At 38.5% G+C, this 72,089-nt stretch overlaps 3 protein-coding genes across 3 annotated transcripts; 2 read left to right on the top strand and 1 right to left on the bottom strand.

The window, feature by feature from the left end:
* The first annotated feature begins 11,283 nt into the window (after nucleotides 1-11,283).
* Nucleotides 11,284-12,148, top strand: LOC149963019 (histone H2A-like). Its single transcript, XM_090170431.1, has 2 exons — nucleotides 11,284-11,438; nucleotides 11,873-12,148. The coding sequence occupies exons 1-2, from the start codon at nucleotides 11,321-11,323 to the stop codon at nucleotides 12,124-12,126; spliced, it is 372 nt and encodes a 123-aa protein (XP_090026557.1). The 5' UTR covers nucleotides 11,284-11,320; the 3' UTR covers nucleotides 12,127-12,148.
* A 23,434-nt stretch (nucleotides 12,149-35,582) lies between these two features.
* Nucleotides 35,583-49,139, bottom strand: LOC149963018 (sodium-coupled monocarboxylate transporter 1-like). The gene is made up of 12 exons (XM_090170430.1): nucleotides 48,487-49,139; nucleotides 47,012-47,077; nucleotides 46,829-46,948; nucleotides 46,610-46,764; nucleotides 46,250-46,390; nucleotides 44,835-44,973; nucleotides 39,450-39,657; nucleotides 39,239-39,393; nucleotides 38,693-38,955; nucleotides 36,256-36,365; nucleotides 36,141-36,195; nucleotides 35,583-35,651 (listed from the first exon to the last, which is right to left on the bottom strand). Exons 1-12 carry the CDS (start codon nucleotides 48,829-48,831, stop codon nucleotides 35,603-35,605), a joined length of 1,806 nt encoding a protein of 601 aa, XP_090026556.1. The 5' UTR covers nucleotides 48,832-49,139; the 3' UTR covers nucleotides 35,583-35,602.
* A 12,716-nt stretch (nucleotides 49,140-61,855) lies between these two features.
* On the top strand, nucleotides 61,856-62,706 carry LOC149963017 (histone H2A-like). The gene is made up of 2 exons (XM_090170429.1): nucleotides 61,856-62,044; nucleotides 62,420-62,706. The coding sequence occupies exons 1-2, from the start codon at nucleotides 61,927-61,929 to the stop codon at nucleotides 62,671-62,673; spliced, it is 372 nt and encodes a 123-aa protein (XP_090026555.1). The 5' UTR covers nucleotides 61,856-61,926; the 3' UTR covers nucleotides 62,674-62,706.
* Nucleotides 62,707-72,089: the final 9,383 nt, after the last annotated feature.

The following is a 72,089-nucleotide window of genomic DNA, read 5'->3' as shown; positions in this document are numbered from 1 at the left end:
TCGCTGCATTACCTGTCTAATATTCCCGGAAGATTAGACAATTGAGAACTTAGGACGTATACGGAAAAATGTAAAGCCTATCTCAATTACAAACTAAAATTAAAATCAACGACGGATACTTCATGGTTAAAACATTTTTATTTTTTTTAAAATTTGCTATCTTTCGGTTATGACACCCCTTGTGAAGCGTGAGTCTTGAAGCGTAAGAGTTAAAGACTCACGCTTGACAAGGGGTGTCATACCCGAAAGATAGCAAATTTTTTAAAAAATAAAAATGTTTTAACCATGAAGTATCCGTCGTTGATTTTAATTTTAGTTAATACATCGAGACCATGGTCACAAAATTTAATTTATACGACTATCTCAATTTGTTCGAATATAACCTTTCCTTTCCAAAGCCTCTAATTGAACCATTTAGAATTTGGAACAAATTGCAAAAGTCTTTGGTAAATTTATACAGTGTTTTAATTTTTTCGCTAAGGGTAATTTTTTTATTAAAGACTCCAATTGGACCATTTAGAATTTGGCACAAACTGCAAATCTGCCCAAATATTTGAAGCGTGTCCACAACCGAGAAAACTGTTCCTTTGTTCTTTGAAAAATAAACCTTAGCAAGTTTTTATGGAAAGGGGAAACCGAAGACCAAACTTACAAATTCCTCGCAGAAGGTTCCGAGTTTTCACCCAGGGTTACAAGTTCCTCTTACTGCGAGGCGAGAGTGCTAACCACTTCGCCACCCCACTCGTGAGTTTGAAACTTTGAACACGAACTTCCGTAAGTAATGAGCTTGCTGCTAACTTTGTTAGTGCTGTTATTCATGTCAAAGCCTAGTAAACGATAGTTTTTTAAATTGAATAAACTAAGTTTATTGATTTTGATTTCCATAACTTGGGGGTATAACTCATCGACGAATGTTTTAAGGGGTTTGGAATATTTTACCGTAGATGTACAATTCGCATTTATAAATTAATTAATTAAATACGAACTCAAAATTTTTCAATTCATACTAGGTTTTCTCTTGAGGCAGCTACATTTTTAATAACTCTATTGAATGCATCAGTTTCTATTAATTATTTAATTTAATTAATTAATTATTTTATTTATTTAATTAATTATTTTGTTTAATTGTTAATTATAAATTTCATTAATTAATTAATTATTTTATTTAACTGTTATTTATAATTTTTATTTATTTATTTATTAACTAATTTAAAAAACAAAGCACTTCACTTTTTTTTCGTGACTTTAGATCACACAAAAATGTATACATTATAACTTCGAATAATGGTAGCATCTAACAGCAACTACGAGTTATAGAACTACTCGATCTTGTCGATCCTTTATTGAGCAATCCCTCTACGAATTTCTTTGTCCATAGAAAATTACAGTGACCTCGTAAGAAATCAACACTTACATTAACAATTTATCGTCAGATAATGCGTACGAATCTTTGTCGTCGCGTACGCGCCTCGCTTAGCTGTAAATTGCAAACATTTCTAGAGGTCCGTTGAGGCTCCAGTGTGAGAGAGCGACGCATGGATTTAGCGGACGTCACGGGCAGATTTGGAAAGTTCCAGAAGCGAATCTTCGTCGCTTGGCTCATCAGAGCAGTTTGTTGGAGTTTGCTAATGGTCAACTACCAGTTCGTCAACATGAAAGTTAATTTCGGCTGCGTCTGCGATACCGGAGGAATGTACTACGACTCCAGTGCGAATGGAAGCGATTGGTTGGATGCAAAGTGCGACAGACCAGCTTACCCCGGGCGACGGATGGCCACTGGGCAACATTTGGGCTTGAATGATACTGTCACCTCGACAGCTTCGTGTACGAGAACACTACCAGGACCACCATTACGCAAGAGGTACGTATTCAGCTAAGTTCACACTAGGGAATTATTTTTACAATGACTATTACATAGTGTGATTATGAATTTTGGTGACTTGGAAGCAAAGGTTTGCGATATTTTGTTCTCAAAATGCGCACAAGACTTTGTTAGGCACCAAAACGTGGAAGCAGACACTGACGCCATTACCTATCACTATATCTATCGTGTCTTCCGTTTTTCTATATGGATTTGATACTAGTTAAACTTATTGGTTTTATTATTTATGCAAGTTTAGGGTAAAATAAATTTATTATCAACCACTCCGTCAAAAGCAGACTCGTGCACGTTCTCCTTTAATTTTCACTAGATTAAGCTTAAACGTATATTATAACAATATCCTCCATTCTGCATCAGCAAGCAGTTTTTGTGGGTGTTGATTTTGAAATGTTTCAACAGCCTTCTGATAGCGTACGTTCTCGGTTTGAGCATGGAGGGGCGAATGTTTCACTCAATTTTAAATTTTAAATATAGCGTGTAACGTCGCTCATTAAAATTTTTCATTAATTTATTCAATTAATTGCACTAACGATACCTCATTGATTGTGTCAATATGTGATTTGTAATATATTGCTATATTTTGATAAATACTAACTTAAAGTCGGTCAGATTAGCTATTATACAAAAGTGATTTAAAAATATTAATTAAATGTTTCAATAAATTAAATTGAATAACAATGAGAGTATAAACTAAAATTATTATTTTTGAATAAATATTAAAATTTTATCGCAATAGCCGTTGAAAACGAAAAGATGTCGGTTCTATTACTGTCACCGGTCCGGTTGCATCGGAAATCTTTCGATTGGCGGTTCGTCGATGTCAGTTCTAGGTACGATTTCACTAGTTATAATGTCAGTACGTACGATATAAAGAGTTACGATGTCGGTAAGTACGATTAAAGATTATATATAATTATATAAACTTCGCTTTATATAATTAAACTGGCGTGTTCAAAGGCTCAACCTTCACACGATAGTAGCCTAGCCGCGCGCTGGTCTTAAATTTGCCCGCGCTTCAGCAGTGCTACCAGAGATCCTGGCAGTTATAGAGATGCGAAACTCCCTATACCCTAAGCAAACCAGTGTTTTTTTTTCAAATTTTTGCCGATCGCAGCGACGCCTGTACGTGGGGAGTAATCGCAGAGATCCTAGAATGCTTTAGTCCCATTCGACCGAAATCCCATTCGACCGAAGGCGGTTTTTGAGGTGTCCCATTCGACCGAATTCCGCCTAAACGTGCGGTTTTTATGTGTCCCACTCGACCGAACGCTGCTATATAAATTGGCTTTTGCTATGTTTTCAATTTAGTTACTGAAGTCGTTTGCAATGGAGCAGATAGCCATTTTAATATCTTTGTACTATGCATTTATTTGAAAATAAAATGGAATGAGCATGAATTATATTTTTATCTTCACCTAGTCAAGAAAAGTAACTGAACCAAAACTGAAATAGTAAACTTAACCAACTCTAACCTAACCTAACCTAACCTAACCTAACCTAAACATGGATCTTCGATAGTACATACCTTATAAATAAAATACCAAATAATCCCGCCAATTGGGCTACATTTTAAAATTCTTTCGGTCGAATTGGTTTCGGTCGAATGGGATTTCGGTCGAATGGGAATAAACGTCTAGGATTGTTACCGTTGTTTACAATTTTTGCGTCTCTCGGCTTGAAACGGGCGCTTCCTTCCGGCCGAAGGGCGGCGCTGATGCTTGCATTTTTTTGTCAGGTTTTCGGCGGAGTTTCGCATCTCTATAACTGCAGGATCTCTGGTGCTACTAATGTCACCTTAGCAGCTGTTCAAAGCTCCCGTGTTTCAAAAGTGTTAGGCCTAACAGGTTTTTTGTATGGAGACGCAATAGACATAATAAAGAAATAGACACCTTACGCGGAGTTTGATTTGCCAAAAATATACGGGAGCGATAACTAGCAGACAACCGGTATTTGTTCCGTATTCCTGTGGTACCACGTTTAAGCGACGCCTGTCGATTAGGCGAGAAAATACCAAATCATCACGTGACACGTCACACATGTTCGTGTTTGTAATCTTTTAGTTACTCTGACGTGATTCGCGAATATTTTGGCTGTGAGAATTTAAAATAAGGTAATTTTTTATTATAATTTTTTAATAAGTCAATTAATTCTTTTAAAACCCAAATAAAAAGCAGCAGATGATCTTATAATTAAAAACAAGAAATTCTAATTGCGAAATAATATTTTGTCAAAGGCTTAAGTAACTATCCGGTTTGTTGTGGTTATGGCTTGTTATGGGAATATTCTGAGATTCTAAATTGAAAACAAAAGTAAATGGAATTTTGATGAAAAGGATGATTCTACCTTGGATTAATAATGATTCTACTAAAGGTATGTAGCTATTGTCCTTGAAATAAAATTAGCTTTGACAATTTAAGTCTGATGGCTTGACCCTTCATTTCTAGATTTTTGTCCTTCGCTAATTTGTGGAGTCTGAGCTTGCAATATAAATTAATAATTTTCTGAATGATGATGTTCGATTCCAACTTCAGGATCAAACATGTTCGTGGTGATCTGGTAAGATGTCCATGCCAACAATATTTCGTAATACAGCAAGTTCTAGTTCTTAGACTACATTTCTTTTATAGAGAGAGGAATATCTCTTCATTACAACTAAACAAAATTGGCTAAAAACCAAGGAGATCTTACTCAAATTATAATAACATAATTAAACCTACACGAAATGATCCTTGGTCAAAATTTAAAGGTGAGAAGTTAGCATCACCGGTTTTTTCTATTTCACTTTCAACTGGATGTAATTTCTTTAAATTAAATAAAAAAAATATTTTGACTATTGTTACTTGTTTTAATTCTATGGAAACCAAACCAGAGTTGGAATGGCTTTTGGTGTGACCCACCTTTTGCCATTTTTAATTTGTATATCCTGTTCTAAAAAGTGATCATTACAAATTAAATCATGATTTGAATGTGTCGCGATTTACAGCAATTGTCCATTGATAAAGTATTGTAGGTTTAGATAAGGGAAACCTATAGTTATAAAAAGATTTTAAATAAGAATGAATATTCATTGAAATAATATGATAGTTTAATCCTACTTATAAAGCGCCACTAAACTTAAGTGGCGCTTTGGACTAGGTGCCCACTGGCTCTCTGTTTCGTATCCGTCCTGCCTTCCACAAAGCATTGTCTCCGTTACGAAGCAAAGGCTTGTGGAAGCCAGGACAGAGACGTTACGAGGAGTAGTGAGCGCTTGGCCTAGGCCATGTAGTACCTAAAGCTTGTTTTCCACTAGCGCTCGTAATAATGTTATTTTCTTTACGCGCATAAAAACGTTTGAACGTTTCTAAGCTGAGAAACGCGTCGTTACGCGCGCCAGTGGAAAACAAGCTTTACGCTTAGGAATATTTATCCGGTTTAAAATCAGACGCAAAAACTTTAGGGGTGAATTTGATAAACGGGTAGTACTTTTATGTTAGCTAACATGTTTCATAATTCGTTTTGGTGATTTTTTTTATTAAAAAGTTATTGAAAAAGTGTTTTCTACTAAAAATCTTGTTTTTATTTGGTAAAAAAAGGTTAATTTTAGGGTTTTTACGCATTGCAATAACAAGTAAAACAATACCGGAAAAGGTTTCATTCCATAAGTATATTATCATATTATTTCGATGAATATTCATTCTTATTTAAAATCTTTTTATAACTAAACCTACAATACTTTCTCAATGGACAATTGCTGTAAATCGCGACATATTCAAATCATGATTTAATTTGTAATGATCAATTTTTAGAACGGGATATACAAATTGTAAATGGCAAAAGGTGGGTCACACCAAAAGCCATTCCAACTCTGGTTTGGTTTCCATAGAATTAAAACAAGTAACAATAGTCAAAATATTTTTTTTATTTAATTTAAAGAAATTACATCCAGTTGAAAGTGAAATAGAAAAAACCGGTGATGCTAACTTCTCACCTTTAAATTTTGACCAAGGATCATTTCGTGTAGGTTTAATTATGTTATTATAATTTGAGTAAGATCTCCTTGGTTTTTAGCCAATTTTGTTTAGTTGTTATGAAGAGATATTCCTCTCTCTATAAAAGAAATGTAGTCTAAGAACTAGAACTTGCTGTATTACGAAATATTGTTGGCATGGACATCTTACCAGATCACCACGAACATGTTTGATCCTGAAGTTGGAATCGAACATCATCATTAAGAAAGTTATTAATTTATATTGCAAGCTCAGACTCCACAAATTAGCGAAGGACAAAAATCGAGAAATGAAGGGTCAAGCCATCAGACTTAAATTGTCAAAGCTAATTTTATTTCAAGGACAATAGCTACATACCTTTAGTAGAATCATTATTAATCCAAGGAAGAATCATCCTTTTCATCAAAATTCCATTTACTTTTGTTTACAATTTAGAATCTCAGAATATTCCCATAACAAGCCATAACCACAACAAACCGTATAGTTACTTAAGCCTTTGACAAAATATTATTTCGCAATTAGAATTTCTTGTTTTTAATTATAAGATCATCTGCTGCTTTTTATTTGGGTTTTGAAAGAATTAATTGACTTATTTAAAAATTATAATAAAAATTTACCTTATTTTAAATTCTCACAGCCAAAATATTCGCGAATCACGTCAGAGTACCTAAAAGATTGCAAACACGAACATGTGTGACGTGTCACGTGATGATTTTGTATTTTCTCGCCTAATCGACAGGCGTCGCTTAAACGTGGTACCACAGGAATACGGAACAAATACCGGTTGTCTGCTAGTTATCGCTCCCGTATTTACCCCCCGTAGAATCTTGGGTATATTTCTTTATTATGTCTATGGGAGACGCCTAACTAGTAAGCGAAGCGTATATATAGTATTTGGTTACGATTTCAGAAAGTGGGATTTTTATACAAGGTGTTTTAAAATGTTAAGCAAAAGTTTTAAGGAGTTGTAGGGGATGAGTTGAGAAGTATGCCTGTTTTTCCCCCATTTTTCTACGATGAGTTAAAAGAGCGCCAGAGAGCTTCAAAGTGTGGCCTACTAGCCCCTGGAAGTAGGCTGCAACAGTCACAAAACCAAGAAGCAGGGAAATGCGATTTCAGGGGTACGATGAATTTGCGATTGGGTGGGAATTGAGATAAATAACAAAAAACAAATGAGTAAATAAGAAATGTGCATGAGTTTAATTAACGGAAAGATAGCGTTTTTGTTAAAGTCGCGTGTCCTTTTGAATCGCAAATTTTTATTTTTTTTTGCGTTTGTGTCGCATTTGGTCGAGGGGAGGTCCGCCACTTCTAGGAATCATGTTCACTCTGTTCAAAAAGTCTTCGGCCGTTACGATTTTTGCACTTAATTTAATTTTTCTCAAAATCTATCAAAGGTAGAGCCGAGGAGAATTTCACTTCCTGCCATCTTGCATATTTTCACCAATATGGCTCTAGCAACACCGCTAGGGGGTAGGTCGGACAAGGTGTGAAGAAAGATCATACCATCGACAAATGTGTAGTCAATGGGACGTGGTGCCAAAGACATACATCGTACTTTACTGTACAATTCATTGTTCCTTCTACTCGAACGAGACACAATGGAACCGGGTTGAGCGGGTACAATAGAACTAACTCCAAGTCAATCTGGTTTTCGATAGCCAAATATAGAAGTCTTCCTAATAGATCTCTTTCCATTTTCGCTTCCACCATTTTGCCGTCCTTTTTTGATATTTGCTCCCTTCCGAAGCAAACGTACTAGTTTCAATTGGTTTAATAGGTCGATCGAATCGTGCTGGGTCATCCACGTATAATCTTATCAACTTCCGACGTGCCTCTTTTCCGGTTTAGAAGACGTTCAATAGAAAGTTCTTAGTTTTATCGGAAGTAGCCTGTCCTGTGCTAATGTTTTAGAGTTCGGTTTCATCGTGCTGCTGTTCGAATGGATTTAAGCATTGTTCAATTTTTAATAAAATGAGATGTATTTGTTGTTGGTTCTTTACTGGGACGTGGCTCTGGACTAACTTCTTTCCTTTGCAACCCAAGTTCATCAAATTACTCAAGATTTTTGTGTTCTCATGAAGGGACTATGGGCTCATCGCTGTCTTGCAGATATCGAGTTCGAACACGCCGATATTCCAGTCAATCCGTTCGCGGCTTCTGCGTTGACTGTTTGTTCCAACGTCAGGTCGAGAGCAACCCTGGAAAAGTTTTTGCTAGTTCGACGAATTGAGAGCGTTCCATTTTCAAACTGATTTGTGATGCCTGGGTGCGTTTCTTCCATTTTGATCAAGTTGTCTTCCAATCGTACTAGTCATCTCGCGTAGTTCGGTTGATTGAAAGTAAGTAACAGTGTTGTCATTTCACCTACACAGTCCGTGAACAATTTACGATTTCCCGTGTGAACGCTACGAGATAACTTCAAATAAAGACGAATCATTTTGAAGTACAAAAATCAGTTCTGCTAGGTCTTTCCATGTTCTCCTTTTTCGGTCTTCTAAAAGTAGCCTGCGTTTTCATTTATCGTGTTTCTAAGGTTTTCCGTTAGTTCTTGAGTGCAAATAGTACAGCCTAGTTAAATCATGCGCTATTTGGTACGTCGAACAAAATTGTTGAAAATGGACGATATATTGTTGGTCATATTCTGGCGCAACTCTTCATAATTTCGACATCTACTTGAAGCGACGTAGGTGACTGATTTATCTGAGGAAGGTAACATATGACTTGTTGGGGTCGGTTATGAAAATGTTGGAATTCCACCCACACCGCAGGGGCGTTCCGTCAATTTACGAGCTAACAAAATCATCCAAATTGTATCGAGCACTTCATATGGTTCGTAATCGAGTGCTATTGTTGACCTTATATCGTCATCGTGTGGAATCAATCCACTTGATCTCATTCGGGGTCAATTTCGATACGGTGAGAACTCCAGCCCTGTGGCTGTTAACGCTCTACGGTTTCGTTTTTTTGCGTACTATCTAAAATTTCACCACATTCTTTATTCCACTCGCCAACATTCTGGAGGAAAATCCCAACAGCTAGGCTAGGCTAATACCCAAGGCACCACCTTAGGCCTAAGTCATCAAGCGACTTTTAAAGCCATTAATTCAGGTGGCCGGGTTACAATTCGAAGGCAAGCCCGGCGAGCCAACAGCTCCCTACACTAACTATTACCGTTAACCTCAACAAGTCTTTATGGAAGGAGAAACCGAAGAACTCGGGAAAAAACCCCTTTAACCAGCGGGGAGAGAACTTGCAAACTCAACGCAGATGGGTTTTTTTTCAAGTTTTCACCCAGTGCCACAAGCTGGAATCGAACCCGGCTCCTCTTGCTGCGAGGCCAAAGTTCTAACCACTCCGCCACCACACTTATTCGTGCTATTGATTTTGAAGATGGTGGCAACGTAAATCCCAGATTCCGCGGACGGGGACATCATAACATTATGGAAGACACAGTCATCGCCTATTTTGTCGCCTACCCTCGAACAAGTATAAGAATGGAATGCTTCGATTTGGACTGGCCAACGTATTATGTCTGAAGTGTCCTTGACTACCATAACTTTCACCCATACCGTACCACGCTCCACCAAGCACTTCACGATGGTGATAGGCGACTTAGATTGGACTTTTGCAACTGGTTCAGTACCATGACCGATGCAAATTGTAATTTCGTCCATTTGCTCTTCGTGTCTGATGAGTGCTCATTCTTGAGAGACGGCCCATTTAACAGACAGAAGCCCCACCTACACGCAAAGAATGATATATAACATTCAGTAGTAAAATCCCATGTGATTTTTCGTTTTCAACATTGGAATCAGTAGCATCTACATTTTGTATGCAAGCCTCACTATTATGTTGGGGATAGCGGCCAATGAGAAATAACGTGTATTCAATGAAGTCAATCACTACGCTAAATTGTATTGGCGTTCCAATTAACTACGAAACGGAAAGCAATGAAACTTTGGTATTTTGAACGTAAGCGCTTCGTTTAATAACAAACATAAGGCGGTAAAGAATAATTTGCAAATCTATTATTTGAATATAACAATTATTCATTTTAATTTTCCAAAAAATAAGTCTTTTTTAAACACTTCATTCTTTTCTACGCTTCAAAAATATTTTTAGGCAGCAAATAACCATTTACTACGTGCCGAAATCTAAGCAAGGTTAACTATTTTCCCCGCAGAAACAGTTTTCAGCGTATCGAAATCTGCCAAGGTCATTCGTTCCTACGCGTCAAAATATTTTGGGTGCCTCGAATAACCATTTACTGCGTGCCAAAATCTAAGCAAAGTCAGTTTTTTTACGAGCAGAAATATTTTATTGCGTGCTATATACGTTTTTATGCACGCTAAAATGTTTTACGGGTGTCAAATCATTTATCTACTACCCGCTAAATTAATTATGCTGCGCGTCATAAATGCATTTGGCGGGTTTTAAATTACCCAATAGCGTTCTCGTTTACAAATATTAACCAATGGGATACTGCTAAGGTCTTTAAAGGACATGGATAAAAGGTGACCGTTCAAAAAGAAAATAGCGGACAAAAAAACTTTGGCACCCAAGATATTTCCTGCTCCGCCTTATAGTAAAATTGAAATGTAATTTTGGAATTCAAATTTTGGTACGTTTCGGTAAATTCTATGGGTGCACGAGTTTTGCACGCTTAAAATACCAGTTATTTAAACTTACTCGTCAAACATTATAGCCGTTGATTGGTTAGTCGTTTTGTTTCTTTAACCTGATTGGATAACTCGCTTTTGCCGTTGAAATTGTCTACGCGTACGTTTTGGGTATTTTGTTTGAACATTTGGCGTTCCATAAATGACTCGCTAGTCTCGAACGCCAAAAAAGGTTAAAATTGAAATAAGATTAAGATGTGTTTTCTCAAAAGTTAGAGCATCCTAAATTCCTAAATAAAAGTTATTTAATTTTTTTAAATGTTCATGGTAAAATTTAGAATGATATATTAGACCTTTTTTTGGGATTTTACGCGTTTGAATGTAACCTGCGTTTTATAGTTTACTTCACACTTCATTATTCATATTACTATAATTAACAAGTAATAAACTTTATATATCTGAAACTATGTTAAATTTATTTAGTAAATATTAGAGGCTTCCAATAAGATTTTATAGTTGTCGTATTTCGAAAACCTATTTTTGTCTGAATTTAAAAAAAATGTTTCATATTGACTTTAGTATTTTAAATCAAATCTAAAATCATTCATATATAAATTTGATTCGAACAGTTTTTTATTCGAAATCTCCGTGGCTTAATGGAACTGTCACATGATGTAATCGTGCGAGCCGAAGATAAGCTGTTGCTGTATGGTCCAGGGGGAACGAATTTCGGGCCTATAAAAGCAGAGGCCACTCATTAAAGAGCATCAAAACTCTCTTTCGTTATCGTTGAGTTCGTACGTTTAAATTATTCGTAAATTTCAATCATGTCTGGCCGTGGTAAAGGAGGCAAAGTCAAGGCCAAGTCGAAGACCAGGTCCTCTCGTGCTGGACTGCAGTTCCCAGTCGGTCGTATTCATCGTCTCTTGCGTAAAGGAAATTACGGTATGTGTTAAATCTTCTAACTTAAAGCAAGTAGTGGCTCTATCATTGCCACCGGTATTATGAAAAGGCCCTTGTTAGAGATGGCAATGAATGAAATAGTGGTGCCATCTATTTACCTCAAAGTGAGCTAAAATTTAAAAAGCCAAATTATAACGTCGTCATAAAGCCATTGTAGAGTATCATAGTTGGACAACTTAGTCTATTTAGTGGTCTCTAACCTAACCTATATATCACATGTAAAAATATTGTTTGTAATTGCTATAATTTGTTATTGATCAATTTAGAAACGCCCAATCAACGCGAGGGGTACCTATAAGTACCGCATTTTTTATTTCGACACTAGTGACATCTATTGAATAAAGAGGTACTTCACATCGAGCCGCCACTTGCTTTAACAATATGGTCGTAAGCCTAAATTTAAATTGCGTAATCAGCTGAGCGTGTTGGAGCCGGTGCACCAGTGTATTTGTCTGCAGTCCTCGAATACTTGGCGGCTGAAGTTCTTGAGTTGGCTGGTAACGCTGCCCGCGACAACAAAAAGAGTCGGATCATCCCGAGACATTTACAACTTGCCATCAGGAATGACGAAGAGTTGAACAAACTGCTTTCGGGAGTCACCATTGCCCAGGGTGGTGTCTTGCCCAACATTCAAACTGTCCTCTTGCCCAAGAAGTCCGAAAAGAAATAAATTATTCATCTTCAGGAATATTTTATTAAAAAACTGCCTTTTTTTAGGGGCACTCCAATTTTGATTAATAATGTATTGTCACAGTTACGGCTTATTAAAACCGTAATAAAGGTTTATTTCATATTGAAATTATGAAACAAGTGGGTTTATTTATAAGGTACTATTCTAGCTTAATATTAACACCTAATATTATGTTGGTAATTCAGCCAGATCTTCCAATTTCCCAATTGCAATTACGGAGGTTAATAGAAACTATAATAGCAACAAACGCTAGGAGAACGCAGCTAGCCTTTAAACATGCTTACGCCGTGTTGTGTACAAATTTTATTGGACGAGCCTTAACGTTGAACGTTTTACAGACTGGGGCGAAGACAATTTTCAAATTATACCCTTCCGACGGCAGCAGGCGCTAAAGCGTCTAACCAATGAAAGCTGTACGCAAGAAAATACATGGCATTTGACGGGTTGCGTTCTCCTAGTGTGGGGTGCTAGATAGAAACAAGAAACTTGAAGTTTGGCTGTTCTAAAATTATCGTTGGATAAAATAATAATAAAATGGTCCTTGAATTATAATGAAGTAAAGCAATGGTAATGGTACTTGTTGTTCTTGACTTATTTTTTTTTAATTTTTAATTTCTCGAAAATGTAATCTTACATAAATTCGTCAGTTAACCAAATTTGGTTTAATTTGCATATACCGATATTTAGCTTACATTCTTAGACACTAATCTATCTTTATTGAAGTAAAATTGAAAACTTTCATGTTCAACCAAAATTTAACTCAGTAAATTAATAAAAGGTATACACCACATTCTGGGCCTGGAGTTTTTCCAAAACGGCACTTTTATCTATTCATAACCCAAACCGCACACTTTTTTAATAAGAATTTTCGTTAAGGTTTTTAAGTCTAAGTAAAACCGCGTATTTTTTAAACGAAAACGAAACACACTTAACATAGTAATTTCGTTCCTAGTTTTTTAAACGTAGCCCGTTCCATGTTCACTGACAATCCCCTTACCCGCGATAACGCCGATAAACCACCATATCTACCAGACACTGATCCCACACTGATCGCTTCGAAATATTGGGACGCACGAGAGTATAAAAAAGGCTTCATTTGAATCCACATCAATTTAGAACATGAGATAAACAATATATAAAATAAATCACATTTTATCATACAAATTTACAATTTTCTTCCTATTATACCATATTTAACATATCAACTGCGTTAAATCACTAATTTATACAAATAATCAAATAATTACAGATATTTACAATGAATATTATTATTATTATTGCATTAAACACCAGATTAACAAATTTCTGACTTTCATAAAGTTACACTACTCTCTCAATGGAATTAAAAAGCAGTTATTTTAGCTTGCCCAACTTGTCACTTTTTCAAGTCGTATTTTTTCAGTGAAAAAGACGTCTATTTTTTTTTGCGCCAACCAGAGGTGGGCATTTCTTGAACTTTTTGTTCATTTTCATTCCTCATAAGAGCAAGAACCACTATAATATAAGTATTTCGTTTCGCGGCATAAGTGAAGTTATACCCCCGTGAGCAATTCCGTCCGTGATCAAGATATGTTTGAGTTGAACAGTGTTTACATAAGAAATATCACACCAATTTTGATATGTTCACGGAAAGAATCGTTCTTACGAAGATCTTAAAAAATACATCTAAGAGTGAATCCTTATATCGTAAACTATTTCACTTGAAAACCTTGATATAGTTAATTCATCGATATCTTTTAAAGAAAAAAATTAAAATTGTTTCTTCACAGTAGTTAAAAATCTCGGCGATAAAAAACTGTCGCTCTAATGAAAAGAGCTGGTTAAATAAATAACATTCGCGGGTCATTTCTGGTCACGGGAGGTTTAGTTTCTTAGTTTCAAGTGAATTTTGTTTTTTGGTTTTGAGGGTATTAGATAACTGGTCACCGAAACTTTCCTTTCGCGAAGAACTTTCTGATATCGCGATAAAAAACTAAAATGCATCCACGTTAAATTTTGTTAAAAAATGTTATTGAAGATATTTTAAATTTAAAAACGAGAACAAAAATGATATCATCATGAAAAACCTTGAAACATAATTTCAAGGTTGTTCACAGAAAGAATTGTCAGAGTATGAAGTAGAAAGTATAATATATGGTACATGCAAAACGTTTTCTGCGAGCCCCATTATACAGTGTGGTACGTTTTTGATAAGTAGTAGGTAAAATATCAGCTAGCTAGGCTAATACCCAAGGCACCACCTTAGGCCTAAGTCGTCAAGCGACTTTTGAAGCCATTATTTCAGGTGGCCGGGTTACAATGCGTAGGAGGGTGGTGGCAAGCCCTGCATGCCACGCGTTCGAGCCAACAGCTCCCTACACTCACTATTACCGTTAACCTCTACAAGTTTTTATGGAAGGGGAAACCGAAGATCTCGGGGGAAAACCCCTTAAACCAGTGGGGAGAGAACTTACAAACTCAACGCAGAAGGAGTAGTTCCGAGTTTTCACCCAGTGCCACAAGCTGGGATCGAACCCGGCTCCTCTTGCTGCGAGGTGAAAGTGCTAACCACTCCGCCACCCCACTATAGTATTGAAAGTTCATAATAGGTGTTTTTACAAAAGATCGGTGGTCACGTGTTTTCAGTAAGTTTGCGTCACTACGGTCAAAATGAAATCTCGAAGTTGGTCGATAATTTAGTGTCGTCCGCTATTGAAGACAAGGCTTACCGGTCGTTTAGTTTAACAGCAAAGTGAAAGTTCTAATTGCTATAGAAGATTATTTATTTTTGCTGAGTATTTTATATCTTTCAAGGTTAGTAAATAAAAAATAACTAAAACCAGACTACCTTATAAAATACATAACACATAAAAAGAAATTTTTAATACAACCCTAGCCTTTATTTATCTATTTGTAACGCTGTTAATATTTAAAACTAAAATTGTCGAAACGCGGGCCTTAGTATCAGCAGCCGGATCTTAGCAGACGATGCCTTGCTCAAACATACTGAATTCCCATGAGCCTCTATAGCGAAAATCTTTTGTAGAACCACCTATTGATCTTCGACAAGTATGACACTTCAATTCATTTCCATGCCTCTTTTGATTCTTATTCCGGCATCTAGGTGGTGTTGATTTTATTAAATAGGACGTCACTCTAGCGTCGTATTTTAGCTAATCATCATACTTATCGAAGATGAAATATAAACTTATGTTATTATGCTGCCAAAATAAGTTCGTTATCCACATTTCAATTCGCTTAATTCAAATTCTTTATTTCGGTTAATAATATCATGGTAACATAAATATATAATGGCACATTTGTGACTTAGGCCTAATTACAATTTAAATTTTTATTTTTTTTTATCAAAATTATCTCAATTTGTGGCTGCCTGTACTCCTTATAAATTAAACTATCTTCGATTAAATCAATTCCGTTCGTCTCGGCCTTTTAAGTGACCCACCTCTGTAAAACAATAATTCGCAACTCGCTGAAGTTGCGGGCATGGACAAATGTCTTTTTGCAAGTGCCGCAATAGCCGGGTACTTAGACTGATATTCATTCCAATAGGCCAATGGGCACGAAAGTTCCGGATTTGCGGTGTCTTCTTGTATCATCCTTTGAGTGAGCCTGGTTACATCCTTGGTTTCTTTTTCAGCAGAAGACTGAAACACTTTGAAGTAGGTTCAGCGGTTGCACGGCCTTGATTAGTTGGGAGTAAAAAATTCATACTCATAGCTTTCCAATATTTGTAGCGCGTCATTTTTGGTAGGAGTTTTAAATTCTAGATAACTCTCTGCCCAAGGTGGTGAACCGAAGTTATCAGATAATCCATAAATTTTAAGAGGTATTTTGCCTAACGTGGGCGGAGAAGGGAGTCTAGTTACCATGACAATAAAGGGCATTAAAATAATAATTTTTAAGATATTAAAAGGGGTTGTTATTTTGTGAAATTGTATAAAACAACTTGAGTCTAATATTACCTTGGAAAATAAATAATTTCTGTATAGGATCGACCATGGCATTTATAATATAGAACGGGTCGGAAAGATGAATACTAAACCTCAATTCCAGGTTCTCCAACAAATGTTTGCGAAGTCCTCCAAATTTGGTGGTGTTGTTGACGTAGATTGTCTCAAACGTTTCGAGCAATTTCATTACGACTGGTGGTGAGATTTGTGGACCATCGCCTTGCAAACGGTCTGTCGCGTCTCTTAGAGGAGATAAGAAACCTTGAAGATTTTTAATTTTGGTGAACAAAACCCGCGATGGAGCAGTTGTTACACTGCGCTCGGCTAGCGAACTTTCTTTCGCGTTTATCGCTTCCATTAGGAGTTTTGTAATGGCACTTTTCACGCCAGGCTTTGTAAAAAAATACAAGAAATTAAACATTTACAGGACCAGGAGATAGTAAAAACCATGCATTTTTCGGTGACAACGTTTGACCATTTATTTTCCCAAGATATTTTTCGGAGGGCTAACCTTTTAACGTTCAAACACCTAAAGAGTCAGAACTTAAAGATAATATTCCCTATATCTGTGACATTTTTCTCATTAATATCATTAATCACAACTTCGAGGTGCACTGGGCTCTGGAGTCGAGAAACCCGAAGATTAAAGGGACTATTACCTTCAAGACGACCTTTAGGGGCGATCCATACATTTCCTTACAAAACTTACTAAGCTGGAGCGCTTTCAGCGTCAGATATATATAAAGCCAAAAGGTGGCAGCGGCAAAAAGTGCCACCTTAAGGGGGTGAACAGAATCTAGGGGTAGTATTCCCTTTAACAATTGTCACTTACCGTTTGAGTGACTATCCTCAATTCTTCAAATATGAAACGTTCCAACTTTGCTAGATTTTGATTAATAAATATGGCTTACGTACGTATTTTGGGGATTATTTCAGTAAACTCGACTCATTTACTTTTGTTGTATAATGTTATAAATACCATTAAGAAAAGCTCCATGGCAAAACAAAAAGAATCCCACCTAGTTTTCACGGGGCAAACCTAATCCAACCCGCCCGTTACAGCCCGTAGTTTTTCAGTATATTTCGTGGACTTGCGAAATAACATTATTACTCCATTGACGTATTCACGAACTGTCTTCGACGATTGGTCATTTCGTAGGCTGTTTACAACTACTGACGGGAGCGTGTGCGCGACACAGCCTAGTCTTGTCCACTTGGGTTTTGAAATTGTGTTTTCAACCATCATCCAGCTTTGATCGTTCCACGCAAAATAAATGATCATCCGATTTTTTATATTACTTAATTGGTAGCCTGGCGTTCACCAGAAGTAAATGAACTAAAGTTATCAAACAGCCTATAGAAGTATAATTGTTGAGACATGGTATCGCGCTTTAGTGCCATCCGTTGTCAGAGAGGCGAGAATCGTGACTCTGGCTAAGCAGCCCTTTGCGGTGTGCATAATTATGGTTAATGCGTTTCGATAACTCCGGTTCATTAACTTCTGCTTTTACAGGGTTAAATGTTTACGTGGAATTAAAAGTGTTACCGCGTGCTTCTAGAAAAGGTTGCAGCAGTGGATTAAACATGTACAAGAAGTCCACTGCTATTTACCATCATCTAATTGTTCGAACGAGTCAGACTCATCACTGGAACCCTCAATGTCCCAAGACTCAGAGTAGACCGCTTGAAGATTTAAAGCTTTTACCATATTACTCGCATTATCAGCACAAACTGTTACAATCTATAGGAATATTAAGAATTTTACCTTATAAAACAAACCAATTTCAAAATATTTGATAAAATAATTAGATAATAAAGTACCTGGGTTGATTTCACGCCTATAGGTCACGAAGAATTTCTTCAACTTTTGCCAGAATATTTTCACCAGAATGTGCAGCTTCGAAGTGCGTGAATGCGTGGGTGCGATTTTGGAGCTCGAAGTTATCGTTGATGAATTGGCATTTAACGCCTAGGACGGCTTCCCTCGTTCGTGCACTCCATAAATCCAGCGTTGGGTGTAAGAACGAAACGTCCTTAAGCAAATCCTTTAGTTAAGTTGATATTTCTTCAGAAACAATCATTTACAAATCCCTCGTAACAGTCCGCCGACTTTGAAGGTTAATTTGAGGCAAAACATAGCCACGAAAGCTTTAAAAGCCTTTCCTTCGATGAAGCTGAGTGGAAGACCATCGATAGCGACTAGGTCAACCGTGGTCTGTTTGAAGCGCAGTTGCTGGGCAGACGTCAACGGGACCTTCTCGATTTGTTAACATTTTACTAGTTCACCGCGACTTTCCAAACTGTCACTATGTGACGAAAGTGCAACGTCCCTGTGTTTTTCTATAATATTCAATGAAACATAATGTCCGATCTTGTAAAATATATAAAGGCTAACGGAGAGGGTCCAGGCAAACGGGCCGCCTCGGCAGATTGGGTGGCCTGCTGTGGGGCTGCGAGCATCCGTATGAGGGCACGGCTGACCCATCTCCCGGCCTTTTGGGGTTCCACCGGGATATCCGGTGCCAGCTGTGCCAGGTTACGCGGGCTGCTGTATGCCCGCCGTTCCCCTTTAGGCGCTCTTTCCAATGGGGCTTGGTAGGGTGTTGGTCGGCGTTGCCAGAGGATCCGCTCTTATTTCCACTGCTGTGGGGGATGGTCGACCCATTGCTGCACCTTCCGCTGGGTTGAGTGGCTTGCGTCAAAGGTGCGACCTTTGGTAGTGGGGTTCTGCTACCCATGCTGGTTTTGTCACCTGTCTGGTTCTGTGGACGCTGGCGTAGGGCATAATGATGATAGACCTCCGGTGGTGTGGTTTGAACCTTACCAGGTACACTGGGCTATAAACCTGATGCATGCATGTATGTGCCGTTCGAAATTTGCTGCTCCATCTCCTCTCTCGCTTTCATGACACAGTTTGCAGGTTAACAGCTTGTTTGGGCCAGCGACACCAGTACCGGTAATAGGTATAGAATCGTTATATTTGAAAAACTTATTAAGATTGAACTTTCCGAAATTCCGCTTATTGAATTTCGCTATAAAATTAAGACATTTTACTAATTTCAAATTGTTATCAGCAATTAGTTCTCGTGTTTCAGCAGCGTTACTCGTGGAAGCGCCATTAAAATCGATGGCTTCAGCCATCACCGACTATCGTGAAATGATGAAGCCAACTAATTACTTAATGGCTTGCATTCGTAAACACGTATAATAAAATGGCAAAAGGTCTACTAATTTTTTCAAAGATTGCTCAGTAAAAAATCGCCACGTGATAGCGAATTAAGAGATGGGTAATATTTTTACCAATAAAAAAATCTCGACATCTTTGGTTCTCTTAATTAAAGTCTAAACGTGTTTCTGTAGTTGTTTTTTAAAAAGATAATAATTTTCAATGACCACATATTTGCTAAAACGTTTTACATGCCATTAAATATTTATTCGTCAGATAACAACTGTACTTTTGTACTTCGATCGCCAATGAAATGTTCACGTTGTGAACGCTGGTCAAATATCATTCTAATATTAATTCACGACAGTAATTATGGAATATGAATCGGGAATTTTATATTATTTTTTGGTCATTCCTAAAATTATTCAAGGACAATTCTTAGATAGATATGGAGCTAAACGTCATTTTACGAAGCGATCTCCGCAACCTATTTAGCTAAGTGTGATGTCTGATCACATTCATTCAATTATTTCGAGAACGTACTTTTCAAGGGAAATATTATTTTACTTTTTTAAGTAATATTTCGTGCCCATCTTTGGCGCCAACACAATTTGTACGTTTTCGGTGACGCTCTACAATTTTCTCATTGACAATCGACCATATTCCTATTTACGCCAAGCGGTGAAAAGGGGGAAGCTCATCGGGGGACAATGGAGTTTTTGTGCGGGCCTAATAGGTTCAGAGGGCTCTGACCAATTATTGAGTAGTCTCTGATCGTAGATTGTTAAAATGGCGGCGTAGTTACACTCGACGTTTCTTTTGACAGTTTTTTCGACTGTTTTCATTACAAATTTTTGTCGTACGATAAAGATAAGTTATATATTTTATTCTTTTATACTTGCACTTTACTTGGAATAAGATTCTAGGGTGAAATTCGATTTCTATCGTTTTCCCCCAAAGGTATTTTCCTTAAGCCTAGGCAAATATTGCATAAACTATAGGGTTATTTAAGCTTGGATTAATAATAGGACTACTATTATTATAAAACCCTTATTGTCTTATTAAAAATTGCAAACTTAGATTTTTTTAAACTTAACTGTTTTTGGCTTAAGATCTTTTAATATTTAAGTCTAAGGTATTTTGCAATGTTGCAGAATGGTTAAAGTATGCTGTGTGGTAGGATCATGGATGAAGGAATATGACTGGGACACGGGGTACAGTCATAAGGATGAGCATCTCAATAGGAAATTTGGCAGACTAAAATACGCTAGCGCCACCTGCGCGCGGGCGCTCGTACTGCAAAAATAAATTAAATTTATATTTTTATTTCCGGCGGGACGGAGCTTTCAAAATTGAGTGTTTTAGCAAATCGTCGAAGTGGAATAGACAAAATTGTGCGGCCCATAGTTGTGTAAATTCGAGAGCTAATAACCCAGATTTATAATTTTTTCGTTTCCCTAAGAATTCTTTAAGGTAATTACTACTCTTTACGTAATTAAAACATTTCTTACGGTTATTATCCAACTACTACCACTAAGCCTTGTCACGTCACTTAATTATTATTAAGATGTTCCCAATGTATTGAGAATTCTGGGAGGATTGATTTATTTGGACGAGAGGCGGATTTATTTAAAGCTGAGGCTGTTCTGTGTGCTAATCACTTTGAAGCACACTTTTTTTATGATATCTCCAAATGGTTAGATATGTAATTATTCTTTATAATCTTTCTTTTACTGAATTTAATGTCTTTATAGAAACAACCTGGTAAAAAATGAATTGTTTTGAGGGTGAACTTTACTACTATGTGACTCTAAACCATGAAATTTATATATCATAATTACAGAAACCCTGGATGTAATTTATCAACTGAAAACAATATAGAAGGAATCCATAGTAGTGATTATACTTGAGTATATTAAAATAAACTATTGAAGGCCAGCTATATAATAAAAAACGAAAGCATTCACTAGTGGTACCATTATGATGTTATATTTTCTAGTAGAATTAACAAGCATATTCATTTTATAGGTCAATTCTGAAAGTCAGTGAATGAAAATTCCCATCCCCTTATAAAGTGAACAGTCACTTCACCTACATTATAATGTTGTCTTAATCGTAGGAAAGTCAAAGGGAAATTGTCTTTGCAGTGTTAAGACATAAGTGAATTCCCTTCTCCTGAATTTTGGAATTGACCTATTAAGTCGCAAGACGACTTGGTTCTTGTACCCCCCTGGTTCCAATATCATAGGTAAATAAAAAAAAATAATTTGAAATTTTAATTTAACTGAAGAGCTAAAATATATTTTTAATAGGAAAACTGAAGTTTTAAAATAAATAATCATGAATGGATGACAGATTCAGGCCCAAATCAAATCTTCCACCTCCAAAGCTGTTTTGATAAGCTACTACAGATTACAGATAAACAAAATCTCTTGGAAATCACAATATTATTGATATACATGTATTAAGAAAAATAATAAACTTTTTATTTACTATGGTATAATTGTAATGATTAAAAAATATTTAGTACTACCAAATACCAAATCAAATAATCGGTTCGCCAAATTAAATAGTGCTTAAAACGATTTGTCAAATATTTTATTTGTTGACCAAAATTTTATATTTGAAAATAGCTATAAAAATATTTGATAATATCCAATCATTTGGTATTTGGTCAAATAGTTCCAAATCAAATAAACCTTTCGTAGTGTTTTCCTTAATTTTATCGCTTAATTTTAACCATTTATTAATTTGCAAACCAAATATGCATATCATTTGACCCTAACACCGCTAATACTAGGGATATCCTCTATATTACTGTCAAATGTTAAATTTGGGCTGGTTTCCATCACTACATTTAAGTTTTCTACATCTTTGATACTTAGATTTGATGGTTCTAATTCACTTTGTGGTACATCTTCAAACAGTACAATTTCAGGTTGTTTTAGAAATATTGTTGGAAATGCATTTTTTACCAGGCTGTTTCTTTAAAGACATTAAATTCAGTAAAAGAGAGATTATAAAGAATAATTACATATCTAACCTCTTGGAGATATCATAAAAAAGTGTGCTTCAAAGTGATTAGCACACAGAACAACCTCAGCTTTAAATAACTCCGCCTCTCGTCCAAATAAATCAATCCTCCCAGAATTCTCAATGCATTGGGAACATCTTAATAATAATTAAGTGACGTGACAAGGCTTAGTGGTAGTAGTTGGATAATAGGCGTAAGAAATGTTTTAATTACGTAAAGAGTAGTAATTACCTTAAAGAATTCTTAGGGAAACGAAAAAATTATAAATCTGGGTTATTAGCTCTCGAATTTACACAACTATGGGCCGCACAATTTTGTCTATTCCACTTCGACGATTTGCTAAAACACTCCATTTTGAAAGCTCCGTCCCGCCGGAAATAAAAATATAAATTTAATTTATTTTTGCAGTACGAGCGCCCGCGCGCAGGTGGCGCTAGCGTATTTTAGTCTGCCAAATTTCCTATTGTCATGCTCATCCTTATGACTGTACCCCGTGTCCCAGTCATATTCCTTCATCCATGGTAGGATGTCATAGGGACACCAGGGAACAATCCACAAAATCATTATTTCTTTCAGTTTCCAACTGATGAAGATGTTAGAATGAAATAAGCAGAAGCGTCATAATGTAGCCATACAACAACTGGTGTTTTGCACAATACATATTTTATTAAAAAGCTAATGTGGTAGAGAGATATTTAAAAAATTTTGAGAAATCAGAATTTAAGTTTCGATTGTTTTTCTGTTTTCAAATATTGTGATACTATGTACAAAATGAAGCAAAATAAAATATTTAGTTTTCCAAATGTATATTTACTTTAATAACTTTACAGATGTGCACTATTACAATGAAAAATTCCTCCATAGGAGTTCTCATCAAGCACTTCTTTAGTTTTACCCTCCTGGCCAATGTATGATAAGGAGGCTGCCTCGGGCAACAAAAATTGGTAGAAAGCACAAAATTTTTCATAGGATGGAAATCCAGTATAAAATGTAATTGTTTTATCGCTGCATAGAAATTTATTTTAAGTCAATTTCCCCTTTTTGCCTCAGTTTGAAAAACAAATTGGTACTTTAAGTTGCCAGTGATATAGTACTATAGTCAGATCCAATACTACTTAATGGCATATTGGGAATCAATAATTGGTTCTTCAGCTTGTGGGATGGGATTTTCCAAGTCCTTGATAGAAATGTTTCCTGATCATCATTACTGCCTGTTTGTAAAATATACTTATCGGGCATGCTAGTATACACATAAGAATGTTCTTTCAAAGCTTTGCTGTAGTGTTCGGCTGTCAGAGAATAAGCGTGGTCTGAATGTTGCTCAGTTTCAGTATTTTCAGTTGACCAGGGAAATATCGGTAGCGCAGCATAGTGTTTCAGAATGGGTATCTTTCCAACACCAAATGATCTCAAACACGAGTTTTCTTCAAAATGTATCAAACAAACTATTTCGTAGTTCTTTATATCATAAGACTGTTTTTAACAGCTTTTGCCCATTTCATCCTAACATCATCATCACTTAGAAACTGAAATAAATTTAATAATTTTGTTACACAGCATACTTTAACTATTCAGCAAAATATCTTAAGATTTAAATATTTCAAAGATCTTAAGCCCAAAACAGCTTAGTTTAAAAAAAAACTTGATGTGCGATTTTGAATAAAACGAAAAGGGTTTTATAGTGGCTTTAATAATTCTATTTCATGCATTATATGCAAAGGCTTAGGGGGAAAAACAATAGAAATCGAATTTTACTCTATAATTTTTTCCAAGTAAAGTGCAAGTATAAAAGAATAAAATATATAACTTATCTTTAACGTACGACAAACATTCGTATAATGGAAGCAGTCGAAAAAACTGTCAAAACAAATGCCGAGTGTAACTACGCCGCCATTTTAACAATCTACGATCAGAGACTACTCAATAATCGGTCAGAGCCCACTGAACCTATTAGGCCCGCACAAAAACTCCATTGTCCCCCGATGAGCTTCCCCCTTTTCACCGCTTGGCGTAAATAGGAATATGGTCGATTTTCTTATAGCAACTAGCGGTTAAAATTAAAATTTTCAAAAAACGTGAAAATATTTTTTGATTTAGATGCAATTTTGGTAGAAAGTGTCCCCCGGCACAGTACAAATTTCAACTTTCTAGAAAACATAGTTTTTGAAAAAAGAAAAAACACTCTGTACATGGTACCGAGATAGACGCTTGTCAAGTAGAAGGAGGAGGGGTTTTATCGCTAGGAATTTCGGGAGTAAAATCAGAATTGACTCCTTCTCTTGAGTGATATTGACGATAGTGATCGTACGGGGACCCCGACCCCGACCCGGTAAGTCAGGGATCCCCGGGTTTTCAACCCCGACCTGACATTTTTGGGTCGGAGTTGTTTTTAAGTCGGGTTTTCCAAATCCAATAAAAAATGAATAAACGGCCGAGCGAGCGCTTAGGGAAGGACGGGGCAAGCCAGCAGCCTATTCTCTCGGCGACTTCTCTCGTTCGAAGGCACAAAGGTCGCGTCAGACTCGCCTCTCGTTCACCGTTATTTCGTTTTTGGTTTTAACATAAGTCTATAATATTGTTCCATAAGATCGTCACTTTGGAAAATATTTTACTGAGAGCTAGTAACGTAGTGACGTCATCACAAGAAGAAAATATCCCCCTAGCGAGGAGCTGTCAAAGGCTACGTGTGACGCGTTAGCGAGTGGACGCAAAACGGCGATGAAGCCCGTAATGCAGTCTGTTTTGTCAGTAAATTTTTAACATGTAAAGAATAGAAAGTGTCACACTTATGAAACAATATTAGGCACTTATGGTTTTAATTTTACTTTTAAATAGTCGGCCGTTGACGCGAGGCGACTACTCTCGTCACTTTTGTAATTAGAAATCGCTTAAAAGTGAAAATTCAAAAAAAATAAACCCGACCCGACCCGGTTTTTCGGGGATTTTTTCTGTCCCCGACAACGACTCAATTGTCACCCCGTACGATCACTAATTGACGATGGTAGGTGCTCATCTCCATCAGCCGGCAAATCAATGAAGTCACGTAAGACTTTTTGTGGAACGGAGCACGTCTATGATGACGAGACTATTTCCGACTAAACAGGACTCAGGTGTTGGGAGAGACATTTACTTCAGAGTTTGTATCAACGTTCGCTAGGGACACATGCAGGACGTAGATTTTATACGTAACGGGGATTTTCCGATTTCAGAATGAGACAGAGAACAGATGACGTAAAGAGAAGATCGTATTCCTGACTAAAGATGTCGCGTAAGAACTCCTTGTAAACTTGGTAGAGTACGGGCCCAATAAGGTCGCTAAATTATGTATCATATTCCACCGGCAAATCTTTATGTCCCGGAGTTCGACCGTGGCCAAGGCCGTCTAGATCGGTGCGGAAATCGCTCAAGGTACAAGCCTGATCCAAGGTGTCAGCGGATTCTTCTGAAAGGGTAGGTAAGTCCCTCAAGACCTCGGCGGTGACTGATGAGGAAAGGGTGGACAAAGATTCGGTGGTAGGGCTGCAAAGATTGCGGGAAGAGACGAAATAAGGTTACCTTGAGAGTCGCAAAGCGAATGTTTGGTGGTCAACTGCGAGACCCGGGTATTCCATCGGAAGAATGTTTTAGAAGGAGTGTCAACGTTATCGTAAAAAGAAACCCGGGACGCGTGCAACGCTGCGCGGACTTCGCGGGCGCTAATGTCGGAGAGAGATCGGCGAATGCCAGCTACGCGAACAGGGTTGTTGTCAGCGAATAGGGTAAGTTCCGCATTAAGTCGCCAACGCTCATGACATTCAAAGGCAGTCCCCTAATAATTCTGACAGCACTTATAGTCTTAACTCTTCACGACTACGGAGAGTAGATTTTCATCTTATGGTAGAAGTCAGATAGATGTGGACGAGCTTAGACATTCGACTTACCACAGTGGTTGGTCGAATGTCTAAGCTCGCTCTGCTGTTTCGCGCCTCTCACTTATTTTTCTTTGCTGTCCAAGTATTTCACCACGCGACACACATTTTCTAAACTTTCCCATCTACGTCACTACCGTCCGGATATTTTCACGAATCGCAATATTTTGAACCGTACAGAACCTTCCAGAAACATTTGAAAGTAGCTATATACATACTTATAAAAACTATAACAACAGGGCGTAAAAACCAGCTGGCCAAGAACGGAAATTGACAACCTTTCCCAACACTCCCTTTCCTGACGTTTTGGAGATTGTGATTTAGGCCTATATTATAATATTTACATTATTAGGGCGATGTTACTTATTTATTTTAATTTACCCAAAAATATCGTTACAATACAAAACGGCGTACGTGTTGTTTAAAAACCGAACACAACCAGGAGCAGTAGCTTGTCGGTGGAGCGGAGTCGGTGTGCGTTTCGATGAAGCTGACGATGAAATCGTGCCTGTGGCTCTAGGTCATTCTGTTACTGGTGACAGTCTGAAAGAGGGGTTATTTGTTTTGCGAGTTTGTGATCGTCAGACAATTGAAAGATTCATGAATTCTTAATACAATACAGGATGTCAAATATGTATACGTTGAATACGACAGCGCGGGTAACATAATAATGAACGTCGGGGGTTTCTCCATTACATTTAATATAGTTAACTCTATTCGAAAGATTGTCTTCGCACCAACGCAAGATGGACCCGGAAATACCATGATGATACAATTTTTCCATAAGGCGGGGATGTGACAGTCTGTCGAATGCCTTAGAGAAGTCAATGTAAACAGTCAGTGAGATTGGCCTGAAGTTTGTGGGATCTCCTTTAAAACCTTTTTGTGAATTGGCGAAATTAGGGATGTATTCCATTTTTTGGGAACACTCCAGACGACAAGGATAGATTAAATATACGCGTTAGATGATTCTTTGATATAGTTCTTTACAGCCTTTGAACATAAAATTGGGAATGCCGTCCATACCAAAAGAAGTATTGGGTTTAAGTTTCTTGATGGACTCAATTACTTCATCTTCAGTGATTCGCTCCCCAATTTAACGCGAATTTTTCTCCTCCGTAGCACGAGCAAAAATAAATATATTCCTCAAGTAGAAGGAACTGAATTGGCGGGATTCTGTTTACTTGGAGAAGTTTTCAAACGGTTCGAGATTTTTAATCAAAATTTTAGGATTATTATCGAAATAAAAAATATTTCTTTAGGTGCGCGCTTCGCGAAGCGTGCCACACGACGTTTTTACGCGCGAGTAACCTTCGGCTTCATAACATTTTTCTACTATGTAGCCTTATGTATGCCTATTTAAATTATTTATGTGTAGGATTTTTTCGTGGGTGTTAAATCAACTTGTTTTTAATCCCAGATGTAAAGAAATGTATTACAGACAATTAGCCAATGATACGCTTGGCGTTTTCTAATGTCACGGGTACCGAAACTAATTTTATAAGTCTGGAAATTCGCCGAAAAACTCGACTTCCACCATTTTGACGTCTTTTATAATAATTCAAACACTGCTTAACCGATTTTGATGAAACTTTCTGTACTTGCTATAAAATGTTTGCTCTTTCTAATGAATCATTAATTATCCATAGCTAAAATTTCATGCAAACAACACTTTAATATAATATTTTGACGAGGTTCCTTTCTTTTTCGATTTACGTAGTTCCAGAAAACTTTGGAGTTGTTACCTACGGAGTCAGATATTTCTCTGACAAGTATCACTCTCACATCAACCACCCTCGCCTGAATCTCCCTCGCTGATTCACTGAAGCGAGTTTTATAAAAGTAACGCCTTAGTTATCTTCATCGCTCAGAGATAGCGCGAGACGAAAATAGCCCTACTGCAGCCACTTCAGCCACTAAAGAAACAAAACTCCCCACCAGTACGCTACTTCTGTACAGAGGTGGGCATTTTACGAATATTTTTCTATTCGAATATTTCCTTCGCCCAGTGAAGTTTACAATTCCGCCATATGAAACCTTCTTATTCTGAAAGAAGAATAGGACTCTACCTTTCGAAACCACGGAAACCTTCCATGCGCGAAGGAAACTATCACTTCGTCTTTACTACGCGAATGGTCTTCGTTTGAAGGTTTTTACGGAGTTTTTACTAAAGCGTTTCTTCGCAAGAAGATAAACATATGCTGATAAGCTAGAAAAAGATATTATGACGATTACAAGTAAACATTTGAAATATTTTTGAGTGAAGGTTGCTCGGGCGATAAATTGTTGAAGGTTGATATTAATAAGAAAAAGGTGTTTATTTCCTTTTCAGTATAATTTTTTAAATAAAATGAAAGGTGTTGATAAAATTTCATTATTTTCATCACAGTTTTCTAGTCAACTTTCCATTGAAGATTTTCACTGGACAATAAAGGTTAAACTTCAACTGCAAAAATTTTTTTTCAAAAAAGCTGAATTAGAGTTCAAGCAGTCGTAGCTTCGGCCAAGCTCATCATTATTTATAGCAGTGGCGTAGTCGGATGATCCTTTTTTTAGAAAAAAAGTTATTTGTTACGATAGTATTAAAAAAGGAATCGTCACCTGACTAACCTATTAACGTGGTCACCATTGTTATAAATTTAAAACATACTTACTAGTTCGGGAGTTTGTGTTAGAAAAAAAGGCTTCTGTCGCTTCGAGTGTTACCGAAGCGACCCCAACCGTTATTGACACTGAATTTTCAAAACAATTCCAATCGTGGAAGTCTACCAGACAAAAAGGGTCTACCTTCGAAAACAGTATCAATGTTGTAACTTGTAAGTCGGAAAATATTCTGCTCGGAAAAGTTTCCGGAAAATTACGATACCCTTTTTCCGGAAAATTTTCCGTATTTTTCTGCAAAAAAATAATTTCCGATTGTCACTCGAAAATCTGCCTCAACAACCCCTAGTGGCGCCGTCCAAAATGTTCCTCTGTACTCTTGAGCCACGCTTAAGTTTGTGCGAATAGGGCTTTTTTTAGGTATTGGCGAATACCAAATACGTCGGTTTTTGGGAACAATCTGTCGGATCGAATTTCGAAAATCATTAAATAATTTGACCAGATAGGGCGACGTTTAAAAAATTGATCCAAATTAATTTTTTTATCAAATTATTCTATCAAATACAAAATTTCCGCTTTATTTATTTTTAAAATGAATATATCATGTCGTTCTCGATTGGTTCGGCCGCTTTTCTCGACGGTCTGAAGCCTCAGCATCTAAAGGATTTGATTGGTTCTAGCACCGGGGCCGCTGGCGATTGCCTGCTTAAATCGCTAACCAGCCTTTGCAATCACATGCTCACCGGTCAGGTCCCTTCTGAGCTCTGCCCGGTTTTTGTATGGCGCTAGTTTGTGCGCTCTACTGAAGAAAGACGGCGGGGTTCGGTCGATTGCTGTGGGTTGTACGCTTCGTCGTCTGGTCGCCAAGGTGGCCTGCTCCTACGTCATACCAACTCTCGGTCCCTCATTTCGATCCACGCAGTTGGGTTTCGGCACTCGAGGTGGAGCCGAGGCAGCAGCCCACGCCACTCGCCGTTAATTACCCGCATGCCGGTTCCACGGTTTTACTCAAGGTCGATTTCCTCAACGCCTACAACATGGTTCGTCGCGAACGCCTCCTCGAATGCGTACTTAAGGAAATCCCGCAACTTTTCCTACGCCAAAGCTATAGGAACGCATCCCACCTCACCTTCGATAACTCCGTAATATCTTCCGAGCGTGGTGTACAACAAGGCGACCCTCTTGGTCCGGAACTATTTTGTCTCATAGCTCAAAAGGTGACCTCTCATATGTCTTCCGAGCCCAACATTTGGTATATAGACGAATCCACCCTCGGTGACGATCCGGACATCGTGCTTCGTGACTTGACTCTCCTCCAGGAACTTTCCGCCAACATAGGCCTCGAGCTGAATCCATCGAAATGCGAGCTTCTCATCCTTAATTCGAGCGCCATCGATGAAGCTCACCTAACTTCTATGTTCGACGTGGTGGCCCCTGGAGTTAAAATCAAGCTCGTCCCGGCTTCACGCTTTTGGGTGCGCCACTCTCAGAAGAGGCCATTGCGGACCGCCTCTCAAGTAAAACGGAAGCTTTGGGAATCATGAAAGAGAACCTCCAACAAATTTCTGCCCATCACGGTTTTTCTTGCTGAAAAATTCCATGGCAATTCCAAAGCTTTCGTACCTTCTTCGATGCGCCCCAATCTAAAAATGTGAGGCTGATCTCCAGGCATTCAACAACACTCTCCGATTGGCGCTTCAGGACGTCACTAACACGCTGATGGAAGAGGAACCATGGGCTCAGTCATCACCCCCCGTGTCCGGAGGTGGGCTGGGAATTCGCCACGCGTCGAGGCTTTCTCTCCCAGCTTTCTTGTCAGCGTTGAAGCCCTGGTGCGTGAGCTTCTCCCCCCAGCTATCGCGGATCCCGTCGACCCAGTCTTTCGCGCCGCCCTCGACCAGTGGCATCTTTGCACGGGGTCCACGGCTCCGTCTAATGACCTTTGGCGCTACCAAAGTGCGTGGGAGAATCCTATGACCGACTTAACTATCTCGCGTTTGTCGGACCGCGCCACGTCTAGCCGCGACAAGGCCCGGCTGCTGTCGGTAAAATCCAAGGAGTCCGGCGCTTGGTTAAACGCCCTTCCGTCGCCATGTCTCGGTACCCATTTGGACAACGACTCCTTTCGTATCGCCGTCGGTATTTGGCTAGGTGCAGAAATATGTGTTCCACACACGTGTGCATGCGGGTATGACGTTGATTCTTACGGCACTCATGGGTTGAGCTGCAAAAAGAGTTCGGGCCGGCTATCCCGTTAATTGACATTTTAAAACGTGCCCTTGTGTCCGCGGGCGTTCCTACCATTCTCGAGCTTTCTGGTTTGTCGCGTGAGGACGGAAAGCAGCCCGACGGTATGTCGCTCGTCCCTCGGTCCGGTGGGAAATCCCTCGTTTGGGATTTTACTCGCACAGACCCCTTAGCGCCATATTATTTGGCTTCTTCTTCCACCGCCCCTCTCTGGGCAGCAACCCAGGCTGAAACGAAGAGGAATTCAAAATATACTGGGTTGGAGGGCCGTTTTATGTTCAAGGCCGTGGCGATCGAGACTCTCGGCTCTTTTGGGAAAGACGCCCGTGTCTTGGTCCACGCGATAGGGCGAAGACTTCGCGAAGCATCTGGTGAGCCGCGCGAAACTGAGTACCTCCCCCAAACGGATCTCAATTACTGTGCAACGCGGTAACGCAGCTTCCGTTTAAAACACTTTTCCGCCGGGTTCCTCGTAAGAGGATGTTTTATATCGTCTACCTTAATTTTTTGTCCTATTTTATATTTTGTGATTATATAGTAAATAAAAACTTTATAATATTGTAAAAAATATATATATATTTTATTCTTTCTTGTCACCCTCGTAAACAAAATAATATAATTATACAATAATAATAATACAAAGGGCTTACAAGTCGCATGATGACTTAGCCCATAATTTTCCACCTGTACCCAAAATACTGTAAAAAAAATAAACTCAAACTCAATCTCAAACAAAACAATTTCAAAAAAAGATAGTATGGAATCACCCCTCCCAAAATGGTTGCTTCCACAACAGCAACGGTTGAAGAACCGTTGACTGCACATTCGTGACTGAACGATTTTGTTCACTTCCGGTTTTGACGTCACGTTTGTAGTCGGAGACTTAACGAAATAAGCAATCCATAGAGCCGGTTATTTTGTTGATCAACGGAATCGTAACGTCACGGTCACAGTACGCGGCAGTGTGAGAAATAAGGCACTATCACAGGGCAATCGCCAGTTTAAAAATTAGCTGGGCTAGTTTAAGAATTCAATGCTTGGGGTGTTAGTGGCCCTGGTGATCACTTAATTAAGTTTTTCCCTTCAAGATTTTAGTTCATTAAAAAAATTCATTCTTCTTCAATGCTGTGTGCTTGACCTTGTGTCAATTGCATGTATGGGTGACTGACTGGGTGTCGTGAGTCTGTCTACTCTACACACTACACACAGTATAGAAGAAGCTAATTTAGCAGTTAGCCAAAATAAATATAAACAGTCTCTCTCTCAAGAGTCAAGAATAGGTAATTTGACCGTAAATTATGAAAGCCTGATTTTGAAGGTTAAAAATGGTAAATGGTCAGTGGCCAGTTTTTAAATTAAACTACCTAGGCTCTACTGGCCACAAGTCCGGTTTAAAAAAATTCCTTATTTCTCACCCTGGTACGCGGGAAGGCTAACTGCGGACGACACAGCGGACGACATTTCCCTTTGGAGTTACTGTCTTTATTATTACAATACGCGCAAAACACCAACTACTCCCGGATTTATTCATTTTCGATTCTAGAAGACGCAACACGCAAGAAGTGGCTAGAAAACTTTAGCACCGCAGCGCTACCTAAAACTATTTCGGTCGCAAATTTACAAACGTCAAGATAATTTTTAAGTTTAAATTTTGTTTGCTTCGTCAGAATCGTCATTCGCCACTCGCGACTCGGGTTTGTGTAGTGTATTGAATAGCACTTTGGTGGGCCCTGAGGCTAAAATGCCCAGCTGACAAAATGGCTGCCATTCGACGACTCCTGGTAGTGTCGATAATCGAACATTTAAAAACTAAATTCCAATTAATACATTTATTAACCAAAGGTTATTGCTAGAGAATCGATTTATTACAGGGGCGTAGCCAGGATTTAGCTTCGGGAGGGGCACACATTGAAAAAAAGTAAAACAAAACATAAAAAAATTGTATATAGAACCATAGGTTTCGGAGGGGCACGTGCCCCCTGTGCCCTCCCCTGGCTACGTCACTGATTTCATCCACCCTAGAATCTAAAGTCAAATAGAAGAATTAATTAGCTGTAGATCTATCTTCTATCAGGGTGTAAGTTACCTACTGGCGGATTCGTAACCAGAATTTGGCTATGGAGGGGGAACACAATTGAAAAGAAAAATTAAGTAAAATATTTGTTCATACAACCATACATGTCCCCCCCCCCCTTTGAATTACACCACCGCCTATACTCGACTTCTGTTGTGAACTATAAATCTTGTGCCAGTTACCTTTCTGTAATCGAAAGTATTCATCTATTCATTTTGGCTAATTCACGAAAATTATATATAAACCCGAGATGAAACCATAAGTAGCATAATGCATAAGTAAGGCGCTTCCGTTTTCACTATGAAACTATGGTTTGTCTCACCAATCACAACATAAATCATTTATGTGGCTAAATACTTAAAACGGCTCCTAATTGTTTGTAGTCTTTGAAACTGCCAGTTAACAATGCACGGAGCTAATTTTCATTGTATTCCAATTTACATTAACATGGCAGCTGTCAGCACTATAGTAAGCGTCGGCTCAATAATGTCAGCAACGGTCCCACGGAACAATAAGCGGCCATTCAATAGATTTAAAGAAATCACAGTGGGCCACAAAACCAGTTTAAGGGGTGGGCTAAGGACATTAGTTCCGCAACTGCCTGTGATAATGGATTTGAATTTACAAAAGATCAGTATTGATGTAGAGCAAGTAACGAGAAACCTATAGCTATCGTGTTCAATGCATTAAAAATAATAAAGCTGGCGTACGGGTTATTCTTAATTAATGTGTACATCACAAACCTCAATGAAACCCGAGTTTCGTTAATTTATTTCGATCCTATTGAAAATTTAAACGTTATAAGACTGAAAAAAATTGACCTGGTTGTGCTATTTTAAATTCTGTATTTATTTATATACCAGGCCAAATATAATGCCGATAAATAACAAATTATATTTATTTATAAAAATATGTCCACCTACAGACTCATAGTCTCTTTAAATACGGGTACGTTAAAAAAAATTGCCGCATCAGGCAGTGGTGCTTTAATTGACATCCAGAATCTTCGGCTTGAGCTTCAAAAGGGTCCCTAAAAGTTTGACCTTCCTTTCTACGATCCTCTCAGGCACTCCTCTTTAAGCGGCCCTTAATGGGTCGGAGTGTGCAATAACTAGTGGCTTTACCTGGGAGTCGGGGTCCGGCTCTTGTAACCCATAAGTGCGGTGGCGCACTGTGAGATGTTAGCTCCGATCAAATGGTCCTATCTACACCTCCGACTTCGGTCAGGTTTGAGCTGGATACTGAGCTTCGGCTCAGGCTAACGGAGAGGATCCGTGCAAACTGGCCGCCTCGGCGAATTGGGTAGCCTGCTGTGTGGTGGCGGGCCTCCGTATGAGGGCACGGCGGTCATGTTTCCCGGCCTTTTGGGGTAACACCGGGATCTCCGGTGCCAGCTGTGCCGGGTTACTTAGGCGGCTGTGTGCCCGTCGTTCCCCTTTAGGAGCTCTCTCCAAAGGGTTTGACTCCTTACCTTCGTAGGTAGGGTGTCGGCTGGAGTTGCTACAGCATCCACTCTTACTCCCACTGCTGTGTGCGAAGTGGGAATTGGTCCGTTCATTGCTGCAACTTATGCTGGGTTGAGTGGCTTGCGTCAAAGGTGCGACCATCAGTAGTAGGGTCCTGCTACCGATGCTGGATTTGTCACCTGTCCGGGATAGCTGGACGCTGGCGTAGGGCACTATGATGATAGACCTCCGGTGGTATGGTCTTTGTTACTAGGTACACCTTGCTATAAATTCTGACACACTCCTCTTTAAGCAAGTTCCCGGAACTCTAGTTTTAAATCTTATAGTTTTTGCGCCTAAAACATGTGTAAAGAGTTTAAAAAACTGATTTAAGGCCTCACGAATTTTAATCACGTTAATACTTGCATACATTTTCACACTATTGCGATGTCGCTAGAATCAAATAAGTATAATGATAGCACGAATTTTAGTTTGAAGAATGAATGTTGCTATAGAAAGAACTAAAGCTTTCTACTTCGAAGCTTTCACATAACTCATTCACTAAAAATTTCGACGGTTTTCGAAGCACCTTTACATGATTTTTTTAACGATTATGGATGTTTCAGACCATTTCTGCTAAAACCTAGTATGAAACATTTTTTTACTACCATCTATAAAACCGAATGGTGTTCAGGAAAATGTTTGATTCACAACTTCATTTTTTTGACGGATGATATTTTTAACTTTGAAATGTTCGAACGAATAAATTAGATACGTTTTATGGTTTTAAGACTTTCAACTTGGGAAGGCTACTCGACTTTTTTGTAGGAATTCGATTACTTCGCGAAAAAAGTCTAGTGAAGGTAATTTGCTTCTTCAAACGCAGCCCGTAAAGCGAAGATGCCCAACTCTGCTTCTGTATATATTAAATTTTGCACTGAAGCAAATGACAGTTTAACTTTACATTAAACATTTATTAATACAATAAAAAAAGGAATTACTGTAAATGAAAATTAATAAAACATGTGAACTATATCAGTTCAAACGTTTCTGCGACTTGCATCTTTTCACTCTCATTTCTGAAATAAATACAATAAATTCTTAGAACCGTCGTAAGTTTATTATGAAAGCCCTTCAAGGCAAGTTTCTAATTTACTATCCCCATCATACCGTGTGTTGAAAACTAAAAAAAACAATCTCTGCTTTTTAACAGTCTATTACGCCCACTGCAGATTGCCAATCTGGGCGTAATAACCTGTAAAAAGTAGTACCTCCAGTTGTTTGTAATAGCTTTCGTCAAAAGGATGTTACAATGAAAACGTGTAGTTCAATACATCCCAAAGAGGCTTACTTATAAACTTCCGTTATCATGTCTTTGTTCACTTTTAATTTGGGGTCTCAAATTAAAATTACCCTCCAAGCTACCCTGGGAAAGATTAATTGCTCTGGATCAAAAGGGTAGCGATATTATTTGGTTTTTCCCACATCAATAGGATAATTTAGGAACAGGTACTATCCAGTATTAATTTGAAAAACCGGTTTATGTGAAAGAATATTATATATCTTACCTCGTTGTAACTTTCGAGTACGTGTGTGATATCTGATGAGGGCGTTTCTTCGTGACTGTAATTTCAAACGTTATACGAGAAATATTCGTGGTTGATTGTTATGGGCAGTTCTTACCAGTGCATGTATTTGAAATCTCAGAGAAAACAATTCCCACTACAATTGTCACTGCCAAACCAACAGGCACGTACCAAATCCAAGAGATTTTGTAAAATGGCATGAAGACACTGAAAAGTGAGTCCAAAAGCTAATGACTTTGAAAATGGCTCATGGGCCTCAATATGCTTTATAGGCCTAATGTATGCTGATTCACCTATCTGAATAGGCGGAAACGTTAACAAGCATCCCTAAATGCTTTATTCGTTGACAATTGACTGCTCTAGGTCGGGTGTTTGTCTGCAAAGGGCGTTTAAGTTTATGACAGACAATACTAGCTTATTTTAATGCTAATTTAGATTTACACTCTAAGATCTATTTGGTCCGAGTTTCGCGTCTTTTTGTTTGCTCAAAGACCTATTGGAACGAGCTATTAGTAAGTTTTTAAATTTCTTCAAATTTGTTTAGGGTCTAGCTTTATTATCCCTTTCCATAATGGACTAATCTACTTATTCGCGTATTTTATGAGTTGGTACCTGAATGAAGACCAAAAGTTTTTAAAAGTTGATGCATTGGTTATGACTTGAGTGAGTGATATTTAGTTTCAGTACGAACGAGGCCCCTCGTATGTTTGTTGATTGGGACACTGTTGCCGACTATAATCCTTTTCATATGATCTAAGAGTTTTAGATCAGCAAATGGAAAAGTTATTACGTATTTAGTCGCTTCTCATGGGTAATGGGCCGAATGCGCAGTTCCAATTACCGCATATGCAATTTCACGGTTTTCCATTTGCGCACTTTTCATTTGCACAGTATACCATTTGCGCAGTATCCCATTAACGCGTTTTTCATTTGTACATTTTCCCACTTGCGTAGATAGTTTTCATTTGCACGTTTTATCATTTGCGCAGGTTTTTTATTTGCACGGTTCCTCAATGGCGCGGTTTTCTATTTGCGCAGGTTTTTCAATTCCGCGGCAGATTATTTTTAACATAACTTTGTTTACCATCCAACTGCGCTGCTAGTGTATTTTTTAATTACCGGTCGCGCTGTAAATAACAATAATTTTTAAGTTTTTTCTTAGTTGAAATATCGTTTGTTGAATTATTCTGTTGGGAATATATCTTCAGTCAAAAGCAAACCCCAGCTTCTTAGAATTTGAGCTAAGATAAACATGTACAATCTACAACACTGACAGAATTATTCTGGCTCTTGCTATGAAAATGTTTTCTTTGTCTGTTAAAGAACACAGGCTTAGGCAAGACTATTTAGTTTTAGCTTTTGGCGTAGGTTCAGCCTAGTCAGAACTTTTCGTTTTAAAATTTAACAATCTAAGCGAATGCCTGCCACACAATATTGCTTAGTGCCTGAAAAAATGAAATTTTTTGTGGCAAAGTATTTATATTTAAATATAGTGGCTGCGACAAAAAATACACCTTTTCCAAAATATTGCAATTAAAATTTCGTGCCTGCACAAAAAATGTCATTTTAAAAAAATATTTGTTTAAATTAAGTGGCTGCCACAAAAAAATACACCTTTTCCAAAATATTGAAATTTAAATTTAGTCCCGGCCAAAAAAAAATAGTCAACTTTCCCAAAATACTGCAATTTAATTTTAGTGCCTGCAACAAAAATACACCTTTTAATGGCATTCCGTGTTTCTTAGGGGTCAAAACGGTTAATGAAGTGGTAAAAGTGCTTGGTTAGGTTAGGTTCTTTTTATTTCGCCGCCTATAATTGTTTAAGTCGCGAACCGGTTTGACAATCACTAAAACCGCCCTCCATAAATTTTTCCTGATGGCTTGAACTAGTCAGTAAACAGTTACAACACTACGGTTTTAACTCAAAGGCCGAGAAATTAGTTGCTGTTTGATATAAATTTTCAAGCGACTAATTCAACAAATGATGTTAAAACAGAGAAAAACATGAAATGTTTTGGTATTTACAGCGCGACCGGACATTAAACAAATACCAGCAATGCAGCTGGATGGTAAACAAGGTAATTTTAAAATTACTTGACAGAAATAACACTTTTGTCAAGGAAAAAAAGGCTTAATAATGAATATTTAAGTCATGAAAATCCTCGCAAATGGGAAATCCGCGCAAATAAGAAACTTCGCAAACAGAAAACCGCGAAAATGAGAAATCCGCGCTAACGGGAAAATCTTGCTTACGGAAAACTGCGCTAACGGGAAAACCGCGCAAACGGGAAACCACACAAACGAGAAAAACTGTGCAAATGTTAATTAGCGCAATTGACAAACTGCGCAAATGTGGAGCTGCGCAAATGGGAAAGTGCGTAAACAGAAATTGCGAATGTGGGAAGTGCGCCAATGGAAACTGCGCAATTGGACCCAAACCGCTTCATGTGACACTTTTGGGTCGACGCTGTTATGCCCATTGTTTTTCTGCAAGGTGGGTGGTAGTGAATGTGAAAGTTAGGATTTTGTCTCACCTTTCTTTGGCTATCAGGGTTTCATTGACCATTTTTGTATTGAACAAGGTCGTATTCATTCCCAGTGACGGCATTGTTGTGTAAAGGCTTGTAAGATTTTCATCTATGGTTTCAATATCAGGAAAAAGTTCGAAATATTCCATGTTGCAGTTTCGACTCGAATGCGGTAGTGTCGGGTATTTTCGCGGTCCAACGTATAAATAGCTGCCTGCTATAATCCAGGAATTGAACAGCATTCCAAAAACGAGGCTAAATAAGCAGGCCTGTAAAATTTACTTTATTAATAATATAAATGTCAGTGGGGCCATAGTGAAATATAGTAAAAATTTGGTGCCGCAACGGAATGCTACTAAGAGCGCTACAGAGCTACCGTAGATGACGAATTACGTTAGAACGGAAAACCCATTGTTGTGCCCCAGCGGCAACTACGTAATTTGCATCCCAGGATATTTGAAGACTGGATATCAATTTAATCGGTTTCATTGATACCGTCTAGTGATATCCTTTTTAGTACGACATTTAAAATGTTGTATATGAATCTTGCACCTTTTTAGTTAGCTTTTGGTAGAAGAAAACCAGGAATGCAGCCCCAAATAACGGTCCTTTTAGGACACCACCTAGAATGTTCACAGCAAAAACCGCATTTCCTATTAGCGGCACAACGAAACTAACACAAGTGGTGCTGATGCCAAACACGAAACCTGAAATTACTCAAAATTAAACTCGACTTTACTAAATGAACATTTATTTCTCTTACTTAAAATCATGCAAGTGAGAACAGCCGTCCGTTCAGTCCGAACCAAATTGGGGAAAATCGGTTTGATGAAGTCCTCCAAAGTCACTGCCGCGAATGAATTGATTAACGAAGAGAAGGTGCTCAGAGAAGCGCTTAGGATCCCAGAAATCGCCACTCCTTTCAGTAATGGGTAGTGCATGAATAGATCCCCAATTGCATAGACAAAAATCTGCGCCGTAAGATATGATTAAACGTTAATTGAAAGGAAAAGCTTAACCGTTTTGGGACGTAATCTAAGCTTCTCTCCACTAAAGCCACGTTCACACTATACCCTTTGTAAACGTTTCGAAACGTTTTCGAAAGATCAAATTGTACATTTTCGGTGTCAATTGTATTAAAAGGCACACGATAAATACATTTGACACCCAAATTTTACAATTTGATCTTTCAAAACCGTTTTAAAACGTTTCCATGGAAACGTTTTGAGTTATTTCAAACAAAGTTAAGACATAACACTTTGCAAAGTGTTATGTCTTAACTTTGTTTGAAATAACTCAAAACTATCACACAAGTTAAATTAAGAACATAGTAAAGTTTAATAACTGAAGAGATAACAACAACGTGGTGAACCCTTGTTCCCGCGTTCCGTCTGCCCGACTACCTCTACCTTCTAGCGCCCTCATGCGGCCAATTGATTAACTATAGCTATACAGTGCTTACATATACAACAATTACCCTTTTTGTTCATTTTTTTTAAACTGTTTTCGGTATAAAAAAAGGTCACTTTTGAGTTAAACTAAATTTCATTGATGAGACGTCTCGGGGGGCGTCTATCACGTCGGAGGTTGTACCGTGGTAATGAAGGGGGCGCACCAGCAGCATTTGGCGCTTGAATCGCTCGTGGGTAATCATCATCAGTGTCATCAGAATCAGTGTCATTCAATGTCCCACCATCATAGCGTTTGAAATGGGACACGTCTCGCGTTATACGGCGATCTTTATTCTGAGCAGTGATCATCGTTCCTTTCACTTGAGTGATTGTCATCGGCTTAGGATCAAATTTTGGGGTCAATTGGTTTCGTTTTTCTTGTTTCACGAGCACCGAATCACCAACCTTCAACTGTGATTGCTGAGCTCGTCGTTTTTGATCAGTATAGATCTTGGCTTTTTCCTTTTTAGTAGCGTCTTTTTCTCGGAGGGTTTTGGTATTTGGTACCGTCGTAGGTACACGAGCGTCAGGTATTTTTGACCGAATTGATCGACCAAAGAGTAATTCTGCCGGGGCAACTTCCGTGGTGGAATGTGGGGTTGAACGATAGTTCAAAAGGAATGTGTGAATGTCGCTCTTCCAATCAGTGCCTTCCACGCGAGACGTTTGGAGAACCTTACCCAATGATCGCATAAAACGTTCAACCATCCCATTGGCTTGGGGCCATCTCGGCGTTATCTTCTTATGACGGAAACCTAGTTAGAGAATTCGTGGCCATTGTAAGGTGGACCGTTGTCTGTTTTGCACACTTCTGGTATGCCAAAGGTCGCGAAGGTTTTAAGTAATATGGGATGAGCAGCCACGAAAGATGTCGACGAGACTCGTTCGACGACTCGAAATCGGGAATATTCGTCAGTCATTACAAGTAGATAGCTTGCGTCAGGTAACGGACCATGATAATCAAGAGATATACATTGCCAAGCATATTTTGGTAGTTCAGAAGGGACCAGAGGCGCAACTGGAGGTGAAGTTCCGGTGATTTGACATGGCAAACAATTTCGAACCATTTTCTCAATTCTTTCGTCGATACCTGGAAACCAAACTTTTTTACGAACCATCGACTTGGTTTTAACTATCCCTTGATGCCCTTCGTGAGCGAGTCTCAAGATACGATCCTAGAGCGGAGGAGCGATGACCAGTTTCTGATCCTTAAGCATTACTCCATTTTTCTCATTTAGCTGGTTCCTGATTTTCATCAGTGCCACCAGGAATTCAATATCAATTCCAGCCGTTTTCCTAGCTGTAGATACATCCCAGCAATTAGTTTGGATATATTTCAAGGCAAGTTGCATGGTGTTATCCGTAGTGTTTACTTTAAGGATGTCGTCTACGGTTAAGCCGTGTGGCGTTGAGGAGAGCGCACACTTGTGAAACAAAATTTTCGGCAACCTTACTGAGGCGCAGAGGTTTGGTGGCGTCAACTTCGATAGGATGGCGCGAAAGAAAGTCCGCAGGATTATCACAACCCTTCCGATACTGTACTTGAAAATCATAACGCTGTAGACGGAGACCCCAACGCTCTATTCTGGCAGGGGACTTAGACAGCGGATTATTAAAAATATATTAAAACGCTTTGTGGTCGGTGATCGCTGTAAACTTTGCGCCGAATAGATATAAGTGGAAGTGTTCCACTCACCAAACTAGAGCGAGCGCGTCCTTTTCAACCTGAGAATACCATGTCTCTACATCTGTGAGTGCTTTGCTTGCATAGGAAACAATAGACACGTTCTCTGCGGAATCTTCCTGTGACAAGATTGCGCCAAGTACAACAGGGCTGGCGTCCACTGTCAGATATGTACTTAACTCCGGATTGAAATACCTAAGAATTGGGTTATTCGTAATAGCTTTCTTAGCCGCATTGAAGGCTGACTCTTCCGAGCTGGTCCACCGAAATAATGTCTTTTTCTTGGTAAGTAATCGAAGGGGCTCAACGATGGTGGTCAAGTTAGGAATGTAGCGAGAGCAGTAGTTGAGCATTCCGAGAAAACTACGGACATCCTTGGCGCAAGTTGGCGGCGACGCATCGCGAATGGCTTTCACTTTCTGATCTTCGGGGGCGCATCCGTTTTGGCCAAATGTGTGGCCGAAGAACGTTATACTTGTTTTTCCAAATTCACACTTTCGTTTATTGAGGGTAAATCCATACTCTTTCAAATGACTTAAAACTTGTTTTAGAGCCGAATCGTGCTCTTCTGGGTTCACTCCAAAGACGATGAGGTCGTCACTTACATTTTCGGCATTCTCGATATCGCTGATAACTTGTTCGATTACATTTTGGAAAATCTCGGCGGCTGAACAAACTCCAAAGTTCAAACGCTTATACCGGTATAGCCCTTTGTGGGTCGAAAATGTAGTAATGCTTCGGCTATCAGGATGAAGCTCCAGTTGGTGATAGCCATTTTTAAGATCAATTTTGGAAAAATATTTAGCGCCACAGAGTTTGATAAAGATATCTTCGAATGTCGGCGTGACGTGTCTTTCTCGAGCAATTGCTTTATTAGAACAGCGCATGTCGATGCATAATCGAAGTGCACCCGGCTTGTCAGCTTTAGGGCGAGGGACAAGAACCGGTGGAGATACCCAAGGTGTTGGTCCAGTAGCTGTTTCAATCACATCTTGGTCCACGAGAGACTGTAACTCCTCTTCGAGCGGTTTCCGCATGTGTAAAGGTATACGTCGATGACGTTGAGCCACTGGCTTAACCGCTGGATTGATGTGCAATTTAACTTGAACATTTTTCATTTTACCGATGCCAATGAAAAGCTCTTTGTATTCCTCAAAAATATGAGAATCAGCGCTAATTGTGTTAATCGTTTGCAAACGGTGAAGATCTAAGCTAGTGGTATAGCTTAATACTGGTAAAGGTTGTCCGTGTCTGGAATTAATGACATAAACATCTGCTTTAAGACGTGTCGTGTTAAACTGAAGGGTAGCTTCGAACTTGCCATCTAATTTCAAGGGCACATCAGAGCCATAAGTGAAAACTCTCTTAGATGTGTTCTTAAGGTTCGGCAGTGGGTCTATTTTCAGAAAACTTGCTTTAGGTAAAAGGTTGATATCAGCTCCAGAATCAATGAGGCACGTAACAACGGTGTCAATAATTTTTATATCGACCTGAGGTCTACCACTAGGTGACGTGGACAGCGTAGACAACGTAAACGTAGAAGAATCTGAATCACTACTCTCTTTTGTGCGAGTGTTCGACTTTAACTCGGTACTGCTGACGGTGGAGCCTTTTTTCTCGGCTTTAGTCTTATCCCACCTGTTAGCCTTGTGTCCACGGCGACCATTTCGGTTACGACCGCGATTGTCGTTTTTGTTCCCCTGATTATTACCGCTAGCATCCGAATGTTTTTTCTTCCCGCACAGTTTTCCGTAGTGGCCCTTAAGACCGCAAAAATTACAATGCCTGTTTTTCGCTGGACATTCGCCATCGTGTGGGTATGGATTGCCACAATTGTAACAGGAACGGGAAAAGTGCCCAGATTGAGTTTGTACTCTGTTCACGATAGGGTGTGATATTGGGTTAGTCGCGTGCGGTGTATGAAGTTTCAGTGACTGTATTTGTTTCTCCATCGAAGCGGCATGGGCATCTGCCAAGGACAAAGATCGAGCTAAATCAAGTAGACCAGTTAACGTGAGGGTTGGATCACGAAGAGCTGGTCGTCGAAGAGAGGAGGATCGGCAAGTTTGTATTATATGCGCTTTAAGTTCAGCATCCAAATCAGTAAACGAGCAGTCGGTAGCTAATATACGTAAACGTGTGCAATAATCATCTATTGCCTCATTTTCATTTTGTACGGCTTGCCGAAATACAAATATAGCGTGATTGACATTTACCAACGGCGTAAAATATTTGTTGAGTGCCGCTTTAGCCTTTGCATATTCCGCAGCAGTGCCAGTATCAGGCAATGTATCAAAAATATCGCATACCTCTTCTCCAGCATAGTGCAATAGGGCTGCACGTTTCACGGAATCGTCGTTGACAGCCACTACGATGAGAAAACGCTCAAAACGAGTGAGCCACTTCTTCCAACGAAGACCAACGTTAAGCGGCTCCGAGTGGACCGAAAACGGGGGAAATGTTTGCAGGGCGAACGCCATTAAAATAGCGAGACGGACCAAGGCTTCAACGTGAGAAAAGAGAAATAACTTAAAATAAGTAAAATACCGTCTCGTAAATGAGGTGAAAAGAATCTCCGTCGCCAGTGTTATGTCTTAACTTTGTTTGAAATAACTCAAAACTATCACACAAGTTAAATTAAGAACATAGTAAAGTTTAATAACTGAAGAGATAACAACAATGTGGTGAACCCTTGTTCCCGCGTGCCGTCTGCCCGACTACCTCTACCTTCTAGCGCCCTCATGCGGCCAATTGATTAACTATAGCTATACAGTGCTTACATATACAACACAAAGTGTCTAGTGTGAACGCGGCTTAAGAGTGCTCCTTTAAACAGACAATGCGCATTTTTGTTCTCTGCTTTAAGGGTTCCACCATTCGGGTAAGAAGATAAACTCGTGGTCCATTATCGTGTTTCGGATTTTAGTTCAGATAACTCCCTTTAGCGTAGAATAAGATTGCTCTCTGTTTATTTCATTAGGAAGACCAAAGAGTACCTCGTGACTGGACTTACTTGATCCACTCTGGTTACTCCGGTGTGGTCCGGGAAAAGTGTAGGGTCACACTCTGAGTACATCACGTAAAGGATGGCTCCAACCAGTACTATCATTGCACCCATTACCATATTAAGAAAAGAACCCAAAATAACGGACCTAAAGTAAAGGAAGTAGTTGTTAACTGAATACATAATGATAACACCAAGAATGTATTTTTGTCGAAAGGATTAGTAACTAAATCGACGACTTATTTTTACGTAGATAGCCTTCGCTTATTTTGGTAAAAATAAGAAGTGCATTGATCCAATATCTTGCTGTCGTGTTCTTACACTTTCCGAATGAAAAATGCGCGGGTGAAATGATTTTTCTCAATCACTCTGGTATGGCACCACACGCAGAGGTATTCATTGGTTTAAATGAAACTTCAAATTAAAATTCCTACGTAATAACCAAAAATTAATTATCATTGTTATGACTACAGGCTATCAAGGACCTGTTATAAATTAGTTGACGTTAAAATGCTAGGGCACCGTCAACAACGGGTTAAATGTATCCCGTCAATAATGTGAACCAGATCGAGTCATTCATAAATTGGGTGTCCAAGGCCTGATTAGTACAATGTTAGTGGCGTTGGGACGGTAACCAAAGGTCGTAGGTTCGATTCCTGCCCGAGGTGAAATAATTTTTCTCAATCACTCTGTTATGGCACCACACGCAGAGGTATTCCTTGTTTTAAATGAAACTTCTACGCTTAAGTAAGGTTAACCGATTTCAATGTGATTTTGAACGTCAATAGAACTTTCAATGAAGTGTCGTAACGAAGACCTTATTTTAAATTTCCACTTGTGATCCGAGATATTCGAAGTTTAAAGGAACTTAAAATGATGTGAAATAAAATTATACGGCTATAAACGCTTGTGGAGTATAAAAAATGCAATTTCGCAGAATTTTATGAGAAATTGATGTATTTAAAAATAGGGTTTTTAATGCGACTGATACGACTGATATTCCTTCGCATAGAGACAACTTAATTTTTACTAAACATAAATATCATCTACATTTCTATACTTTAAATATATTTTTAATTTTTAAACTTAAGTTTTCAATAGTTTCAACAAAAAATTAATTTTCTAACCCTCGTTATTTTCGATAAAAATGGGCAAGTTTTAAAAAGAATGTTTACCTGGCTGATCCTATATTTGAATAAGAGAAAAAGAGTACATTTACGACCTCGAGATGACGCTACATGCATATTTAAGGACCTACCTTCGACGAAGGATCTTACATACCAAATACATTTTTGATAACACTAGTAAGCACTTACTAAGCAAATTGTTCAATAAACGGAAGACGATTTTTAAACACGCATAAAACTGAAATTGCAAAGCATTGTTCTTTCTTTTTCCTTCTGTTAACTCTGGTTAATTCTTACGCTTTAGCTGCAGATTCGGATTTAGCCCCAAGCACTTTTTGGATAAAAGCTTGATTTACCACAAAACAGTCTAAAGGTGCTAGCAAACCACCCAGGCACACAGACCAAATGCCGTACCGTGTAGTGGAATTTTCAATCCAACTGAAACAAAAAATAGAGACTACAGTGAATCAATTTATGTATTTAAGAGATTGAACTCTTAAAGAGCCACAAGAGTGAAAGGCAGAGGCGCAAAAATTTCAATAGGGCTTTTCGACGATTGTTCTTTTACGAAAAACACGAGCAGGACGCTACTTCAGTAAACGTCGATAAGAAGCTGAAGGCAATTGTGGCCCTCGAATTTTACTTTCAGCGACTAACTGAAAATTTGTGAGAAATCCACTGTCTAGACATTTCGTCCATAAATGTCCCACGTTACCAATGCGGGCAAAGCCTTGAAATATGACCATTAGCAGGGTCACGTTCATTAAAACAAATTGAATAACGTCAGTCCAAATTACGGCTCTCAGACCGCCCTAAGAAATAATGAGAGACAATCACTAGGTCCCTATATAGAATCACACTCGGAGAACAGTATACCAGTGAGCTGTAAGACGTGCAAACGAAACCAAGAACGAAAGTGGTCACTCTGTGGTCGAATTGGGTTAAAGTGCTCAGAGAAAGCGCCGCCAGGTACATCACGACGCTGAGAAACAGTTGCTATAATGTAAACATGTATTGCAGTTTAAGCCATGGATACTCTATACATGGCTATCCTCTAACCTTCTGAAAGACGTAAGTAAAGGAAAACACCTTCCGAACTGAGCTGTCAAAACGTTCCTCCATCAACTACAAGAAACAAAAATGTGACATATCTGATGAGGTAAACTTGGCTAACGCTGGCTTCTATAAAACCCTTATTCCGCGATCCTAAAGAGCCGTTACTACCGTCGAAAATTCGGATAAGGTCCCAACCCCCGCCCGCAATCCACATCCCGCACGAGTACGAGTTATTTGTCTGTCGTACGCCAGCCTACTGGTTTTTTATGGCAAAGCTTTTTGTTTACGAAGAAAGTTTTATCTGGCCTTATCACAGCATTTGAACGGCTAATGTGTATTATATGTTGAAGAACCGGATGATATAGATATTGTTCTTAATTTAGAAGGTGCTTGAGAAAGAATTCACTTTCGATAAAATTCCTCTTAGGTTGATTTGGTGCTTTAAATAAGTCAACGATTCGATGCCAGTAATGTTTGTTCACAAAAAAAATCAACGATTCAGCGACTGAAAATTCGTCGAAATTTAATACGCAAGTTGTACCTAATACATCAGGGGATTGTGTGTATTCAAATATCCGTGGGGTATTGTTTAACGCTTAAAGAGATTGTTAATATTTTTCTTAGTTCTTAGTGGACACATTTTACGATTACACAATGCAATTGGAAAAATCTATTGTTTTGGTGTCCGACAGACATCTAAAGCCCATCTTATGAACGTATGGGTACAGAAATATTTTGGGGTAATTAGAGGTAATTGAGCACGATAAAAATGTTAATAAGAAATAGTTTTTAACTTGAATTTGATACGATATTTTATATGGTAAGAATTCATCAAGCAATCACGTACACCATTTTTTCTCATTGTTAAGGTTTTTCAAAAGAAGGATACACGTGTTTTATGGAGGAACCGACAAGGAAAGTACCCCCGAGGTGTTTATTGCCGATTTTGTTCAAAGTCGGGCGTAATGTAGACCTATATGAGATATGAAATTTCCCATTCGATTTGCTAGGGCAACCAAAAATGTTTTTGACCACTTAAAACAAAAATAAGATTTTTTACTTATTTACTCAAACATTGTTACAATTTTACCCCAAAAGTGTTCCAATTTATCCAAACTTGATGACATTTACCCAAATAAGGTCCAAATAACCCATTTCGTGATTTCCAAATTTTTAAAAAATTTTATGTACCCTGTGAAACCGAGAAAAGCCCATACTTTTTTAAATGCAGATTTTTTTGATTTAAGTGGTCAAAAACGTTTTCGGTTGCCATGGCAAATTGATTGGGTAACGCAACTTCTCCTTTTGGGAAATTTCATATCTCATATAAGTCAGTATGTCTGGCGAATGCTGGAAGGACAGCCAAGCTCGGATCGGGTATGAACATAAGAACCCGCACCGTCACCTTTGATATCAATAAATAGAGAATGTATACTAATAATTTCATTTTAATTCGTAAAAGATTCTAGGCTGCTTACCTCAAAGACACTGACGTATTGACACGATCTGTACTTTGGTACAAATACGAAAGCGCCTACAGACAAGGCGACAAAGGCGGATAGCCAGCCGATGCCAAACTCGGGTCCGTACAAATACAGTTCACTGGTGATTCCGTTCATGGAAAAGGCGGACATGGCCGTGGCGGCTAAAGACAGCGCTGCTGGAACGACTGTGAGTTTGCGGCTGGCCAGAATGAACTCTGACAGTTTTCCGCTGCTCTTTTTCTGTTTGAAATACCATCCGACGCCCGAACACACTACGAGCACCAACACTATGAAAGTGAAATCGGGCCATTCCAAGTACGTCTTTGGATTAAGATACATGGTCTCTTCTTCAGAAAAATGCGGACTAAGTAATTTAAAACTTATTTATAATTATTAAAGCGGGATTCTGTTCTATTCGGCGCCTTAGGTGGAATCTCAAATCGCAGTTTCGAAGACGATCTTTACACTTTGCAATTTCATATTTTAATTTAATAATTGGTGAGGCTTATAGGGTGTAGAGTTTTTCAAAGTCTAATGTGCGAGTTATAAGTATGAAACTTAAAACCACTTTGTTAAATTTGCACCTTTATTTTTATAAAATCCAATATGATATTTACAATGTCTAACCAGTTTCGTGGGGCTTAGATCGACATCATCACAGACTAAAATCTTCTTTTGTGAATTTCACGAAATTTTATACGAGCGAGGTTACAATGGTAAAAAAACCAATTAACTCCTATGCATGAATAATTAAAAAATATATCTCATTTTTTTTATTTTTATAGCCATCTAGGGATATCTATAGAAAAAATATAATACAGGGTAAAAAAAATAATTATGTTATACCAAATTATTTCACCGTAAGGATTATTAAAACGTAATTTATAGCTATGTGATCTCCTCAAACAGATTATACCAGCTGGCGCTACAATTGTTCCCAAGTTTATCGTTGAGTAGGGTTTTTGTATTTAAATTGGTTGGAGGGTTGATCTAGAAGTTCTATTTCCTCCCATTTAACTGTGTGATTCGACATCAAGGCATGTTTGGCTATTGCGGATTTTTCGCAGTTTTCTCTTTATGTGATCATTAACGCGTTTTATTTAATTAGCCTGTTTAATAATAATAATAATAATAATAATAATAATAATAATAATAATAATAATAATAATAATAATAATAATAATAATAATAATAATAATAATAATAATAATAGTAGTAATAATAATCAGCTTGGCTAATACCCAATTCACCACCTTAGGCCTAAGTCATCAATCGACTATAATGCCTTTGAACAGGTGGCCGGGTTACAATGCACCAATGGGTGGTGGTAAGACCTTCATGCTACGCGAGCCAACACTAACTATTACCAAAAGTGACATAAGACCCAAAAGAGTGTCAACTCTACCTTCGCGCCCATTAAAATATTTACTGAGAGCTAGTCTCACAATAGACTACATAAACTACTAGTTGGAATATTACTAGCAACATTATATTTAGTCTATGGTCTGCCGCGATTTTCTTTCTTCGATTTATTTTCCCGTAGACATACGTTCTAAAACGCCTCACTCGGCGGCGCTGAAGTGGAGAACATTACAAATTTTGATGACGTATTTTCAACCCCCTTTCCCACTCCCTCTTTTTACTTCGCGACAAGCTCTCATTAAACGTTATACCGTACTGACACACTTTTGGGTCTTATGTCGCTTTTGCTATTACCGTTAACCTGTTTATTATGAAATAAATATATATGTTTATTATAAATATTAGGCCGACATTAAGAGGCTGTAGTAACTGCAAAAAATATATTTAACCTAATTCAAATAGAACACGAGTCACTAGTTTACCGGTAGAAGCCGACGTTTCGTCCCTGGTAGTGTTATCCGGTAAAATTGACATCGATTATAATATTTTAACCTCTCCGAGGGGACAAAGTCCCCTAGGAGGGGTTATACAACGACCGTGTCTGTCTGTGGGTCTGTGGGTGGGTCTGTGGGTGGGTCTGTCTGTGGGTCTGTGGGTCTGTCAGGCCTGCGAACGCGTTCGCATTTTCGGTGCAAAGTGTAATCACTGCGTACGCAGTTTCTCGAGATCTCTGCGTTCGCAGTTGCTAGTAATTAGGGAACAAAGTCGAAAAACCGTGTTTGCAAAACCACCGTGGGACGGTGAGCGTTAACGGATTAATTTGCAGTCGGGGCTGGTTTGGTGGTTTTTTTTCGTCAACGCTCGCCGTCACGACAGGTTTAATTCAGCGGTTTGGATATTTCGCTATTGTAATGTTGTGTTATTGTTATGACGTTTGTGGGTGTTGAGTTTGTGGTGTGTATGTACGGGTGGTATCTCTCCAAATCTTTCTTATTGACTTTTGGGACGGACCGAGTGCTGAGTGTAATGCTACCTCTCAACATCCAATGGCAGGGTGTTTTACGTTTTTGTAATGTTTATACGTAGGTTGTGAGTGTTGAATTTATTGTGTTTGTGTTCTGATGGTTGTGCATGTTGAGTCTGTTGTGTTTATATGGGCGTTTTCTCTCCAACTTCTTCTTAATGGCTTTGGGACGGACCGAGTGCTGAGTGTAATGCTACCTCTCAACATCCAATGGCAGGGTTCCCACCAATTGTTCACGGTATTCGTCTTAGTATCAATTTGCGATCGCATCGGGCGGGTTTCGAACCCGAGACCGCCTGTTTGACAGGCGGACGTTCTACCACAGAACCACCGACACTTATTACGTTTCATTGAAAATTAGACCTTCAGCTTTATCGAAACCGTATTTAATAGAGTATGAAATTTTGGTTTAATTGAAATAGAGCAAGATTTCGTGGAAGATTTAAATTATTGCATCGAAGAAATTCTAATTTAGCGATTTCTCATTTGATTAAAAACAAATGCGTCACCCAGGTTTCGAACCCGGGCCGTTCAGTTAGGCAGTCGAGCGCTCTACCACAGAACCAACGATAACTTCAAGTTATACTGCAAATAAGACACTCATTGTAAGCATAATAGTTAACAAAGTCTTGAATTTTTTTACGAATGAAATTGTGAAGGCCTAATGTGGTTTTTTTACGAAAAAATTATAAAGACTTAATCTTGTTTAATATAATAAGTTGCTTTATTTCAATTTGGTACTTTTGTTTAGGGTTTTTTTAATGAATGGAGTTAAAGATTTTTTTCTTCTATTATTTGACGTTTTATTTTTGCGGTTGTATATTTGTTTTATCTTTTATTCTTTTAAAATTATTTACTTCTTCCGCAAAATGGTTCATTTTTTGGAGGAACCTTTTTACTTATTTTTTGTGTATTAATGTTTTGAGAACCTTTACGTTTGGGAAAGGATAATTTTTGACGGAACCTTCAAAGTGTATACGTCGCATTTTCAAAAAATTTAATGGTCAAATCTTGTTTTAGCGCAGTCAGCAGATAAGATAAAGGGTAGAACCCGTTTGTTTTTTGTAATTTATTTAGTTTTTTTCAGTCGTATATTCTTATCTATTAGGTTTAGCGTATTGGTTTTCAAGCTTAATAATTCATTTATTAACAACATATCGAGTTGGTCTGGTTTTCAACTCGGTCGTAATTTATTTTAAACGTTTTCTCGGCTGATTAAGATGTTTAATGCAGTTCATCAATTGGGTTCGTTTGTGTTTATTTATAAAGAACCCTAACTATTCCCTCTACGGTCATTTATTGATATACGTATAGTCTAGTGGCTTTCTGTGCTTTGTGAATGGTAAGTTTTTCGCTTCTTGTTAATAAGTTTTTTGGTGGTGTGGATATTTGGATATCTACGATTCCTAATGCAGTCATTGATATCCTGGGTGTGCGAGTCATTATATGATATTGGAAATTGGACGGTTTTGGTCTTTTTCATGCGGTATGTGTCACAACGTCAACAGGATGGTTCCGACAGTCTACGAGTCGTCCACTACCAGATATCTACGGTATCTTGATCGGGCGAGCGTTCAAATAAAATGAGCGTTAACTATGCGGCAAGTATTTCGTAAGCGATAAAAATACAAATACCCTCTGTAGATATTTCTTTTATTAAAGTTTGCTTCGTATTACATTTAACTGATAAAATTATTCTGTAAATAGGGTTAAATTCAATTGTGCGTTGTTCTAGTTCGTCTAACTCACTGTTGTAACTACTTAATTTATAATATTCTGAACAAATTAATCTCGGTTGTTTCGTTTCAATTATTTTAATTCAAATTAAAATTTTATACCGGGCGGGATTGAACCGGGATTACGTTATTAGTAAATAACTCTGAATTGGGGAGATATAACTTAGAGGGTCATCTCGAGAAATTAATACCACTAGGGACAATGCTTCCGAGGAGAGGTATATTTTGGCTTGCCAACTTGTTACCTCTCCGAGGGGACAAAGTCCCCTAGGAGGGGTTATACAACCACCGTGTCTGTCTGTGGGTCTGTCTGTCAGGCCTGCGAACGCGTTCGCATTTTCGGTGCAAAGTGTAATCACTGCGTACGCAGTTTCTCAAAGGGTTGGCAAAACCACCGTGTGACGGTGAGCGTTAACGGATACATTTGAGGTTTGGTTTGGATGGTGTTTTTTCGCTCACCGTCGTGACGGTTTGGTGTTTTACGTTTTTGTAATGTTTATACGTAGGTTGTGAGTGTTGAATTTGTTGTGTTTGTGTTCTGATGGTTGTGCATGTTGAGTCTGTTGTGTTTATATGGGCGTTTTCTCTCCAACTTCTTCTTAATGGCTTTGGGACGGACCGAGTGCTGAGTGTAATGCTACCTCTCAACGTCCAATGGCAGGGTTTCCACCAGTTGTACACGGTATTCGTCTTAGTATCAATTTGCGATCGCATCGGGCGGGATTTGAATCCGAAACCTCCTGCTTGACAGGCGGACGTTCTACCACAGAACCACCGACACTTGTTACGACTTATTGAAAATTAGACCTTCAGCTTTATCGGAAGCGTATTTAATAGAGTACGAAATTTTGGTTTAATTGAAATAGAATTGAAATTGAAATTATTGCATCGAAGAAATTCTAATTTAGCGTTTCTCTATTGATTAAAAACAAATGCGCCACCCAGGTTTCAAACCCAGACCATTCGGCTTGGCAGTCGAGCGCTCTACCACAGAACCACCGATAGCTCATAAGGTTCACTGAAATTAAGACACGCATCGTAAGCATAATAGGTAATAAAGTCTTTTTTTATTAATGAATTTATGAAAGCCTAATCTGGTTTTTTTAAAGGTTAAATCTTGTTTTAGCGCAGTCAGCCGAGATAAGAGGGTTAAAGGGTAGACCCTTTGGGTGGTCCACTTTGTTAGTTTTTTTGTTATTTATTTACGGGTATTCTTAACGACCTACATATAGTTGTGTTAATTCAAAGGAGATAATTTAACGTTAATTGCTTTAAGAGCTGGCGGTTAGTCAAGTGGCTCTCTGTGCTTTGTTGATGGTAAGGTTTTTAATTCTTGTAAATATATTTGGTGTGGATATTTGGATATCTACGATTTCTAACGCAGTCAATGATTTCTTGGGTGTGCGAGTCATTATATGATATTGGAAATTGGACGGCATTGGTCTTTTTCATGCGGTATGTGTCACAACGTCAACTGGAAGTCTACGAGCGTTGAAATAAAATGAGCGTTAAAGATGCGGCAAGTATTTCGTAAGCGAGAAAAATACAAATACCATCTGTAGATATTTCTTTCATTAAAATTTGCTTAGCATTATATTCAACTGATAAACATGTACTGTAAAAAGGGTTAAATTCAATTGTGCATTGTTTTAGTAAGTCTAACTCGCTGTTGTAACTACTTAATTTATAATATTCTGAATAAATTAAACTCGATTGTTTCGTCTCAATTATTTAAATTAAAATTAAAATTTTATACCGGGCAGGGTTTGAACCGAGAATACGTTTTTCGTAAATAACTCTGAATTGCGGAGATATCTTTGTTGGTCGTGCCGAGAAATTAATACCACTAGGGACCATTCTTCCGAGGAAAGGTATATTTTGGCTTGCCAACTTGTTATTTGTGAAATTATAATTTAATGTGAATTCCGAGTACAAAAGAAAATATATTAGTAAAGATAAAAACATTATAGGCTTCGTGCTCAGAAAAAATACTAACATCTGGTTTAATATAACTTTTGTAATCTGTTAAATTATTGTCTGATATTGCAAGAGGGCTATAAGTCGCTCGAAATAAAACACTTTTGGAATTTTAAATTTTTTTAAATTCTAGTCAACTATGAAGAAATATCAGACAACTTTAGAAATGAAATGTTTATAGGCTGAAATGCAATTATAAGTTGCTATAAATAGAGAAGTCAATTTCGCGATATTTAAGTCCCCGATTTGCAAACGTTTGGAACGCTTCTTTTCCGTGAATATCTCAATTAAGCGTGTCCTTGGATATTTCAGAAGCAGGTACGGTGAATGCTATAAGGTTGTGTAGGTCAGGGATTATAAATAGGTTGCCTTCCTTGGAGAGAGCCATGAATAGGTTTGACGCGCGTTGAACCATTTTACATCGTTTGCTTCCGAAAGTTTCGTGATGCAAAGATAATGTTTTGTTATGACTTATCCCAGCTTAAAAAGCGGAGCTATTGCGAATGCGAAATATTTTCCAAGTGCTGAAGCGTTTGCTGTGATATCAACAACGCCACCTCTTATTTTCATCTTCTTACGCTCCTGTTCTATAGTGTGATCGGGGTCTAAACACGTAAAAGGAACGCTGCTTTTAGTGATGAGAAACGGTACGTTCAGTAACGCTTATCAAAAACAGCGATAAGTAATCGATGCCAACATTTTCGTGTTTCCAATTTGACGTGACGATGGGCATCCGATGCTCATCAAACCATCTCGGAGAAAGGGTTTTTTGATGTGTTGACGTCAAACGCGTCGGTGTTTACAGTTTAGCTGGCGGAGGAGAATTCCGGAGAAGTGGTTGAAAATTATACCACTGGTTTGCTATACAAAATGATAATATCCATAAATGATCTAGTCAAAATTTTAACAGGTACGCTTAATTTTAAAAAGTGTGTTACCTTTTAATGGAACTTATCAGTAAAAAAATTATAAGCCGTGGTTTAATGTGCCACCGCATCTTTAAAAACAGCGCTGACTAGAAATAACACCGTTAAGTAACTTCCCGCGTCACTATGACGACAAGCAAACATCAATTAAAAACTGAATTTTCCCAGATTTACGTTATTGAACGTACCCAAAGTGTCCGTCGTTCAAAAAATTCCAAGATTCGGGTTCTTCGGTTTCCAGTTCTCTCATATCGGTGATATAAAGGGTAGCCCAGCGAGCGTATAGTTAAGTTGAAAATACACGCACATATCTTCTTGTGAAGATTATTATTATTATTATTGAACGGGGTGGCTAAACCAAGCACTTTGACCTAAGGTCCATTGTGCATCCCCAGAGCCCTGACTCTAAAAGAGTCCTATTGCCGAGACAAAGTCAAGGATTTGCTTGGCTGAAATGTTGGAGACATCCTGTGTCTCCAAACGATGCATACCCAGATGCTCGAATCTCTGCGCGGCGCAATAGTCGCAGCTGCAGAGTACATGAGAGGCGGTTTCCTCCTCTGTAGAAGAGGCTTAAGTGTCTGTTGAGTTGGAAATGGCCTGTAAGTAGGCCAGTGACCATCCTAATGTTGGTCTTAGAGAGAGTTAGCAACTCTCTTGACCTCTTTCGAGACGGACCTAGAGTGAACTCTTTGGCCTGCCTTTGACCACTCATCTCAAGCCAAAGCTTCAGCAGGTGACCAGCCATATGCTTGGAAACCAAGTCACGCATCAAACCCGGGGAAATGGGGATTGCAGATTCCGGTCCAATTAGCACAGACATTGCACCCTCCCTAGCCAAGGCGTCAGCATTCTCATTGCCCTGATACCCCTTACGGCCAGGGACCCAACAGAGAATAACTCTTTTGTATGACCCCAGAGCATGTAGGAGATCTAGGCAACTAAGAACCAGTTTAAAGAAATGCTGCACTGATTGAGAGCATTAAGGGCGGCTTGACTATCCGTATAAATCTGGATAGTCTTACCGCGAAAGCCCTGTTTAAGACAATAGTCAACACAGAAGCAAATAGCACAAATTTCAGCCTGGAATACACTTGCGTATATCCCAAGGCTCTCATAAAAGCCGAAATTATTTGTAAGGCAATACATCTCCGTGCCTGCGCCTGGGCGAGTCTTGGACCACATCGGTAAACCAGACAACCTCCCCTCTGGTACCGAGGGTACTACAGGACCACTCCGTGCGGCTAGGGAAGCTAACCTCAAAGGGTTTACTAAAGTGTAATTTAGCAACCATCATGTCAGAACCCATTGTAAGAATCGGTATTTGACTAGAGATGTCTCTATAGAGTTTGGTGTGGCTATTTTCCCAATCCTTAGCCTTCCACCAACCATTTTGGTTAAGCCTATAGGTACACAAAACTGCCGCTTTCTCTATATATAAGTGCAGGGGAAGAATATTCAGGAGGATCTCAAGAGAAGCGCTTGGGGCTGTTCTCATAGCTCCTGTGATGCCAACGCAAGCCAGCCTTTGTAAAGTGCGCAGTTCAGACTGCACGGTCTTAAGTTTGACCCTTGGCCACCAGACCACAGCTGCATAACACAGGATGGGTATAACTACCATAGTAGTAAGGTTATGTGTAGAACCCTTAAATATCCAATCACTTTATCGTCTCCTTCCCCCAATTCCCTAGGAAAATCGTTGCAAAAATTTAAAAGCTTTACTCGTCTATTTACAAAATATAATATACATTTTTCCGATATTTATTTTAACCAAATAATATTTTATAGTATAAAATTACCAAAATTATTATAATTCACCCAATGGTAAATGAACTTACACTATTTAAATTGGATTTAGTTAAAATTAATAGACTGTAAACAAAATTATGTTAATTGCACAATATTATTGGAATTTTCTCAATATATTCAAATATACACAATATTTCAATTTACCAATTTTATATTATATTACACAATATTATTTAAATTTGCCCACTATTATTTCAATTAACCATGTATTATTGGAATTTAATCAAAATTGTTCCAATATAATCAAAATTATTTAAAGTTACTCAATATTATTAAAAACACCAAATATAGTTTGAATTTCTCCCAATTTATATGAATGTCGACAATGTAATTTGAACTAATTTAACGTTATTTAAATTTACCCAAATTATACAAATTTACCTAAATGTATTCCTTTCCTAATTTAATGTGAAATTAACCTTAATTATTTCAGTTAACCCAATGATATAAGAACTTATCCAATATTATTTGAATTTGCCGAAATATACCCATTTTAAATAAATTTTCCGATAATTTTTCTAATAACAATCAAGGGATACATTGTTATGCGCTATTTTGCCAATGGCAGATTTCAAATTAATGGACAAATAATTTCGGCAGTTATCGCATTATGAGATATTGATATCTGCCATTTTGTAAAATGGCGTCAGATTTATATCACAGTGTAAGGGGCTTATTTATTCGGTCAGATAATGTAATGAAGAAAATTTCACGTAAATCGACAAATAATTTCGGCAGTTATCGCATCATAAGTTATATTTATATCCACCATATTTCAAAATGACGTCGGATTATTATTGGAAAACCCATAGGTCTAATTAGCTCGGGCAGATAATGAAACGTAGAAAATTTCTGATTTATCGACGAATATTTACGGAACTTATCGCACGATGAGTATTATTGATATCCGCCATTTTCCAAAATGGTGTCGGATTTCTATACAAATCTATAGTACGAATTCATTCGGGCAAATAATGTAACGTAGAAAATCTCAGGTTAATCGGATACAAATTACCTAACTTATTGCACCATGATTTATATTTGTATCCGCCATTTTATAAAATGGCGTCGTTTTTCTATCGAAATATAAATCTGTTTACATCGTTCAGATAATGTAATGTAGAAATTTTAAGATTTATCGGCGAAAATATATGGCAGATATCACGGCATAAGTTTTACAAATATTTTGTATTATACCTAAAAATTTCGACCTTTTGATTAAAATTAGCTCGAATTCACCCAAAATGGTTTTTATTCCCCCTATTTGTCCAAAGTAATCCAAAAATGTAAAATTTACAATTTTTTTAAAAATAATTTATGTTATTTTACATAGACTTTTTCTCATTTTATGTTGTCAAAAACATTTTTGGTTGTCATGGCAAAACGGAAGCCCAGCGTAACTTTTCCCTTTAACGGGTTTCACGTTACATCTAGGTCTACCAATCCCCCAACTTTGAACCAAATCGGTGAGAACCACCTCGGGTTGTCTCCTCGTAAGTCATTACCACGTTGGTTGCAGTCTGAGCTACCCCAAATATCGTGGTGAGTATTGGCATCACAGCCTATGACCAGCCTATCCCCCAAACCCTCACAATGGCTAACCAGACTGATCAGCCTCTGCGGGGGAGGCGGAACAGCATCATCATAAGGATGGTATGCCGAGGCTACTGCAAACTCATCACTTCCATCCGTAGATGAAACAATGAGTTTCACAGTAGAAATATCCCTAGAGGTGTATGCCGAGAGTGGAAGCGCATGAAAGCCCTTGCGTATCAGCACACAGGCTCTTGCTTTTTCAGAGTTATAATCAAAGAATATATTACCTGCACTATGGATACCAAGTATCTTGCCATTGGCTGTCCATGGTTCCTGAATGAGCGCTACATCGAAGCCCTCCTTTGCGAACCTCCTACAGAGAACTGCAGTGGCTGTCTTGCAGTGATGCAAATTAATTTGCAGCACCTTTACACTCATCTTGGGTAAGGTGAGCTCGGTGCTGGCCATAGATGACTATTCAAACACAGTGGTGGTTTTGGAGACCCCAACACACCCACCGGTCCGACTCGTATCCCTAGCCTGCCCCCCTGTTGCACCCTCCAGTGGTACAACCGCTTTATTCTCCAAAGGTATATTCCAAAGGAATGTCCTCTCCTGAGTCCCCGCCAGCCAGAGCCTCATCTTCCATCCTTGAGATCTCCGAAGCAGAGGGTTCAACTGAACCACCCTCCTTGGCAGGAGCCACCGGAGCTGTCGGGTCAGGTTCATGAAGTCTCTTAGATACCACTGTCCAGACCCGTTAAGGCTCGGTGTCCTGCCTCTTTGATAGCCTTAACCGACTCTCCATCCACCTGGAAGATCCAGCGGATGGCAGTCGGCTCATCAGCTTTATTTACAACCGTCCAACATTGCGTATTTAGCGCGTTGTTGTAGGTGCTGAGTCTACGAAGGAGGACAGTGCCATCCTTTGTGTAGATGTCCTTGGTGCGGAAGGCTACCTTGAAGGGCTTCGGTAGGTCAGCAGCCTTCATTACTAAAAGCCGCGACCCCCCGGAGACCAATTCCTTCCAAATCCTCCCACCAACCAATCCGCTGTAAGCCCATCCTTACAGAGGTAGTGAACGGCGCCTCCAATCAGCTGAAAGCTCCCAAAACGAGGTAGAGGGTTGCCCAAGGGTAACCCATCTATACGCTTCAGAATCGCACGCTGAATGGTGCCCATTTCCTCTGCGGAGATGGTTTTAGCAGGATAGACTTCTTTAACGATGGCCATCTTTGTGGAGCTTAAGGTTTCACTATAGGTTTGGTCGTGAGACTTCGCCTTTTTGGTAACCTGAGACTGGGAATCGGGGTAGTCGTTTTCCCTAGAACGTTTTGGAAGTGATTGCGGGGGGTCGTCCTTACCAGAGACCTCCTCCTGCATCAATTTTTGCCTGCGGCGTCGATTCCGCTTTTGAGTTTTATTGAGGGGCTTATCCCCCTTGAACACTTGCTTCACCGACTGGTTCTTGCCAGAGGTATACCCTTGAAGGCTAGGCCGGGTTTCTGTAGGGGTAAGTCCCCCCTCAAGGTTAAGAACAGGGGGGTTAACATCAGAAGATGAACCCACCCCTTTCTTTGGGTCGGGTCCTTTCAAACCCTCCCCCTGCTTTGGGTTGGGTCCTTTCGAACCCTCCCCTTGCTTAAGGCCGGGTTATTTCGAACCCTTGCCCGGTTGTGCTTCCATTTTTGGTCCCACAAGAAAAGAGGAAAGTAAGAAGTCACCGCCCTTAATCCTTTCTCCGGGTGGAAGGCTAAAATACAACGGGGTGTCGCCTGGTTCACGATACCGTATTTCCGCTTCCCCGGTACCACTCAGCCCTCAGCACGATACCTCACACCTTAGCTTAAGGAAGAAGCAGAGCCTTAGTTGGCCAGCATGAAGGGTTGCCCCTCCACCTGTTACTCCCTTTAACCACGAAGAGGTACAAGGTTGCAGTTCTAGTGAAGATATAGGTGCATCTTCCAATTTGCACTTCGCGTATCGTGAATAAAACAAAGTAAGTTTAGCGCCTGTTTAATATAGTTTTGTAAAAATTTGCCATTTCCTTCGCATTCGAAAGTTTTTACTTTCAAGTTTGTCAGTTATTTCTTTAATTTTTTAGTGATTCTTGCACTAGAGATCTTGTTTCACTTCGGTACTCGTAAATATCCTGTAACTCATCGATTGTTTTCGACATTTGCGATTCTTCTTCTTGCGTAAGCGCATAATCGATAAACAAGCTGTATACAGAGAGAAGAGTGTCGACCCTCTATGATTTGTCGAACCGTTGCAGGTCCATACACACCAGCCCATGCTACGTCGATACCGCTGCCCTCAATATACTTTCCCCAAACATTTAAAAGAGGTTATTATTACGTGGAAGGCACCTAAGCGAATTATCCAATGCTTTTTGTAGAGGTCGGGGACAGTTAATCATTATCCATGTTTAAATTAATTTTTTTCGGGGAAAACAAAGAAATTTACCGGTTAATATTTCGGAAAATGATTAAAAAACATGTATTATTCGTAAAGGTTTAGCTTTTTATCGATTTATTTTACAAATTTTTTACAAAGATAAAAGGTGGGAAAATACTCTTATTTTACAAAGGTCAATATCGGCAACTCTAGAAAAATTAAAAACCACTGTTACGTAGTGAATTTTAAAAAGTATTTAATTATAAATTAATTTTAATTTATAATTAAATAATTTTTAAAATTTACTACGTAATAGTGGTTTTTAATTTTTCTAGAGTTATTTTAATGCGTAGGATTTGTCAAAATAAGAAAATTTTCTTTAAACGTTATCAATATCGGTATTTTGTCATCGAGCCTTTGATTGCGTATTTAGATCAACAACAAGAAATAAATACATTTTTGTTAAAGCTGCAATGGAAAATATGGTATCCCTGTTAAAAAATATTGTAAACCGTCGGCAGCGTGCCGTTCAAATTGGTCGGCGGCGTCAATCCTGGGGGGAAGGAATTTTACGCCTATAAAAACAGGGGCCACTCATTTACGAGCTGCAAAGTTTGTCTTGTTTCTCGTTGAGGTCACACGTTTTTATATCCCTAAATTTCAATCATGTCTGGCCGTGGTAAAGGAGGCAAAGTCAAGGCCAAGTCGAAGACCAGGTCCTCTCGTGCCGGACTGCAGTTCCCAGTCGGTCGTATTCATCGTCTCTTGCGTAAAGGAAATTACGGTATGTGTTAAATCTTCTAACTTAAAGCAAGTAGTGGCTCTATTATTGCCACCGGTATTATGAAAAGGCCACTGTTATTAGAGGTGGCCATGAATCTATCCGCTTCTTCAAAAAACGCGACTTTAGTGGAAAGCGTGGTGCTATCTATTTACTCCAAAGGAAGCTAAAATTAAATATAGCCAAATGATAACGTCGCCCGAAAGTCATTGTAGAGTATCATAGTTGGACCACTTAAAAACTTTATAAACACCGCATTTTTTATTTCAACGCTATCGACATCTATTGAATAAAGAGCTACTTCACATCGAGCCGCCACTTGCTTTAATAATATGTTCGTAAGCCTAAATTTAATATACGTTTAAATTGCGTAATCAGCTGAGCGTGTTGGAGCCGGTGCACCAGTGTATTTGTCTGCAGTCCTCGAATACTTGGCGGCTGAAGTTCTTGAGTTGGCTGGTAACGCTGCCCGCGACAACAAAAAGAGTCGGATCATCCCGAGACATTTGCAACTTGCCATCAGGAATGACGAAGAGTTGAACAAATTGCTTTCGGGAGTCACCATTGCGCAGGGTGGTGTCTTGCCCAACATTCAAGCGGTCCTCTTGCCAAAGAAGACCGAGAAGAAATAAATTTTCATCTTCATGAATATTTAAAAAAAAATTAAAACTGTAATAAAGGTTTATTTCATATTGAAATTATGAAACCAGTGGTTTATTTATAAGGTACTATTCTAGCTTATTATTAAAGCTAATGTTACGTTTGGAAAGACCTGAATGTGAATTTGGCAGCTTAGAAATTAACCAGTTATAAGTGGATATTAATCTGCCAACTTCACATTTGAAATTATGTAGGTTAATAGAAACTAAACTTAAAATTTGGTTGTCCTAAACTTGTCATTGTATAAAATATTAATTTTATCAAGAAAACCTCCCATGGTCCTTGAATTATTAATAAAATTAAGCAATGTTAATGGGACTTAACCCTTGCTAGATCTTTCCCCTTAATATATTTTAGTTTATGATACAACAAAATTATAATTTCTTTTAAAATTTTATATCACAAATGAGCTTTTGCTATTCTTTTCGCTGTATGAAAATTTTTACATTGGCTTATAGTTGACATATTAAGAAGATACCTTAAGATTTGCCTTTTTTTATTCAAATTCTTAATTTCCCGCAATTGCAATCTTACATAAATTCGTCAGTTGATCAAATTTGGTTTGATTTGCATATACCGATATTTTGCTTATATTCTGTGACAAAATATCTGGTTCCGAATCTTTACAGTAGCAAAATTGAAAACTTCCATGTTCAACCAAAATTAAACACTAAATTAATTAAAGATATACACCACACTATAGTCTTCGATGTTTCCCAAAATGGCACACTTTAAAAAACTGTGAGCCTAAAACGGCACTTCCATCATAACCCAAAACGGCACACTTTTTAAATAAGATTTCGTACGAACTTCGAAGGAAGTGCCGTTGAAAATATTTGTCTTCAGCCTTTAAAGCTCGAAGTGAAGTAGCTCTTTTTCGACAGATGTCGCTAGTGCCGACATCAAAACAAAACAGTTAAGCTTCATTTTTACCCAAAAGGCGTATACTTATAGGTACCCCTCGCGTTAATTGGATCATTTTTAAATTGGTTAATTACATAAATTAAAGTAATTTTGAACAATATTTTTACCAGGGATATATAATTTAGGTTCAAGTCCACTAAATAGAGTACAAGTTATCTAATTAAAGCCATCAACAATTGCTCACTGACGACGTTATCATTTCGCTATTTTGATATTTAGCTCCCTTTTCCATAAATAGATGGCACCACGATCTCCAGTAAAGTCTCATTTTTCAAAGAATCACATAGAGTCATGGCCATCTCTAATAACAGGGGCCTTTTCATAATATGAATATACATTCGATGTGAAACTAAAAACGGGATAAAAAATCATTAAATGAAATCAAAGCTACAAAGCGACCCTTACATGTAGCTATCCGTATCTAATGGAAATCTGAAAATTAGTAATGAGATACATTATACAACAGCATACGTATGTAACTAAAAACCTATTAAGTATACGTAACAAATTTTGCGACAGCATACTTAACATATTTTTCAGCAGCATACGCAACATATTAAAACTTCGTAACCAATTGTTTGGTTTTTTCAAATTTAGATAAATATATGTGTAAAGTAGGATTTTATCAATAGTTTTGTATTTTAAATTTTATGTTTTAAAGGTCAGCAGTGAAAAATAATTGCAAAATTGAATTCAAACGGATCAATTGATGAAACAAGGTTTGTCTTTCATTACATAGCAAGCTTTAATCCCATTAAAATTACCAATCCTTTTTATTTAAATGTAATTTTTTTCATAAAGCTTAGCCCCATTAAAATTACCACCAATATTATATTGCCAAAACTTATCCTACCGCGGGGCTATTGGATAAAACAGATGCAAAACTTACCGAAGGAGTTTTGCGAAGAAAGCATTCGAATGCACTTCACACGACAGAAAGCCACCAATCGCTTTTAAAATGGATGCAGAATGTATAAAAGCGGTAAAAAAGACTGATTCGAATGTGACTCCTAAATATATTTACCTTAAATGTAAAGTACAAGCGTTTTTCATTCATTATCACGAAAATACGAAACCGCAGCAAAACTAAGTGTTTCAACTGGCTTAGTAGAGTCTGGGATGTTCAAGCTAACAATTCGTATAATGGTGGTCATTCCTATATTTAAAAGGTCATTGACTTTTTAGCGTAAAAAATTCGAGGGGCTAACCACTCTTAGAAAGTCTGTACACCGGATTACGCTTAGATTAGCACTGCCACAGGCAGGGACTTCAAAGTTACGCGTAATCCCATTAGTACAGTCAAAGGTACGGCTCTGTACACCGATTACGCGGAGTGATCAGCCGCTCGAAAAAATTGTACCTGATATATTTTAGTGAGAAACCTTTTGTACGTGATAATAAATTTTTACTGAGAAATCAAACTTTTTGTATACCTGATAAAATTAGCAGTAAAACACTTTTTAAATATTTCCATTTAAACATTATTTTTTTTCACTAACTACATTTAACAGTGGTTCATTACAAAAATTTGTCAAATATGCACAAATCTTCCATACTTTCAGGAGCTGTGCTGAAAATGGGATTAAGTAAATGATATTTTTTAACACTTCGTATTACACGTTTAACCAGGGGCGGCTGAAGGGCCGGGCAACCCGGGCAACTGCCCGGGGCGCCGGTTTGAGAGGGGCGCCGAAATTGAGTTTCGCGCCTTTTCGGTTTACCAAGAATTGGATTTGTTTAGAAAAATTTTAATGAAAGCATAACATAATTCGAAAAATCTTTAGCTAATTAGAATTACATATCGCTTTCGATGAACGTTTTTTCTCTACTATTTACTTGACAAAAGTAAATTATCCATAAAATAACAGTGGATAGTTCTGACGGATAAAGCATTTTCCTGGTATTTTCATTATAAACCAGGGTATATAATATGGAGAAGAAAAATAATAGAAGGAAGCCCAAAGGAATTGTTAAAGCAATTAATGTAAGGAATAAAATAATTAAGTTAACTAAGAACAAACCGTGAGTTAAAAATAAAAATATACATTATTATTATCTTTAACTCACGGGTTTTTAACTTAATTATTTTATTTCACATATATTAAAGTTCTAAAGTTCTGAAGTATTTGAATTCCGACAAAAGGCGATGCTCTTCACGTCAGAGTAAAAGAGAAGGACAGCTTAGAGCTGACCTAGATATTTCACGTGTGAAGTTTACGCGGTTTGGCAGGAACTTCAGCTAGGTGGTCCGGGAGAGAGTTCCAGTCCTTGATGGAGGAGGGAACAAATGCGTGCTTCCGAAGCTTAGTTTTCAGATAGGGGATAACATAGGATTGGCCGGTTTTCAAACCATGGGGGGCACGCATCCACGTTGATATTGTATGCGCTTTATGGATGATGGCGTTTATCGCCACAAGACGTTTGATGCGGCAACGCGACGCGAGAGTAGACCAGTTAACATTGTTAAGTACTTGTGAGATACTGATGTCCCACGAGTACCCGACCGATGTGGCAAAACGGACAGCCTTTCGTTGAACCATTTCGAGTTTGTGGGTTTCCGCCGCGGTGTGTGGGGATCACACGGCTGAGCAGTACTCCAAAATCGGAGTGACGTAGGTTTTTATATGGCCAATGCTTTCGTGGGAAAGGAGCAGCCGTGGAGGGTTCGGCTGAGGAAGCTGAGAGCTCGGTGGGCCCTAGAGACAGTCATAGAAACGTGGACATCCCAGGAGAGCGTGGCAGTTAAAGTAACACCGAGATACTTGAACTCTTGAACGTGATCGATGGCCGTGCCTTAAACCTTTTACCCGAATAAGGTGGGTTTAAACCCTGGGCGGTGAAGGCTTAGCACTTTGCATTTTTTGGAGTTCAGTTTCAGCTTCCAGTGGCAGCTTCAGAGCGTGATTTGGTCGAAGTCCAGCTGCATGATGTCGTGATCGCCAGGGCAGCAAATTGCTCGAGACAGGGTGACGTCGTTGGCGTAAATGGACAAACGAGAGAATACACCAGAGCCTACGTCATTGACATAAATTGTGAAGAGAAGAGGGTCAAGTACTGAGCCCTGTGGTACGCCTGAAGTGGCGGGGTACCAATCTGACTCGGCACCAGGAAGGACTACACGGAACTCACGCCCCTCCAGGTAGGAGGCTAGCCACCGTAGAGTGGGGCCGCGTACGCCGTAGCTATGTAGTTTCAAAAGAAGAAGGTTATGAGGCACCGTGTCAAATGCCTATCTGAAGTCTAGGAAGACCACATCCACTTGGGGGGTGGTCTCCAGACCGGTGCACCAAGCGTCCACGCTGGAGTGGAGCTGGGTTTCGGTACTGTAACCGCGGCGGAAGCCGTGCTGGGCTAGTGTAATAGCATTATGGAGCTCCAAGTGGGTGGTGACGGAGGAGGTGACAACGTGCTTAGCTCCCTTTAGGGCTTGGGCCAACCGGGAGATTTGTCTGTATTCCTCAGGATCATTTGGGGGCCCTCCCTTTGGAATCGGCGTTACAATGGCACGCTTCCAGTCCTGGGGGAGTGTGGCTGTGGAGAGCGAGCAAGCAATCATGTCCTCCACCGGAGAGGCCAGTGGTCCCACGCAACGTTTCAGGATTGCCGGGTGAAGTCCATCGGGCCCTGGCGCTTGAAGGGGATTTAGCTGCTGAAATAGCTTTAGGATTCCCGTGTTGAGATTGTGATATCTTCCATAGGGGGGCAGACCGGGGGGAGGAGGGGGACACTGTATCTGGATGAGATGTTGCGTGAGGGGTGTGACGTAAGACTGTCTCAGAGTGGGTAGCCTTAAAAGTGGCCCACTTGTCAAACATATCCTGGTTTGGGAGGCACAGTAACTGGAGTTGAGCCTAGATAGCTTTGCCGATCGCTAGGCATGTGCGGGGGGGGGGCAGTCTAGGTGGTGAGGGGAGACCTGGCAGAGTGAATTGAAGGAAGTCGTGGTCCCAGAGACATGGCTGGGCGGTGTATCACGTCGCCAACAACTCCTGACTGAATATTTTTGCCTTTCAACCATTACAGTTCAATAGTAAATCCTCGGTCTGCCATTATTGCATCACCTGGTTCCAACAGTCTCAATATTTGGCTTTGTTCAGTGACTTCCAAATCGGACATTCGACCCGGTACAAGGTCAGAAGCAAACCTCAGAAAACCATTTGGAGCTATTCCTACTCTGTAGTGTAGTTTCTGTCTCATTTACTTCATGGTAAAAATAACGGGGCATGTTTTGATCGTACTTTTTCTGGCCATCTCTGCTAAATGAAATCCACACACGTTTTGGTACTTGGAGCCCATAATTCTGCGCAGTGGAGTGTTCCATTGTTTCTTATTCGATTGATTAAGGAAATCCTTGGTGTTTACATTTATTTCGTGAATCCATTTCTCACGGAGGGTTTCATCGCTTGGGAATGAGCTAAAAGTTGTATTTATATTTTTGTACGATGACTTATTACAACCAGAAACGCAACATTTGCGACCACCACCCGTTCGTCTACTTGACGTAATAGACAAAAGAACCTTTAATAAAATAATTAAAATTAAACTTCATTAAATATATCATTGTGATAACTAACCGTTGGTATTTCAACTTATAAATTGTTATGAAAGAAAGTGTTAAACAACTGGAAACCTAAATTTGAATAATTAATTAGTATTTAGTTTATCTTTTTTACAGTGATCCAATAATTACTAACTAACCTTTGATTTGTATGACGAAACATCTTAGATCCTGGCAAGATCATGAAACCCAGAGGAACAAAAATGTTTTGAAAAGCATATTCCTTAGCAGAGATTCGTCAGACTTTTAAAATTTTCTAAAATAGGAACTTAAATTTTAAATGAGTTTAGATTTTTTCTTTGCAGTTTTTGAACTTTTAGATTCGTCAGGGTTTTATCTTTCTTTGTTTTTTGAGCGATGATTTTATTCAATTCTCTTGCAATAAAATTAAAATGCATCCCAGTTCCCACATAATAATGTACTGACCGTGGCCTTAATTCATTTGAATGTTTTTCACAACCAGTTGAGTTTGTTAAAACCAAGAGTTTGTCCAATATATTCCAGAATAGGTTACCGTCCAGAGCACCTTTTAAAATTTCTTCTGATTATCTTTCAATTGGTTTGTACTTAATTGACTAGAAAGGACACAATCTTCTTGAATGCATTTTAATGCTTGCTATCAATTGATTTTGTAGGGCTTAAAGGAAGTAAAACTAAAGAACTTTTAATATTTTCTCCAAATATACTGGGAACAGCTAGCACCTTCTAATATTTTCCTTTTATCATCAATTTTCGGAATTTAATAATATCTTATTCTTTGAAGTGTTTATGACACACTAAAGATGTTGGCTTTAATTTCTTCTCTTTGTGCCCAATAGCTTCTTCCCAAATACTTAGTAAATTAGCTTCATGGGGTACCTTAAAGCGATGATTTTTTTCATCCGTACCTTTGTGTATTTTACGGGGCACAGTCTTGTATAAAGCAAGACATTTCAACTAATATAAAAGTATTCTAAAATTAAAAATTTCATATATTAATTAATAAAATACTTTGTAAAACAGTCTGTTAAACATACCTAAAATAATAACATGTTTTCCTACTGCCCTTTGCTTACTCGTTCACTGCTGGCCCACTGTCACGCTGTGTATAAAAATGTAAACAGAGGATCCCCAGACTACTTTAATTTATTTATTTTCTCCAGCTCACCTTGGTAGGGTTTAATATTCAGGATATAAAGATAATGAAATAAATTTATATATAACTTAAAATAAAAATATATATAATCGGTGAATAGTTTTTTGATATTTTTGTAACGATGAATTTGTTTAATTTAATAAAATAATTGAAAGGGTTATGTAGACGGCAGCGTGCGACTACAATAACGATAAAAATGATTGAAGCGATCTGATTTATCTCGGCCGGGCAGCGTCGCCAGGTCCCAAAACTGAAATTATAGTATCAAAGCCCAAAAATTATCGAATTTTCTAGAAAATTATAGTACACAAGTACGGCCAGCTTTGATTACTCGCTATAGCATGGTAGCACTTTATCATAGTTGACCGTTTCTAACATATTTCGTTTTCGTTATTGTACAACACGCTTGATTAGTCAAGTCGGCTGTATTTTCGAGTACAAACCAAACACTCCAAGGAGTATAATATGTCAATTCTTAGCCTACTAGGAGTAACATAAGAAACTGGAAACGCCGTTCTTATGTTAAAAAAAGGAACTTTCAAATATTTCTTAAATTATCGCACAAATATCGGAAATAAAGTAAAACTATAGTACAATTATCGCAAAAAGCATACTATATAGTACGCGATTGAAATTAAAGTACGGAAAATTTCGAAAGGTAAAATTATCGAAATGTACTATAATTATAGTACGGTTGGCAACGCTGCGGCCGGGCAAATGCTGTTACGGGGAATACGGGCTCCGACATTTTGTAGATAGACTCTGGCATTAGTATAAACCTGTAACTTAGCAGACGAGACCATTGAGTTGGGAATATAAAACTAGAGACACAATTACGGCTTCAGAAATCGGGGTTTCACGGGACCCATTCTGAACTTACTGTAAACTTTATCATTCGGTGGTGGCGCCTTCTTTCGTTTCCAAAAAACTATAATTTTACCAATATTGTCTGCTTATATACATTTTGCACGTATTTACGTGTATCCTAATGGTAATTTGTATTTAGGCCGGGAGTAGTGGCTCACTCCTGTAATCCCAGGCGTCCGGGAGACAGAGTTTGTGGATGGCCGTGTGAGGACGACCACTAATTCCCCAACGGGTGGTTGTCATACTTCCGCCACGGGTGTCCCAACCCTATCCCCAAGTATCCCCCCGTTGGCGTGGCCGTAACACATATCTCGCACCTGATTAATCAAATGGACGAGCTGACTGAATTGTCCCACCCGTTACAATCGCTCATAACGAGCTTCTAAAAAAAAAAATTGTATTTAGATATTTAATTAACTGGGAAGAAACTCAAAATAACGTTTAATATTCTGACTATAATAAAAAGTAAATATTGTAATATTCTAACATAACTCCAAACTGTTAGTATGAAAATAACTTTTGGTCTTTAAACCATATCAATTTAGTATTTTCCTAATGCATTCCCTTTTCACCTTCTCAGTAATATTCTTCGCTATTTTACTGAAACTTAAGTCGGTGTAAAAGTTAATTACTTTAGGGACGGGGAAATTTAAATGATATAGTTCAAACCAACCTCTTGGTCAAACATGTGATCATTCAAATCTGGGAGAAGTGTTACATCATGGTCAAATATTATCATGGTTGAGGCACCTTCGAAACAGCAACTCAATTTTTAAGGTAAGGCGTTTATCTGAGGCCCCTTGATTTTCCAGTTTAATGCTTATGCTTTTTTCCTTTATTTGAAAAATTTTAACAACACTCTCAGATGGATAAATTAACCCTTCATTATTCCGTAGGGTTATTAGGCCTGTCGTTGTTAAGCAATAATCACGTTGGCGATATTTATACTTTCTTCGTGCACCAGCTCAAGTAACATTACCAAAGTATATCCTTTAATATAAGCTTAATTTAGAAATTTTCCAATTAGTTTTATTTTAATTTTTCCCAGGTTTTGTAATTTGGTATATATTTTAATTGTATTTGTGGTTTCCTTTGCCCCGTGCTTTACAATTTTTCAAAATCTACTTTGCATTTTTTTTGCAATTTTCATGTATCAACATTATTTTTCTTTCAGTTTGAGCTAATTATGAATGTATTATTATATTGTATCTTTTTGGTATGTTTGTACACAAGCCGGGAAAGTCTTAACATTAAATAAATAAAATTTCAAAGTTGGCACTGCATTTTACCTGAGAGTACTCTTATTTTCGAGTTTTCACGATAAGCAGACTGATCAAAATGAACCCCGCAAATCGCGTCTTCCTGTCATGGACCAGGTGTCGCATCAAGTGGCCTTATAGCCTCAAGCCATTTCTTTACTAAAGTCGGTCTTTTAATTGGAAATCTAAATTGCTTCAGATAAATCTCTTCTATTCCTTATTTCTTGCACTTACTTATGCTTTGAACATTTTTGTTTCTACCGGTATTAACACAACCTTTAACTAAAATATTAAAACCTTGGTTCGCTCGATCAAATATACATGTATAATAATAAAAATAATAATAATAATCAGCCCAAGTCATCTAGTGACATTTTTGGCCTTAAACAGGTGGCTGGGTTACAATGCGTAGGAGGGTGATGTCAAAACAATGAATAGGCAGTAAAATAAATTCCAACGGCATCCCAGCCTCTGAAGGGTTTTTTAATTTGGGGGTAGGAAAAAAGGGAAACGTTTCGTGACAGCATGGCTGCCAGCCTCCCCGCTTCGCGACTTTAATTGTCACTGAAGTCATTTCAACCGTTTTTACACACAATCCTAAGGATTTGTGTGTATTAGTCTCACGTACAGTGTAGCCGTTGCCGA

Source organism: Leiobunum rupestre, chromosome 1, assembly GCF_980474605.1.
Source record: "Leiobunum rupestre chromosome 1, qqLeiRupe1.1.hap1, whole genome shotgun sequence".
Classification (NCBI taxonomy): domain Eukaryota; kingdom Metazoa; phylum Arthropoda; class Arachnida; order Opiliones; family Sclerosomatidae; genus Leiobunum; species Leiobunum rupestre.
This window is presented reverse-complemented; position numbering and strand designations above follow the sequence as displayed.

Excerpts from the sequence above, each read along its gene's own strand:
- LOC149963018 (XM_090170430.1), bottom strand. The coding sequence starts at position 48,831 with ATGTATCTTAATCCAAAGACGTACTTGGAATGGCCCGATTTCACTTTC. Across the intron at positions 44,974-46,249 it reads TCCGAATCTGCAGCTAAAGC|GTCCGTTATTTTGGGTTCTT; the intron begins GTAAGAATTAAC and ends CCTTTACTTTAG. Across the intron at positions 36,196-36,255 it reads GATTTCAAATACATGCACTG|TCACGAAGAAACGCCCTCAT; the intron begins GTAAGAACTGCC and ends TTGAAATTACAG.
- LOC149963019 (XM_090170431.1), top strand. The coding sequence starts at position 11,321 with ATGTCTGGCCGTGGTAAAGGAGGCAAAGTCAAGGCCAAGTCGAAGACC. Across the intron at positions 11,439-11,872 it reads CTTGCGTAAAGGAAATTACG|CTGAGCGTGTTGGAGCCGGT; the intron begins GTATGTGTTAAA and ends TTGCGTAATCAG.
- LOC149963017 (XM_090170429.1), top strand. The coding sequence starts at position 61,927 with ATGTCTGGCCGTGGTAAAGGAGGCAAAGTCAAGGCCAAGTCGAAGACC. Across the intron at positions 62,045-62,419 it reads CTTGCGTAAAGGAAATTACG|CTGAGCGTGTTGGAGCCGGT; the intron begins GTATGTGTTAAA and ends TTGCGTAATCAG.